Source organism: Myotis nattereri, assembly GCF_964212035.1.
Source record: "Myotis nattereri genome assembly, chromosome: 10".
NCBI classification, from domain to species: domain Eukaryota; kingdom Metazoa; phylum Chordata; class Mammalia; order Chiroptera; family Vespertilionidae; genus Myotis; species Myotis nattereri.
Window position 1 is genome coordinate 82,890,086 of NC_138085.1, and position 68,168 is coordinate 82,958,253.

Consider the following 68,168-nt stretch of genomic DNA (forward strand, 5'->3'; position numbering starts at 1 on the left):
AGCAGAGGGGACGGTGTGACTGCTCTCGCCCACGGAGCGCGGAGACACAGGAGACACGTCCGCGGGAGCAACCGGGGCCTGAGCTGCACGCACACGTCCAGGGGACGACGCAAACACCCGTGGCACACGGGCTCCCACAGCACGCGCCTGGGGCCGCAGCCAGGCCTGTCTCCGCTCAGGCCCCGCGGGCGGGTTAGGCCGATGCACCTCCCACGAGTAAGCGTCAGCCTCTGCCTTCCCAGGGGCGGGGAGCCCAAGTTCACCGCAACCCGTGACCCTTTAAAAGCACCAGCTTGCCCAGCCGGCCTGGCTCGGGGTGAGCATCGACCTAGGAACCAGGAGGTCACGGTTCCGACTCCGTCAGGGCACAGGCCCGGGTTGTGGGTTCCGTCCCCAGTGTGGGGCGTGCAGGAGGCAGCCGGTCCACGATTCCCTCTCATCACGGATGTTTCTCTCTCCCTCTCCCGTCCTCTCTGAAACAAATACAAATATATTTTAAAAAAATGAAAACCAATAATAAAAGCACATGTGGCTTTAAAAGCCAAGTGAACGTCAATGCTCCCCACTTTCCAACGTCCATCGATGGGGTGACGTGTCTGAGCGGTCGTGCTGCTGCCGTGGTGACAGTCACACACCCGCGAAGGACAGAGGGTGAGAGCCCCAAGCGCGGCGGCCGGGGAGGGGGGGGGTCTCAGGGCGCAGGGGCCGCGTCCGGGCCGGGAGCTTCGGGGGACCAGGGCGTCTGCAGGAAACCAGGTCCCCGAGAACCTGAAACGCGCCCCAGCCCCGGGACCGCCGTGGAGGACCAAGGCCCGGTCTCCCCCGACTGTCGGCCCGGAAGGCAGGGGACAGGCGAGTGGCCCGGCCGCGGGGACTTCCCGCCAAACCACGGAGAGGGAGAGCAAACGCGCCGTCGTTTCCGAAGACAAGACGTGCGAGGCCCGTGCTGCCTGGGGAGGGGGCTGGAGCGAACCGGCTCAGCAGAGAGGACAAGAGGCGCAGCTCCGGTCAGCTGCTCCGGGACACACCTGCCTTCTTTCCTTTCCTCCCGGGGACGCCTCTCCATGATTCGTAGAGCGAGGAGGGGGAGAGGCAGAGGGGGACGCCGACGTGAGAGACACATTGACCGGCTGCCTCCTGCACGGGATCCAGCCTGCAACCGAGGTACCTGCCCTCGACCGGAATCGAGCTGGGACCCTGCACTCCAAGGGCCGACACTCTATCCACTGAGCCACACCGGCCAGGGCCACATCTGTCCTTCCAGGAAATGCCACGGTGCAGGGACCGCATCCAGCGTCCGCCCCCCAGGGGTTTCAGGAAGGACACGGGGGTGGGGGCGAGGGAGGCTGTCCACGTCTCCTGGGAGGCGGCGGGCTGGACACGTCGCTTCGCAACAACTTCTGACAATGCACGAGTCCGAAAGGCGTCGGGAGTGGCACCTGGCCGACTGCTCACTGCTCCCAGGGAAGGAGGGGCCTCGCTAAACCCATCATGACCACAGCAGGACATCGCATTCGGTGTGAAGGGAGTCACAAGCCAGACCTGTCTCGGCCGCGTGGCGCCACCTTGAGGCCAAGGAGGAGGCATTTGCAAGAGAAGGTCTCCTAGGCAACCAGAGGGCCCGGGTCCCTCACCACCCGAGGAAGCTGGCCGAGCTTCCTGCAGCGCCTCCCCTGTGAAGTCAGAGTCTGCGTGGATGCGCCCCGCACCCCAGCCCTACCCCCCCCCCCCCCGCCAGGCCTCGGTGACTCCACTGGGGCCTCCGCAGACGCTCTGACATCAGCCCCCATCCCGGCACCCGCGGGACATTGAAGCTCAACGGGGCACATAAGGCAAGAAGGATGTTTAGTGAGAGGGGGAGGGGAGGGGGAGAGTCCGGCCTCTCGGAGGCAGGGGTCTCGCTCCCGCATCTGCCTTCCTCTAGGTGGGTAGCGGGTCGTCGTCGCCTTTGCTGCACTTGCACTTGCAGCAAAGTACAAAGGGGGTAGCCAGGAGCAGGAAGGGCGAGGCCACCAAGAGCAGGAGCCCAAATCCAGCAAAAATGCCCACGACCTGCAGGAAGGAGACACAGGAGCAGAGGGTCAGGTGGGTGGTCTGTAGGTGCCACACTGAAGTATAGACCCCACAGCCACCCCTCCAGCCAGCACCCACCACACCTCCTCCCCACCCGTCTCTCCAGCCATGCTTCCCTCCATCCACCCATCCAGCCATCACCCACCACACCTCACCCCCATCCATCCATTATCCATGCAACATCCATACCCCTGTCATCCATCCATATAGTCATCCATCCATTCTTCCACCCATTCGTCTATCTATCCATCATCCATTTATCCACCTATCCATCGTCCACCCATCCATTATCCATGCAACATCCACCCATTCATTCACTTTTATCTCCATCCACTCCTCTATCCTTCCACCCACCCATCATCCATCCATCCATCCACCCACCCATCATCCATCCATCCATCCACCCACCCATCATCCATCCATCCATCCACCCACCCATCATCCATCCATCCACCCATCATCCATCCATCCATCCACCCACCCATCATCCATCCATCCACCCACCCATCATCCATCCATCCACCCACCCATCATCCATCCATCCATCCACCCACCCATCATCCATCCATCCATCCACCCACCCATCATCCATCCATCCATCCACCCACCCATCATCCATCCATCCATCCACCCACCCATCATCCATCTATCCATCCACCCACCCATCATCCATCCATCCATCCACCCACCCATCATCCATCCATCCATCCACCCATCCATCATCCATCCACTCATCCATCCATATTCCCTTCCAAATTTCTTCCCCTCACTCTCCCTCCCATTTCTCTTTTCCTTTTTTTTCTTTTTACTTCTCTTCCCCCCTCTTTCCATCTAAGCACCCAAACATCCATCCACTGATGCAGCCAGTTGACTCACAAGCTTGCCCCAAGCGAGACACTGTACTAGGTGTTGCCAAGACGGAGGCTCTTAAGATGTTGGCCCTCAAGAAGCAGCCAGGTGTCTGGTGGGAGGAGCCCACAATTCAATCAACGGCAACAATGCAATTAACAAAGCTGCCGCCAGGCTCGGTGTGAAGGGAGCCGGGGAGAAGGAGCGTTTCCCAGGGAGATGCCTGCGACTACAGAGAGGAGGTGGGAGGGAACCGAGGGCAGCTGGGATAAGGCGTTCCAGATGGGAGAGCGGGAAGGCAGAGCGTGGTGCATGGGCGTGGCCAGCCCTGCGTTATTCCTGGCACTGGAAACCCGGTACCGGTGAATGCTGACTGTCCAGCCGCCCATGTGGCCATCAGGCGGTGAGGCTGGTGGGCGGAGCAGGAATCTGCTCTTCCATCGTCCCCTCCCCCGGCCGCCTCCCTCCCAGGCAGCAGAGAGGCCAGGATAGAGACCTGAAGACAGGGCGACAGCCCCCCCTCGTGGTCCGAGGGATAATTACACAAATGCACAGCACATGGGTCTAATTCTGACTGTTGGCTTCTCTCTGGGCCTGAGCTTTCTCAAGGATAAAATACACACGTGAGGTAAGAGACCTCTGAGGACCAGGAGAAGCTCTGGAATACTGCAGTGTGTCAAGCACCCCAGGTTGTGCAAGAAAGTGCACCTCAGATTCCTGCCCGGCACCACCACACAGGCACACGCATCACGGGCATCTGTACGCTCGATGCTGGGCGAATGCTGCGAATCGGTGTTTTCTGCCCACCGGTCCGAATGCCACCGGGGAACGTGCTCTGTGAATTCCGAGTCCGGTTTGTCGCAATCGCGCGCACACGGATGGTCCAGAAAACGTGAAAACACGCGGGACGCTGTTCTGTCACCAGAGGGCGCTCTGAGCAACCTCAACTGAGAACGCAGGGTTAGTCCTGACGGGGCCAGGGGCTCACACACGTTCCGAAATCAGGACCGACTGTCACGCGCTCGGCCAGCTCACCGCCATCTCAGGCTACCCTGTCCGCTCTGGGCAGGCCGCCGACAGCTGGGTGCCCACTCCCGTGCCACGTGTGACAAGAGGAGGCAGCCAACAGAAGAGAGCGAGACGGGAAGCAGACGTCCCCAAACAGAGGTAACCGGGTAGTGAGCACTATAAACGTGTCAGACACGGACAACACGCTGGGGAGACAGACGGGAACACGGCCCGGGCTCCCGAGGGACCCCAGCCCAACAGCATCCTTCCCACGGCAAACCCCGACTTAAAGGGACCGTGAGCCACTCATTCCGCATTTCTCGCGGGGGTTGGGGGCACCCCTGAGGAGCAGGCCTTGCGTGTGGCCATCGGGGGCCCCTGTGAGCCAGGCGCCCCTCCCACAGGAAGTGCCCGCTTAGGGGGTGACCCGGGTGGGGTGCAATGGGGACCCTCTCAACCCTCTGCCCCAAGATCTCCAATAAAACACGTTCCAGAACGCGGGAACCACGCCAAAGCTGAAGGCCTGGTGAGGTGACACTGGGCATTCACGGAAACGGGGCATCGGAACGCAGCGTTGATACTGGCCGAGCACCGACGGGGGAGGGACCCAGGGCTGCGTGGGGTGTGCTGGGCCGGCTCGCAAGTCCTTCCCGATTTCCCGCTCAGTGACATCACGGTAGCCTCTTGAAATAGCCGTCTCGGGAGTATCCGCACCCCAGGAAGCACCAACGCGGATGGGGCCCTGTCCTCGTCCCCCAACCCCCTGCGCGGCAGCTGCTGCCAGATGTGACCGCCTGGCGGCTCCGGGTGCCGAGGCAGGGGCTGGCCTGAGCGGCAGTGCCCGCAGTGGCCTGGTCCACTCCGACGGCGATGGCGCACCCCCTCCTGCTCACCCTGCCACCTGCCTCCCGTGCCTGCTGTTCTGAACCGCACAGGACGGACGGGAGAGCGGCGGGGTCTGTCCCCCAGGACGGGGTCCTGTTGGGAGGGGGTCCTGGGCACACACGTAATTACAAACCTCGGGGCACTGCCCGGCCCCCAGCGCAGCCTCGGGCAGCGGCGGGCACACCCCCGGGGGAACACGGAGCGACCAGCGTTGGGCTTCCAGCGAGCCTCCCCCCCTGCGAGCTGGGCCGCAGGTTCCAGGCGCCTGTCCCCGCTCAGAGGAGCAGGGAGACCAGTGGGCACGACGGGCCCTGGTCCGGGCTGCGTCCTGAGGAAGCAGATGAGCGCGTGTGCAAAGGAGGCGCGCCGCGTAGCTCGGACGTGACGGCGGGTTCCCGGGACCATCATGGTTGAAGGGACGAAGCCGAGGGCAGAGGACAGGGCCCAGCTCCTCGCACCCGGGGCACGTCCAGGTGCCAGCCCCGCCTGGCCCGCTCCTGGCTGCTTCCTGCAGCCCCGGGTCAGCACGGATGCCGCTGAGGGAAGTCACGTGGCCCAGGGCACGGGAGTGTGCAAAACCTGTCCGTGAGCCAGGACCCACACGGACAGCCAGTGTTTCCATAGGGCAGGCCTCCAACCAATGGGCAGGTGTGCTGGAAACCACACACACACATGTGTGTACATACACACACTCGTGCACACACATGCATGCACACACTTTAGCACACATGCACACACCACGTGCACACACTAGGCACATGAACACACTTGTGCACACACGCGCACACCCACACATGCACACACCACACACATGCGCACACTCGCGTTCGCACACATGCACACACCACGTGCACACACTAGGCACATGAACACACTTGTGCACACACGCGCACACCCACACATGCACACACCACACACATGCGCACACTCGCGTTCGCACACATGCACACACATACACATACACACACACACGCATACCCCCGGGCTGGAAGCCCAGGTGCTGCCCTCACCTGTGTCCGATGCCAGATCACGGAGGCCCTGGAGTGGCCCAGCTTGTTCCTGCAGGGCCCCTTGTCGTAGTGGATGAGGAGGAAGTCGTCCTGGGGGAGAGCGGGGTCAGGGGTCAGTGCCCGTCCCGGCTGCTCCCTCCTTTACGGCCCCGGCCAGCGGGACCTGCAGGGGGACCGCCCGCCCGCGCACCGCCCACCCCGGGACGCCCGCTGAGCGGCTCGGACTGTGGAGGACAGCAGCTCGATGCTGGGTGCTGACCCGGCCGACCCGAGACCTCGCCCCCCACGGCTGTGCCGGCCCCGCTGAGCTTCGTCCCCGGGGCCCCCACCTCTGCGTCCGCCTCTGTCCCAGGCAGGGGCTCCTGGCCGCGAGGCTTCCCTTCCCGCTGGCCACCCCCCTGCACCCTGCAGACCTCTTCCCGGGAAATGCTGCTCTCAGCTCAGCCCATCCAAGGCCTCACCACGGGCACCAGCCGCTGCCATGTCCCCAGCTTTCCAGGAGGGGGCAACAGCGCCCTCCGGCTCTCAGGGCTCAGGCTGCCCCTGCCTCCCTCCTGCTGCTCTCACGCCCACCAGGACCTCACATCACCTTCCCTTGACCTTGACCTCCGCCGGATGGTCAGATTCCCCTTCCTGACGCCAGGCTGTTCAACCAGGCTCAGGACCCCGTGATTGGCCCCTGAACCTCCATAAACACCCCCTGAGCGGGAGGCGCCCTCCCCGCTTAGCCCTGAAGGGAACCAGCTCCCTAAGGGCGCAAAGGAGGGGCGGGGGCTGCTTCTCGCTGCGAGGAGGGGCGGCCGGACAGCCCTTCTGAGGCCGGAGTGACAGCACCGGCCGGCCGGCGTGTGGGCGGGCGGGCAGCCGGTACTCACGTCCAGGGACTCCAGGCAGTACCAGCAGAAGGCGTGCTTGCAGTTCTTGCACATCATCTGGGCGCAGCCTTCGTCCCGCTCGATGTAGACCTTGCACTTGGGGCAGCGTTTGATGGGCGCGTCGTCCTCCTCCAGCCTGAACCCCGAACTGTGGGGAGAAGTGGGGTCAGGGGCCCGGGGGTCAGTCGGTCGGCTGAGCTGGGGGCAGGGGCTTCCCCGGAGGGACTGAGGTCGCTTGTCAGTAAACGAGGTAAAACTCCACGGAAGAAACAAAAACTCTGGGAAACGACCACCAGGAAAGTGTGGCTCCCAGTTCAGTGGGGGGGGGGGGAGCAGGAGCAGCACACACCCCACCTCTGACACAGGCACAGCCGAGCCCAGAGGACGGGGAGGCTCAGGAAGGGGGGTCTGAGGCTCGGGGCTGTGCTGTGGTCACGTGTTCCGCCCTGATGCCAGCAGAGCGGGCGCACTTCCCAAAGGGCTGGTCACGTCTACGCGTTTTACCGCTTTCAGAAGAAGCCGACAGCCCCACGCCCGCGCGGCCTGCTCAGCTAGGTCCCGGGTCTGCCTCCACAGGCCGTCCTCGGGGAGCCGGGCGAGGCCGGCAGGGCCGGCAGGAGGGCGCTGAGCCGGGGCCAGTGCGGCTCCTCTACAGACTCGCACCCTGCGGACGCTGCGCTCCGAGCCCGAGGGCCTGAGGCGCCCGAGTGACCAGCTCGGCCGCAGCGGCAGGCGGGCGCAAGGGGCCGGGTCAGTGGCAGCCACGTCTCCGCTGCTGATAAGGAGGTAACACAGATCCCGGCCGGCGTGGCTCAGGGGTTGAGCACCGACTATGAACCAGGAGGTCACGGTTCGATCCCCGGTCAGGGCACAGGCCCGGGTGGCCAGCTCGATCCCCAGTGTGGGTGTGCAGGAGGCAGCCGGTCCATGATGTTTGTCTCTCATCAATGTTTCTCTCTCTCTATCGCTCTCCCTTCCTCTTTCTCTAGAAATCAATAAAAACATATTTAATAAAAAAGTAACGCAGATGTTCAGGGGTGAGGACGGAACGCCGTCCATCGTCCGCTCTTGTGTCAGAGGCGGCTGCAGGGCACGTGGGAGCCGGTGGACCTGGGCCGGGCCAGCTCTGCACACGCTGGCGGGGGCCGTCCCGTGAAGCCGGTGGCTGCAGACACGGTCCCCGGGCGCCAAGCCAGCGAGTGAGGCGACTCCCTGGTCCGGTCACGTGGCTGCTCGCAGGAGCCACCTTGGGGCAGGGGACCAATTTTCTCGTGGGACTCGAAGCCGTTCTGAAGGAAATGCCCCGACCAGGGCCCGCACCCCGGAGAGCATACCCCAGAGACGTTTTCCAACAGAAACGGTTAAAATAGGGGAGTCCCGGAGCACAGGGCCTGCACCGGAGTCTACCTGCTGCAGCGGCTCCCGGCCTCTCCGGCCCCTGAACCACAGGTGACACTGTCCCCTCTGCACAGTCCTGCTAGGGCGCTAGCCAGAGCCTGACAGCCTCCCCACGGCCACACGTCCTCACGCCTCTAAGGCTCAGGTGCCAGGTACGTGAGCAGCGCTGACCCTGACCGACGCTGCTTGGGGACAGGGTGGCGGGGAGATCTCGCTTTGAAAACAGCCGAGTGGACGCTGAATCACAAAAGACACCTGACCGTCAGCGTCAGGGCCAGGGAGGCAAGAGGGCGTGGCGGGGACTGTGGCAAACGAGGGTGGTGCCTCCCTAGAAAGGGGTGCCCGCTGTAGGCCAGGATCTGGGGGGAGAGTCCAACCGAGGCAGCAAGAGGAACCAGCCATGTAGGAGTTACCAGCCACACAGCAGACGAAATAACACGACACGGCAATGCCGTAATCAGCCGGGCCATCTCCCAGCCGGCACGGGGGCTGGGTCACCGGCCCCACCCTGGTTGCTGGGAAGCTGAACAAAGGCGGGCGTGAGCCAGGCTTGGGGAGTGATAAGGAGTCGCAGGAACAGAGGGGCAGGGGACAGAGACCTGTGCTCCCGAGCATCTTCTGGGAGGAAGCCCTCCTCACCCCCCGCAGCCCTGCCTCCCGGCGGGAGCCTACCTGGTGTCCCCGGGAAGGAAGGTGATGGGCATGGTCTCCGGGCAGCCCTGGCCGGGGTGCCAGCTGGCCTTGCAGGCGGAGCAGAATTCCGTGGCGCAGGCCTTGCACTGCACCGGCTGGGACGTCTGCAGCCCCATCTCCGGGAGCTGGCACACGGCCTGGCAGGTGGACACCGGGCACCAGGTCCGACAGGGGTCCAGCAGCACCTCTGGCACAGGGACACGAGGGACGGGTCAGGCGCTGCGGACGGGGCCTCGGGCCCAGACCCAGGCCTCACGCACGTTCTTATTTTATTTATAAGTATATTCTATTGACTCCAGAGAGGAAGGGAGCGGGAGAGAGAAACACCAATGATGAGAGAGAACCATGGATCGGCTGCCTCCTACACGCCCCCCACTGGGGATCGAGCTGGCAACCGGGCCTGTGGCCTGACCGGGTATCGAACCTGGACCTCCTGGTTCACAGGTCGGCGCTCAGCCCCTGAGCCACGCCGGGCGGGCCAGGCAGGCCTCACATTTTCACGACGTGGAGAATGGGCTGTAGTCCTGCAGGTTTTCACTACGACACATTTCAAAGAAACAACCAGTCCCGTGTTTTCAGGTCGTATCTCCAAACCTGCCCCTTGGCGGCCACGGTTGCCGCTCGTCTGACCATGGACACCATGACGTGTGAGCGGCACCAGCAGGCGCGCTGTCACCAGGACGTCCGAGTGCAGCTGTTTTGGCTTTGACGTCACATGAGCAAAAGGCTCTACACCAGGGGTCCTCAAACTCTTTAAACAGGGGGCCAGTTCACTGTCCCTCAGACCGTTGGAGGGCCGGACTATAGTTTTAAAAAAAAACTATGAACAAATTCCTATGCACACGGCACATATCTTATTTTGAAGTAAAAAAACAAAACGGGAACAAATACAGTATTTGTATTTGCATGTGGCCTGCGGGCCGTAGTTTGAGGACCCCTGGTCTACAGTAACAGGTTCCACAGGCGTGTATGTGTCTTTAACCCCAAACTGGCCTATTTTTAGGCAAAAGAAACAGAAAACCCCTCTGACTGAGCCCACGCTCTGGAGCCTAACGGTTCGCGTGGCCAGCGGGACGCGGACCCGGCCGCCTTGTTCAACTCGCCGGATGCCACGGGGCGTCCACCTCCTCAGAGCCCAGGCGACCGCCCGCGGCCCAGGTTCTCTCCGGGAAACGTTTTCCGAGGGGCCTGCGGGTCTCAGAAACCGGAGCCACCCCCTTCGGAGCTCCCCCGCCGACCTGCAGCCAGACGGCCTTCGACGGACGCTATCCACCGCCAAATCCCAACGCCAGGCGCCACGACACACACAGTCCTCCCGGCCGCCTGGCTCAGGGCTGAGCATCGACCGAGGAACCAGGAGGCCACGGTTCGTTCTATTCCCGGTCAGGGCACAGGCCCGGGTTGTGGGCTCGATCCCCAGTGGGGGGCGTGCAGGAGGCAGCCGATCAGTGATTCTCTCTCATCATTGGTGTTTCTTTCTCCCTTCCTCTCTGAAATCAACAGAAATATATTAAAGAAACACAGAAGCGAGGCCAAGGGGCCTCCACGGGCCCTGCAGACACAGTGGCAAGTGCACGTCCGATAACGATAAAGTGGTGACACTTGCGATGTCGTCTCAAACACGCACATTCCACACCGCTCCATGCCGTGCCCCGGAGACCCCGGGGTCAGGGCCGGCCGGGAACCAGCCGCGAGGGCGGGCGGGGCACTGGGGAAGGGATTGGGCCCCCCACCCACTAGGGATGGAACTCGGGGTGAGCCTCAGCCTCCTCGGGGTCAGTGCAATGGGTTAGACGACCTTGCTGGGCTGCGGCCGCTCACAGAGATAAGGCCCAGACCCGGCCGTCCAGCCGGGCGCCGGACGGAGAGCAGGGAGAGGTCAGGCCTGGGGGGAAGGTGGCCGCACCCTCTCGCCGCCTTCCCGCCGCCTGCGTCTCCCGCATCCCGTGCAGGTCCCAGAGCTCAGCCCTCAGCGGCCGGGCCTTCGCCTGGCTGAGGAGCCACGCCCCGGGGTCCAGCCTCGCTGAGCCGCCCCCGTAGCCCACGTCTCTATAAACGACTGTGGTTCGTGAACCCCTCCTGCTCCCACCCCGCTCCCCGAGGCCCTCCAGCTCGGGTCCCTCCTGTCGTAGCGAATGAGGCGCCATCCCCTTCTCCGAACACACGCCCCAGGTCCGCCCGGGGGAGGCAGAGGCCCCGGAACTGGCTCGTCCGCCCGCACCTACCTCTTTCAAACTGTAGCTTTTTGTATCTTTGCATGATTTCAGCCGCAACCATGCACTCGATCTGAGGGAGGAGAAACACATGGGCCGGGGTGTGACGAGCTGAGGGCTGGGCCCAGGCCGGCTCAGCCGCACCAGCACCTGCGCCAACCGCCCCCCCCCCCCCCCCCGGGCTGTCCGGGCACCTGCCTCGTGCTCCTGCAGGCGGCCCTGCTTCGGGCAGGTGGCGTCCGGGCAGCTGATAGCGGTTTCGAATCCCTCTTTGATCAGGAGCTCCACGTACTGCTTCAGGCACTGAGAGAGACACACGCCTCTGTGAGACGGGCACGTGGGACCACAGGGAGCGGGCGCCGCGCACACGGTCCAGGCAGGTGGGTGCTGCCACTGGGGGCCCGCAGCTGCCAGAGGCGGTGTTCCCTCACCAAGTACTGACGGGGTGCCCGGGGGCCGGGCTGCGTGCGGTGCAGGGTCTCAGGCCGCAGGCGGACCCAGACCACATGAGGCCAGTACGTCTACCAGCAAGGGGACAGGCGGGAGGGGGGGACAGGCGGGCGGGGGTGGGGGACAGGCGGGCGGGGGGACAGGCGGGCGGGGGGACAGACGGGCGGGGGGACAGGCGGGCGGGGAGGGATAGGCGGGCGGGGGGACAGGCGGGTGGGGGGGGACAGGCGGGCAGGGGGACAGGCGGGCAGGGGGACAGGCGGGCGGGGGGGACAGGCGGGCGGGGGGACAGGCGGGGGGGACAGGCGGGCGGGGGGGACAGGCGGGCGGGGGGACAGGCGGGGGGGACAGGCGGGCGGGGGGACAGGCGGGCGGGGGGGGGACAGGCGGGCGGGGGGACAGACGGGCGGGGGGACAGGCGGGCAGGGAGGGATAGGCGGGCGGGGGGACAGGCGGGTGGGGGGGGACAGGCGGGCGGGGGGGGCGGGTGGGGGGGGACAGGCGGGCAGGGGGACAGGCGGGCGGGGGGGACAGGCGGGCGGGGGGACAGGCGGGGGGGACAGGCGGGCGGGGGGGACAGGCGGGCGGGGGGGACAGGCGGGCGGGGGGACAGGCGGGCAGGGAGGGCCGGGTCGCTCTGCTAAAGGGCAGTGCGGTATTGCCCACTGCTTCCTGACTGCCTCTCGGTACTCTCACGGGACCGATGACCCTCCCCTCTGTCCGACGTGAAAGCCCAGTCACCAGAGAAGGTGCTGGCGGCTCCCCAGAGGGCAAGGCCGAGCCCTGAGGCAGAAAGGACTCTGGGTGGCGGGTGATTACCCACAGGTCAGTGCCCGAGCCGGCCACCCACAGGCCCCGGGAACAGCTACATTCAGACTTTTGCTGTTGTCTTTAAAGTTGAAAGAAAACGGTTCTTTCTTTTTTGGAGTCTGAATGGGAAGAAACACCAAGGGATTAAATGAGAGGAATTGGAAATGAGCCCTTTTCCCGATTCTCCCCTCCCGATGGCACAGGGCTGGTCTGAGTGCGGGCGACGGCACGGAGGCCCTGCGATCCTTACGAGCACGTCCCCCGGCCCCACAAGGCCCCGTCCGACCGAGATCTACATGGGATTCAACCCGTGCCCGTTCTGGTTTAAACCAGCGGGAGCCGCAGGCGGCTCGGGGTTCCAGCTGAGCCCCCCACCAGCATGGACCTGCACGTGGACAGTGAGGTGGGGCCCAGCCAGCGTGGCTCAGTGGCTGAGCGTCAACCTATGAACTAGGCGGTCACGGAGTTCATGGCTCGATTCCCGTCAGGGCACAGGCCCGGGGTGCGGGCTCGATCCCCAGTGGGGGGCGTGCAGTAGGCAGCCGGTCCATGATTCTCCCTCATCACTGATGTTTCCATCTCTCTCTCCCTCTCCCTTCCTCTCTGACATCAATACAAACACACACACACTAGCAGCCCTGCGCACGAATCTGTGTGCGAGTAGCTCGCTGCTGCATGTAGCTCGCTGCCCCGCCCTCCTGCCGGTGGCCATCATGCGTCACGGTGGAGTGACCATTTGCATATTGCCTCTTTATTATGTAGGATATTACCAAAAAAGGGTGTGGCCTGCAGACACAGAAGCAAACCCTGACGCCCCCCGCGGAAGGGCCGGCACCCACCAGCGTGCAAAAGACGCAGCGGCACTGGGCCAGGGTGGTCATCTGCTCCACCGGGTACTCGCCGAGGCACAGCTTGCACGACACCAGCGGGTCCAGGGCCAGGTCCCACGTGGGCCGGTACCACGCCGTGGTCATGGCCGAGCAGTCTGCGGGAGAGAAGGCGCCGTCAGAACCCACCCCCTCCCCCTGCACTGGGGCAGGCAGGGGTCGCCTTTCCTGGCTGCAGCCTGGACGGGGGGTCCGGGCGGTGGCCAAGGGACTGCTGCTGACCCTGGGGTTTCGGGGACCCACTGGGGTCCTCTGAGAGGTTCCCCAGAGGCCCCTGACTTGGGTCCGTGGGTGGTTCCTTCCCTGTATGGATGGTGACGGTCAAGGTTAAATGGTGAGAGATCTACCTGCCCCCCACTTTCCTCCATCCCTCTGAGGGCCACTGAGGAAGCACCCAGGCCAGGAGGGCAAAGCCTCAGCAGCCGGTGCTGCTGCTGTGAGAGCCATCGATGGGGGTGGTGACCTCAGGAGGGGCTGCGGCTTGCACTCTGGCTCCGTCCACATCCCAGGGGCCCCCGAACCTCAGAAACGGCCCAGGCTCCACGGCCTCCAGACGCCCTGGCGGGTCCTCCAAACTGGCTTCAGGAGGCAAGGCCTCTGCAGGTCTGCTCGCCCTGGGACCTGCTGCGTCACACTCAGCACATGGGGAGGTGAGGTCCACCCCCCCCTGCCCCCGTCCTCGCGACACACTCTGGTCACTCCCCACCCAGAGGTCACGGTTCGATTCCAGGTCAGGGCACATGCCCGGGTTGTAGACTCGATCCCCAGTGAGGAACGTGCAGAAGGCAGCCGATGCATCAATGATCCTCTCTCATCATTGGTGTTTCTCTCTCCCTCTCCCTTCCTCCCTGAAATCAGTAATAAATTTTTTTTAAAGAATTCTGGAAGTGTCCTCCAGGGGGCAGTGGCCGCTCACTGCGTCCACTGGGGGGAGGGGGAGGTGGACTGTGCTGAAAGGCCTGAGGTCAGAGTCTCCAGGCTGGGGCAGCGTCTCAGGGTAAACAGATCGCGCTCTGGAATCAAGGGACATGAGACCAAGCTGTCGGGCCCTCGGTGAGCGATGCTGGAGAAATGACGTGACTTCTAGGAGCTTCCATCTCCTCCCTCCTGCGTTTCCAAACCTGAGTCACCTCCACGTACACCTGCTGTGCGAGTGGGCGCTTCCTTGCAATTCCCGGGCCGTCACCTGCTTGGGCAGCGCCGCTCAGACGTGGGGCTCAGGACCGGGCGCTAAGGGGCCGGGCTGAAGGGAGGGAGGCTGTGAGGCACTCAGCCCCAAGGTTGTTCAGGTGAAGGTCGGAGGAAGCAGAGTCTCCGGCCTCATCCCTGTCGTGCGTGGGTCCCGGGCCGGACGTGGCCCAAGGGCGGGAACCGAGGGGTCCCCCCTTCCACCTGGGGTCCCCGAAGCGCAGCTCTCCTCCCGCCCTAACCGCCGCCTGTCACCCCAGACCAGGTCCCACCGGCTGTCCTTCCCGACAACCTCGCCACCAGCCCCGGCGAAGGCCCCTTTCCTGTTTACATCCTCTGCACAGACGTGACCCTGAGCTCACACTGCAGGCTCGAACTCCTGCTTCCTTTCTCCCTGGACGGCCCTTTCCACTTGACCTTGAGCGGGCATGGCTCCCCACCGCCCTGGGCCGCCCCCCAGGCCCTGACCATCTCAGGTCAGATCCCAGCTGCCCAGCACCGGGCAGCGCCCCCTCGAGGGCAGACACCCTCTGCCCTGCGTTCAACATCCCCACAGACGCTGACGACAATGGGACATATTTTACCCCCAAAACGTGCCTGCTGTCCGAGCCCACCTGCCCGCTCAGAGGATGGGCCTGTGCCCGCGCCCACCCGCCCGCTCAGAGGATGGGCCTGTGTCCGAGCCCACCCGCCCGCTCACAGGATGGGCCTGTGTCCGAGCCCACCCGCCCGCTCAGAGGATGGGCCTGTGTCTGAGCCCACCCGCCCGCTCACAGGATGGGCCTGTGTCCGAGCCCACCCGCCCGCTCAGAGGATGGGCCTGTGTCCGCGCCCACCCGCCCGCTCACAGGATGGGCCTGTGTCCGAGCCCACCCGCCCGCTCAGGGGATGGGCCTGTGTCCGCGCCCACCCGCCCGCTCAGGGGATGGGCCTGTGTCCGCGCCCACCCGCCCTGCTCAGGGGATGGGCCTGTGTCTGAGCCCACCCGCCCGCTCAGGGGATGGGCCTGTGTCCGCGCCCACCCGCCCGCTCAGGGGATGGGCCTGTGTCCGCGCCCACCCGCCCGCTCAGGGGATGGGCCTGTGTCCGCGCCCACCCGCCCGCTCAGGGGATGGGCCTGTGTCCGCGCCCACCCGCCCGCTCAGGGGATGGGCCTGTGTCTGAGCCCACCCGCCCGCTCAGGGGATGGGCCTGTGTCCGCGCCCACCCGCCCGCTCACAGGATGGGCCTGTGTCCGCGCCCACCCGCCCGCTCAGGGGATGGGCCTGTGTCTGAGCCCACCCGCCCGCTCAGGGGATGGGCCTGTGTCCGCGCCCACCCGCCCGCTCAGGGGATGGGCCTGTGTCTGAGCCCACCCGCCTGCTCACAGGATGGGCCTGTGTCTGAGCCCACCCGCCCGCTCACAGGATGGGCCTGTGTCCGAGCCCACCCGCCCGCTCAGGGGATGGGCCTGTGTCCGCGCCCACCCGCCCGCTCAGGGGATGGGCCTGTGTCCGCGCCCACCCGCCCGCTCAGGGGATGGGCCTGTGTCTGAGCCCACCCGCCCGCTCAGGGGATGGGCCTGTGTCCGCGCCCACCCGCCCGCTCACAGGATGGGCCTGTGTCCGCGCCCACCCGCCCGCTCAGGGGATGGGCCTGTGTCTGAGCCCACCCGCCCGCTCAGGGGATGGGCCTGTGTCCGCGCCCACCCGCCCGCTCAGGGGATGGGCCTGTGTCTGAGCCCACCCGCCTGCTCACAGGATGGGCCTGTGTCTGAGCCCACCCGCCCGCTCACAGGATGGGCCTGTGTCCGAGCCCACCCGCCCCGCTCACAGGATCGGCCTGCTGTCCGAGCCCACCCGCCCCGCTCACAGGATCGGCCTGCTGTCCGAGCCCACCCGCCCCGCTCACAGGATCGGCCTGCTGTCCGAGCCCACCCGCCCGCTCAGGGGATGGGCCTGTGTCCGCGCCCACCCGCCCGCTCAGGGGATGGGCCTGTGTCCGCGCCCACCCGCCCGCTCAGGGGATGGGCCTGTGTCCGCGCCCACCCGCCCGCTCAGGGGATGGGCCTGTGTCCGAGCCCACCCGCCCGCTCACAGGATGGGCCTGTGTCCGAGCCCACCCGCCCGCTCAGGGGATGGGCCTGTGTCTGAGCCCACCCGCCCGCTCACAGGATGGGCCCGCTCAGGGGATGGCGGAGCAGGACTCTGCAAACAGCCAACAGCTGCGAAGCTGAAACAGGAATTTGCCAGGAGAGTCACAATGCACAAGCGAAGGAAAACAGAGTCTTTGTTTCCCTCGGGGAGTGTCGGGTCTTACAAACAACAAACTATTTTAAGAACATCTGGCCGATTCTATTATTCCATCCAAGCAACTCCGAGGGGTCAGGAGGCGAGCTGCCTGTTCGGCGAGGGCCGGGCCGTGCACAGAGCGGGGCGGGAGGCGTGCGGACGAGGAGGAGGTGCTGGAGCGCGCTCAGCCTGGAGGGAGGAGGGAGGAGGTCCACAGACGACAGGGCCACGGGGCCAGGACTGGGGGCGCTGTGGGTCCCGCTCCGCCGCCTGCACCCCTTCCGAGAGCAAAGGGCAGGAGAGCAGCTGCCGGCCAGTCCCGGGACCGCCTCCCACGGCCCCTGCTCTCCTGTCGGGCCTGGACGGAAGGAACACCTGACTATTTCCAGTCACTGCTCCCCAGTATCGACCCCAAAAATGTGAAAACGCACATCCACGCAAACCCGCAGCAGAGGCCACAGCCACTGCAGTCCCATCGCCGCCCGAGCGGGGAGCAGCCACGGCGCCCCCCGAAGGGGAGGGACAGGCAGCCTGCGGGCCTTCCAGACCTGGAGACCTGGGCTGAGGAGACACGCTCCCACGGCCGGCAGGACACGGAGCTCCACGGAGACAAGCCGGTCGTGGAGGCGACGCGGACACCGTCATGTGCCGCCGTGTCATGGACATTCGTCACCATCCACGGAACACGGAACGCCAAGCGTGAGCCCTAATGTACGTGCGGGGACCGGACGGCGCCCCCAGCCGGCACGCGCGGCAGCCCCCCGCCTCCATGTCTTCAGAGGTGACTAGGCTCAGGCGAGGTCACCGGCGGCGCCGAATCTAACAGCACCCGGGTGCTCCAGGGGGCGGTGGCTCAACTAGACCTTCAGGCACTCTCTCCCGCACACCACACCCCTGGGGGCCTGGAAGCAAGGGAGGGAGGGAGGGAGGGAGGACTCACTAAAGCAGCGGTTCTCAACCTGTGGGTCGCGACCCCTTTGGCGGTCGAACGACCCTTTCACAGGGGTCGCCTAAGACCATCGGAAAACACATAGATAATTACATATTGTTTTTGTGATTAATCACTATGCTTGAATTATGTTCAATTTGTCACAATGAAAATCCATCCTGCATATCAGATATTTACATGACGATTCGTAACAGTAGCAACATGACAGTGATGAAGTAGCCACGAAAATAATGTTATGGTTGGGGGTCACCCCAACATGAGGAGCTGTATCAAAGGTTCGCGGCATTAGGAAGGTTGGGAACCGCTGGGCTAAAGGAAGGAGAGAGGGAGGGAGGGCGCTGCTCTCATCCTCCCACAGAAACAGGCCACACTCAGGGCTCCCGGGGGCGGAAGGACAGACACAATGGACAGAGAGGACCCGGCTGGCTGAGCTGCCCGCCCCCCCAGAACCCGCCTGAACGGACCCATTGAAGACACAGCCCCGGACGCTCAGGGGGCTCCGTCCGCTTTGTCACTTCGTCGCCTGCCCGTGGCGGGGAGGGGGGGAGCAGCCTGTCACTTTGGGCCTGGGACCCACAGTGGAATGCGGCCTCGGCAAGGACACAGGAAATGCCTGGTGGGCAGGGGAGGCAGGGGGAGCTGCTGACAGGGAAGCCCCCCCGATCCCAGCTGCAGGCGGCGCCCCTGGCAGACAGCAGGCCGGCTGCACAGACAGGGCCCTCAGCAAGCCCAGCGCCGGCTGCTGCTGGGGGGCTGGGCAGGGCGCTCCATGAGGACACCACCCAGGGCTCCCGGGGGGGGGGGTGGTCTCGGGGGCTCGATGCACACTGTGCTTTCACCTGATGAGACCTGTGCCTCAGCCCCACGCGGGGCCTCACTCCCGCCCGTGACCAGCCGGCTGCTGCCCACACAGGGGCTGTTCCGCTGGTCCCCTCGGGGCACAGAAGGGCCCTTCTCAGAAAAAAACGCCCCGGCTGTTCCTAACCAAAGAACAAACACTAGAGGCGAGAAATGACCCCCTAATCTCTTTAGTCCCACGGAGCCCCCGACTACGGAGAAGGGCGTGACCTGGTGGCGGCAATGACAGGCCCCTCAGGGGCCAGGAGGCCACCCCACCCCGTGCCCTTGGTCCCGGCGGGAGGACAGGTCAGCCACACAGACAGCCCCGCCCCCCGTGTCCCCACGGCCAGTGCCGGAGGCAGCTCCGTAACCCGGGAACCTGCCCTGTTCCGGGTCCCCCTCACCCCCTCCAGGACAAAGGCCAGGGCCTCAGGGGGTCCTGGGACTGGACGGCAAGACCGCTGGTCCGGGCGCGGCCGCAGTCAGGGGTCAGGAAGGGCCCACGGCTTCTGTCCCGGCGCCTGAGCCACGTGTCCACGCCCGCACCCACCATGGGAGACCTAGGCCCCCACCCCGGTCTCTCCTGACCCCGCCGGGGAGACCCAAGTCAGCGGGAGGGCCGTGACCGCGGAGCTGCCGCCAACGCTGGGGACGTCCCCCTCGGACCAGGCCCTCGCCCGTCCGCCACCCCCAGCTGACCCCACGGGGAGCCCAGGAGACAGAAAGCCAAGCACAGAACTTACTCAGAACCAGCTCCGACATGGCGGCAGGACCCACAGGTGCCGGCAGGAGCCTCAACTACGGGGGATTCACCAGGCCCGGCCGGGTGGCTCAGGGGTGAGCGTCGCCCTGTGAACCAGGAGGTCAGGGTGCGATTCCCGGTCGGGGCACAGGCCCGGTTGTGGGCTCGGTCCCCAGTGGGGGGCGTGCAGGCGGCGGCCGATCAATAATTCTCTCTCATCATTGGTGTTTCTATATGTCTCTCTCCCTTCCTCTCTGAAATCAATAAAAATGTATTTAAAAAATAATAAATAAAAAAACTATTCACGAAGACGGAAGGAGCGCCCAGACAGGACAGACGGCGGGGCTCGTCGCAGCCCCAGCGCCTTTGTCTCCCGAGCTCACAGCTCTGCCCCAGCCCCCCCCCCGCCGCGGGATCGCGTCCTGAACCCACTGACGCAACCTTCCTCCCGGGAAAACAGGGGCGACCTCCCACCATCCTGAGGAAACACCCCCAACCTGGGAGCAGGTGTTCCGGCCGGAAGCTTCCCTCGGGGAACACCCCCCCCCCCAGGGCCCGGGGACACGTTAATTTCCCACCAGGGCCACCGCCGGGCTCGCTCAGGGCCTCTGTGGGGAGTCCCTCTGTGGGGGTCCCTCTCTGTGGGGGTCCCTCTCTGTGGGAGTCCCTCTGTGGGGGTCCCTCTGTCGGAGTCCCTCTCTGTGGGGGTCCCTCTCTGTGGGGAGTCCCTCTGTGGGGGTCCCTCTGTCGGGGTCCCTCTCTGTGGGGGTCCCTCTCTGTGGGGGTCCCTCTCTGTGGGGGTCCCTCTGTCGGGGTCCCTCTCTGTGGGGGTCCCTCTCTGTGGGGAGTCCCTCTGTGGGGGTCCCTCTGTCGGCGTCCCTCTCTGTGGGGGTCCCTCTCTGTGGGGAGTCCCTCTGTGGGGAGTCCCTCTCTGTGGGGGTCCCTCTCTGTGGGGAGTCCCTCTCTGTGGGGGTCCCTCTCTGTGGGGGTCCCTCTCTGTGGGGGTCCTTATCTGTGGGGATCCTTCTCTGTGGGGATCCCTCTCTGTGGGGAGACCCTGTGCGGGGAGCCTGGGCCGCGGGGCACGGACGGGAGCGCCCGGAAGTCCGTCTCGGGGCAGGACGGAGCCGCGGCCCAATCACGGGTCCCCTGGGAGACGTCCTCTTAACGAGGCAAAACCTGAGGCCGCCTGAGAGCCGCTAGCATAGAACGGCGGCACCAAAAGCACGGAACCCGCTCGGTCCGACCCGCGTCCTCCCCGCGCACAGGGGAGCCGGCTCCGACCCACACGGGGGCTCAGGGGCGTCCTGCCGCCCAGGCCGGGGAGACCCAGCCCCTGGTCGCTGGGCCCCGGGCCCGCTCCTCTCCTGTCCGCCCGCCACGGGGCAAAGCGGGTCCGGAGGGGGGCTGTGCCTCGGCTCCCCCGACGCCGGCGAGCGGCCACGACAGGTTACACACGTCCCCCAGCTCCGGGCCCGTGACTCCGGGACGCACGTTACAGGCAGACGCCCCACCTGCTCCCGCCAGCACCTCGCCCTCCGCTCTTTCCCGCAGGCTCAGCCCTGGTCCCGCCCTGTCACTCCCCCTGGCCTGGATCGATCCCGCCTGGAGCCTTGGCTCCTCCGCAGCCAGGACCCCGGGCTGCTCGCCTCGCACACAGCGCGCAGAAGGCAACGGCGGATCGTTCGTCTAGCGCAGTGGTTCTCAACCTGGGCTGCACGTTAGAATCCCCTGGGAATCTTTTTAAAACCCTGATTTCTGGGCCCCATCCTCCGGAAATGCTGTTTTTTTGTTACTCATGTTGTGGCCCCACCCCATCACAAAGAAACAGCATTTCTGGAGGGTGAGGCCCAGAAATCAGGATTTTAAAAAGATTCCCAGGTGCTTCTAATGGGCAGCCCAGGTGGAGAACCACGGGTCTTCTAGAACAAGGATGTCAAACACGCGGCCCGCGGGCTTCGAGCAGCCCACAACGAGTACGGCTGCGGCCCAGCCAACGTAACGTCTGTAAGAAACGTTTTAGTAAAATTGTGTAACGTAATGTTTACAATGTCCCGTTATACATCACTACTAATAACCAACTACAGCGTTCGATAATGACGGATGCCTATCGTCGTGCTGCATTCATTTCCCTACACGCCTCACGCGCAGGCGCACCATCTCCCCACTGACACCAGCAGCGAGTATTTTAGCGGCCGACGGCCACGGCATTAGTCTCGGACCGACTTGATGGGTGTGCGCAACAGGAGATATTTCGCTTTCGGAGAACAAGAAAAGTAGGTTTATCTGCGTGACGCTTATTAATTTGTACAGTTATACAGTGCCTGGTAAGTTAATGTTTAGGAGAAAGTATTAATTGTTATTAAAATATTCTATTATTCTGTGTTAACAATGACTCATCTATTTCAGCCCTTTGCATTCAGCACGTCTCTATCAGAATAAACCCACATTTCTATGGAAATGGAAGCTATTGTTTTCTTGCGGCCACATCCACGTAAACCTTGTTTATTTGGCCCGTGTCAGCCTTTGAGTTTGACCTGCTTGTCTAGAACAAATATCAGAGCCTGCTCCGCCCAAGCCGTGGGCCCGGCACGGAGAACACGCACCACGGACGTGGTCGGCACAATTCATTCGCCGCCCCGCACTCCGCGCCCCGCACCCCGCACCCCACACCCCGCGCCCTGCTCCCCGTGCCCCGCACTCCGCACCCCGCACTCAGCGCCCCGCTCCCCGCGCCCCTCACCCCGCACTCCGCGCCCCGCACTCCACACAGGCAAACGCGAGGTGATCCTGCTCGAGGGGTCACCCTCGGCCTCACAGAGCTTCCTGGCGGCAGGGAGTTCATGCCCATGGTGCCCGTCACGTCGGCTGCCTGGGACGAGACAGGCGCTGGGCGTGGAGCCTCCCTGAGCGGCGGGCTCATCACGACACACCCCGCGTGACTTCTCTGCGTCGGAATAAAAATGCTCGTCGGCCCAACACCTGGAGGAGAGAAGTGCCCAGAGACTCGCGACAGGCCCCGTGCTCAGGCCCCTCCTCCGGGGACCAGGGCGCAGGGGACGGCCCGAGCCAGACCCGCCCTCGCCTCCCGGCCCCTGTCCCGGTCGGTCCCTCGCATGGGGAGTGGCAGGGCTCTCTTTCCGCCTGTCAGACCCAGGGGCGTGTTCTGGCGACAGCCGTGGAGACGGCGTGGCCACGCACTAAGGGTTTTAGCCCCGACTAAAACGCACGGCCATGGCGTCCCTGAGCCTCAGCCGGCGTCCGACCCACAGGAACCCGCCCACCTCACACGCTCGCTGCAGGGGGACGGGGCGGATTCAGACGGCGCCACGGAGGGCAGAGGTCACCCGCCCGGGGCCTGAGGATGTCACCCGGCCCTGGCGATGAACCTGCTGTGGACAAAGCCTCTCCTCTGTCCTGAAGGCCAGTCCCCCTCTCCCGCCCCCTGTCCACGCGGGTCTGTAAACACCACAGGCAGGTGATGGCTTTCCGGGTGAGACGGACAAAATGACTGTTTGTCAGCTGTGTGTTCCCGGCGTGAGAGCTGGCCGGCGGGGAGGGGAGGGGAGGGGAGGGGAGGGGAGGGCAGGCGCGTCCCCACCACCAGGCCTCCTGCGAGTCGGCACGGAGCCCTCACTAGGGCCGTGGCCGCAGGACACGCTTCAATTACGGGAGCAGCTCTCTGCACCCAGAATAAACGCGGAAGAGCTGGGTTTGCGGGCGAGGAGGCGGGCAGCCATGGCTCAGCGGGCAGTGCCAGGCGGGCCTGTCCTGGCGAGAATCCGACCTGGCTCGCTCCCGTGTCCCGAGTGCGCCTGGGCTCCTGCTCCCACGCCCTCCTCTCCCCACACATTCAACTGTGAGTCGCACTGGAGACCGTTCCATTCAGTCCTTTTAAAAATATGTTCTTACTGATCGCAGAGAGGAAGGGGGCGGGAGGGAGGGAAACATCCGTGATGAGAGAGGCCTTGGCTCGCCTGCCTCCTGCACGCCCCCACTGGGGATGGAGCCCACAACCCGGGCCTGTGCCCCGACCGGGAATCGAACCCTGACCTCCTGGTTCACAGGTCGACGCTCACCACTGAGCCAGGCCGGCCAGGCTGCGTATTTTCGCTTTGACATCCAAGTACCACTGTGGGCAAGAAACGCTGTCGGAACCGAAACCGAACTCCCGGGAAGCGACCGGCCTCTCCGAGAGGCAGGGACAGGCCGTGAGAATCCCCGGCTGGCGTCACTTCAGACCTAAGAAAAGGGGGGAGTGTCTGTTACTCCCTCCGGCGGCAAACGGGTCCCGTGACGTGCGAAGGGAAAGTACAAGAAAAGGCACAAAGAAAACAAACGCTACATCCAAACAGCCGGGCGCACATCCAGGGGGCAGCTTTGTTCCAAACACAGGAGCAGGGTTTTTCAAAGCATTTTTTCAATGTCGCACACACACACGCACACACGCGCACGCACGCACACACACACACACCCCTTGCTGGCATCACACCGACCCATGCGCTCACCATCCCTTCAGTGCCAAGGCCACGGAGAAGGCAGCCCACCCGCCCTCTCCAGGGCCTTCGGCTCAGGAAGTAGACAGACCACGGGGGGCCTGGGGAGCCGCCGACACCCTGCAGTCGGGTGTGGGAGCAGGAGGCGCCCAGCCACGCCGCCCACTCGTGTGCAGACACCACCCCAACGCCCCTCCTCTCGCAGGTGAGGAAGCCGGGGGCCAGGGAGCAGGTGGGCAGGCGGGAGCGGCCGCAGCCTGTGACCCCCGTCGGCACCCCCTCCCGCGTGGGGACTGCTCCCCACTCGCTCGGGTCATACTGAGCTGCCTCCCCAGGTGTCTGCCCGTCACCACCCGTACTGCCCTGGCCGCTCTCGCCACCTCGACGAACAGCGTTTGGAACCCGGGAACTGGCTCGGACTCCACTTCCCCAGCAGAACCGGAGCCGAGCCCCCCCTGACGGCCAAGCCACGGAGGCGGGAACACACGGCCCGTCTCTCTCCACGGCCCGTCTCTCAGGCCCGTGCGGCCAAACGCGGGTGCGTGGCATCTGCCTCAGAGGTCAGGCCCCCTCCCTGCCCCCCCGCACCCTCCTGCCCAGACTCACAGACACAGGGCCCAACTGGATGGAGCGACGGCCCAGGACCCTGCGGGAAGTCAGTGACAGGCACGTGGGCTCTCCCCAAACCGGGCCACCGAGGCTGTGGCTTGGCGCAAAGAGGCCACATCCACGTCCCGGGAGCTCACCACCACGACTCCGAGAGGCAGCCACGTGACGCCCGGCCCCAGCCGCTGCCCGGCTTGGGAGCTGCCCCGAGGGATACCCTGGCTTCTCGAGGTTCCCGCTGAGACGCCCATGGGGTGGGGGTGGGGGGTGGTTCTCTTTACTAGGCTGCTCTACCCAAAACACAACTCTTTTTCCTCCTAAATTGGGTGACTGCTCAGGGTGGGAGGACGGACGGAGAGCTGCCCTCTCTGTCTATCTGTCTGTCCGTGCGTCGCTGTCACAGCCGTCAGCTGGGTTTGTCTGTGAGTCACTCCTTCCCCAGCCGTCCCACAGGCGCAGCGGGAAGCCCTCACATGTGCTCAGGGCCATTCTGGAACCCCCACCAGCTCAGGGGGTGCTGGGGGGCCGCCTCCTGTCTGTCCCCGAGCGCCTCGCCATGTGGTGTTTCTCTGGGAGCAAGGGCTGCGCGCTGGGGCTCTGGCACACAGGCTGGGTCTGGCTGGCATTTAGGGGAGCCGGTTATCACCGCCAGCACTTCCCACGCCCGTGTGGTCGGAGCGCTGGACGGTGGGCGGGGAGGAGCGTGGAGACACACAGCCCAGAAACAGCGTCCGTCTGTCCGCCAGAGAGAGCCGATCCCAGAGGGGCCCAGGGCCAGGACACCAGTGACGCGCCCGAAGCCAACAAGACAGACCGAAACGGGGCCTGGCGTCTCCGTGTCCCTGGGACCGACACGCAGGGCCTTCCACCGACGGGCCAGCCACCGGCGCCAGCAGCAGACCCAGGGCCCGGCCCCAGGAGGACGCTCCCGTCGGCCACCCCCCACCCCGTGCAACCTCCGGGACGCTCTGGACTAAGGGAGTTGTGGGGGGGAGTGAGCGCACCCCTTCCCAGCTGGGCCTCCTCCTGACGGGAGAGAGAGAGGGTTTGGCAGCCGGAGGGCCTGGTCCGACCCCCAAGTGCGAGTGCGGAACCCTGGTCCGGCCCGCCGGCCTGAACGGCCTTGGGCTTCACGTTGGTCCACGCGCCCCGGGAGGTCCAGGCCGGCCATGTCTCTGTTCGCCGCGCTGGGCTTTATGCTTTAATCCCCGAGGCGAGCTGGGTTTACCGAGGGCGGCTCTTCGCCCCTGGGGCGGTCACACGGCCTCTCCTTCCTGCCCCACGCCCCGGGGACCCCTCCGCGGGAGCCGCTTGTGTGCACCCCCAGGACGATCGAGCTTGTCCGACTGTGGGTGTTGTTTTTCTTCCAAACACACATCTGATGAACAGCATCTGGGTTCTATTTGCTCTTATTTTGATTTAAATTTTTGTTGCTTTACTCATGAGTGAGGATAGCCTGTATTTTCCTTTAACTGCTTTTGTCTGACTTTGAGGGAGTCCCCCCCGTTTTTATGTTTTTCCTGTTCCTTGCAGGGCTCCGTGTCTGCGTGGACTCACCGGCCCTGGAACGTGGTGGCGCTCTGACGACAGCAGACACACGCACGCTTTCCTGGGAGGTTTCTCTTTATCCCTTTTCTCAAGGCTCGTAAAGTGATCTGAACTCCTCTTCTCTGTGAGTCTGTTTTCTTACGTCACCGTTTTCCTAGGCATCGACTCGTGGGTTCCTGTGTCACCGGTAACATCAGCATAAACGGCTCCTGTAGGTGTGAGTCTCCGAGGCCCCGATGTCTAACCACCGTTGCACGGGGGGGGGGGGGGGGCGGGGGACCCCAGGCGCCTGCCCCTCCCGGGTGACTCCCCTCCCAGAGGCAGGGGCGTGGCGGGCTTTCCCGTTCATTCACGTGAGGAACCCACGGCTGGCAGTTCCTGCGTGCGCGAGCTCTCGGGGCAGGAAGTGGCAAAGCTGGGTCCTCCCTGCCCCCCGAGAGTCCGTGCTGGTCTGGCTCCGCTGCCCCCAGCGCCTCTCACTGGCGTCATGTGGCCAAACGGAGAAATGGGCAAAGGGCTGGATCGGACTCTTTTCCAAAGACGACAGACCGATGGCCAGCAGGTGTGTGACGAGGCTCAACGTCCGTCAGGCACCATCAGGAGACGCACAACGAAGCCACAGCCAGAACCCCTCACCCCGTCAGAGCGGCCTCATCACACACGGAACTGGCAGTGCTGACGACGCTGGAGCAGGGCCCCGCCCGCGTCTGTGGGATGGAAACCGGGCCAGCCTGGAGTTCCCTCAACACATTAAACGTGGCCCCCACTCCGAGCCCGCGGCCCCCCCTCCGGCCCCGCGACCCCCTTCTGAGCCCACGCGCCCCCTCCGAGCCCGCGGCCCCCCCTCCGGCCCCGCGACCCCCTTCTGAGCCCACGCGCCCCCTCCGAGCCCGCGGCCCCCTCCGGGTGTTGGTGTAAAGGAAGAGAACCCGCTGACGGGAATGTGGGTCTGCGCCGTGTCCATCGCAGCCTCTGTCACGGTGGCCGAGACGTGGACAGGCCCGGCGCTGGTGGGCAGACGGACGAGTAGAGAAGATGTGCGTTTAGTGAAGGGACTGCTACTCGGCCTCGAAGGAGCAAGGAGCGGGAACGCTGCACCTGCCCCACAGCGACACCCGAGGGTCTGGGCGGGGCGGGAAGGTTGGACTCCTCTCAGGGCCTCTGGGCGTCGGCTCAGATGGGCTCCAAACACAGCGTCTGTGTCTGTGTGCCGCTAACCCCGACCCTGCCCTCACGGGTGTCATGGCTGTCGCTCCAGACCCTGAGGGTCCACAGTGGGAGTCGTGGGGTGATGCAGGCGCCAGTCTCCGTGATGAGGGGGCGCTCACACCCAGCCCCCCATCGCCTCGGCTCGGCTGTGTCCTGGGCCCACTTCCTCCGCGGTTCACATCAGTCAGAGAAAAGCATCGAAGCAGAGACCGCCCCGGCTTCCTCGTTCCTCCCTCACGGCCGAGCACACAGCCTTGCATAGCAGGTGACCTTGCAGATGACTGACAGGTGACCTTGCAGATGACAGGTGACCTTGCTGATAACAGGTGTGCAGTGAATGCCCAGTCTGTGAGGACATCACCCCCTCCCAGGCGGGTCCTCTCCTGCCTCCTGCCTGCGGCCTCCCTGCCGCTCCCAGCGGGCGTGGGAATTCCGAGAAGGCTCCCGGGACGAGAGGGCGGCGCCTACCCCAGCACTCACATGAGGAGGAGCCAGGCGCTCAAACCGAACAAAAAAGGAACAAGAAATAAAAAGTGAAAAAACAGAAACTACAGCTGAGACACACGTGCAAATGCGGTTTCCACGTGCAAACGCGGTTTCCATGTGCAAATGCGGTTTCCACGTGCAAATGCGGTTTCCACGTGCAAACGCGGTTTCCACGTGCAAACGCGGTTTCCACGTGCAAACGCGGTTTCCACGTGCAAATGCGGTTTCCACGTGCAAATGCGGTTTCCATGTGCAAATGTGGTTTCCATGTGCAAATGCGGTTTCCAGGATTTACTTCACAGGCCCTGCGGCCACGGCGCCTCCGAACAGCAGCTGGAGGTCTGAAAACATCGCCGGTCGACCCCTCGGCCACTGGAGGCGGGGAACGGAGCGGCTGCTGACCGTTTCCCTGCGGCCGGAGCCGCAGCCGGAGCTTCAGGGCAGGGGCTGAGTCAGGCCCAGGCCCCACGTTCACCGAAATGGCTTTTTGCTGTTTTTACTCCTCACCTTCTCCACTCGAGGAAAACAAAACAAAACCACCTTCCAGATGTCGCTCCTGGGACCACAGGAATGAGGTGCCGCGTCTGTGTGAGCCCTCAGCGTGGAAAACGCGCTGCTCCCGCCGCCGTGTCCCCCCCGGAGTGTCGGCCCCCAGGACGCTCTGTAGCTAGGGAGCCGGCTGCTGCAGGCGCCGGAATGTGCTGGAGACCGGCTGGGGGGGGGGGGGGGCGCGAGGGGCAGATGAGGCAGGAGGCGCCCCGATGTGCCCGCAGCTCCCGGTGCCGGCGGGGGCTCTGCCTGGAGCTGCAGTGACCTCCTTACACCCCAGGAGACGGAAACGTCTCTCCTCCTCCCCGCCCCCCACCCCTCATCAGTGAACACCCTGAGCTGCAAGGCCCTTGGACCAGCCTCTCACGGGGTCCCCTCTGCTTGGCCACGGGGTTCAGCAGCCCCGACCTCCTGAGCCAGAGAAACACACATGCATCGCGGGCCTTCCAGCCACGCCTCCCGCCTCTAGGGGCTGCGCGCCCTCTTTCTGGAGGATTTCCCACGCCTCCCCTCGTCCCCCCCAAACCGTCAGCCGCTCCTCTGCCCTGACTGTGTTTCCATTTCACAGAGGACAGAAGCCACTAGAAGACCGCCCAGCCTCCTGCTCTGAGCGCCCCGGCCAGCACCCACATGTCTGTCACACCCATCCCCCCAGGAACTGTCTGCGTCCCCCCAGCATCCACAACGCTCCCCCCGCGCCCCCCCCATGCCAGACGCACCTCTCTCTCCACTAAAGAACCTCTCTCCGCAATGCTCAGCCCCCAGCATGTCATTCCCACCAGCGTGTACATCTACTGTCCAGCCCAGCCGCGGGCTCAGGGGGTGAGTGTCGACCCAGGAACCAGGAGGCTGGGGTTCAATTCCCGGTGGGGGCACATGCCTGGTTTCGGGCCTGATCCCCAGTGGGGGGCGTGCAGGAGGCAGCCGATCCATGATTCTTTCTCATCGCTGATGTTCCCATCTCTCTCTCCCTCTCCCTGACTCTCTGAAATCAATAAAAATATATTTAAAAATAAAAATAAATAAACGGCTCATGCTCCCAAAGAAACACAGTCCTGTGGCCTCATTTAGCCCCTGGCCGCTCCCCTCTCGGAAGCCGTGGCAGCAGTCCGTGTCCCCGATTCCCCCCTCCACCCTCCCCTCCAAACCCACACCAGCTGGGCGTGTTGCCGCAGCTGCCAGGCCCACATGGCATTTTCCTGTGTTTGCCAAAGCCACCACCGACCTGCAGGCGCGGAGCCAGCGCCCAGCGCCAGGCCCTCGCTCGCCGGCCCATTGGGACACGGCTCCTCACCCCGCCCTCCGGGGCCATTTCCTGGGCTCCCGACAGCCACACTCCGTCCTGCCTCTCGGTCCGTCCCCTCTGGGTCCCCTTTGCTGGCTTTGCCTCTGGACCTCAGGAAGCGGGAAGGTCCCGGGGCCTGGACCTCCCACCCTTTCCTTGCGCTGGGATTTCAGCTCAGCTCACCCCTTTCAATGTCACCCCGGGACTCACGCTGCATTTCCAGCCCAGACCACTGCCCCCCAGCCCCCTCCCCGCTGCCCGGCCCTGCCTTCTCCTCCCCGCCACACTCCTGTCCCGACACTGAACAGCGACTCCCAGCTTCCCACGCTCCTTCAATCCACGCTCAACGGCGCCTTCCCAGCGAGACCTCGCGGGCCATCCACTGAGCACGACGCCTGCCCAGCCCTCCACACGCGGCCCCTTTCTCTTCTCCACAAGGCCTGCGGGCACAGCGTGCCACCTGCTGCTTCTCGCTGCCATGGCATCGGCCTGTCCCCCCCCCTCCCCTCCCGCCCGAGAGCAGGGCCCGTTCTGTGTCCCCGGGTCCCGGGTTCCGAGTCAGAAGAGCGCCGGCCACAGCCAGGAGCCCGCCCGCACGTTCTCCGTGAGCGAGTGAGCCAGGCAGGCCGAGGCGCACCCTCTGCTCCCGACCTGCTCCCTGGGCGACAGCACGCAGCACGGAGCTCACGGGCTGTGACGGGCCCGCCGAGGCCACGTGTGGGGGCCTTTCTGAGACGTCACAGCTGACACCCGGACCGGACGCGGCTGGGCCCCGGCGTCGATGGTGCGGGAACGCACCCAGGCAGGCCTGCGTCTTCCCCGGCCACGGGCTGCGATGCCACTAAGACGACGGCAGTGCAGGTGTGCCAGCTCCACCCTCCCGGGCGCAGTTACCTCTGAGGAGCCCGGGGAGGAGCAGACGGACTGTCTTCTGGCCAAATCCTGGCGTCCAGGTGTGCCGGGTCCAGGTGTGATGGGTCCAGGTGTGCCGGGTCCAGGTGTGCCGGGTCCAGGTGTGCTGGGTCCAGGTGTGTTCGGTCCAGGTGCTCTGGCATCCAGGTGTGTGGGGTCCAGGTGTGTGGGGTCCAGGTGTGCCGGGTCCAGGTGTGTGGGGTCCAGGTGTGTGGGGTCCAGGTGTGTGGGGTCCAGGTGTGTGGGGTCCAGGTGTGCTGGGTCCAGGTGTGCCGGGTCCAGGTGTGCCGGGTCCAGGTGTGTGGGGTCCAGGTGTGTGGGGTCCAGGTGTGTGGGTTCAGGTGTGTTGGGTCCAGGTGTGCCGGGTCCAGGTGTGCCGGGTCCAGGTGTGCCGGGTCCAGGTGTGTTGGGTCCAGGTGTGCCGGGTCCAGGTGTGATGGGTCCAGGTGTGCTGGGTCCAGGTGTGCCGGGTCCAGGTGTGTGGGGTCCAGGTGTGTGGGGTCCAGGTGTGCTGGGTCCAGGTGTACCCGCGTACAGCGGTGCCTCAGCTGGCTCCTCCCCTCATGCCCACCCCCCGTGTGGAGAAGTGGGACAAGGGCTCTGGGGGCCGCTGCGTGTCACAGCCAGCAGGCCACTGAGCACCTGGGGAACAGGAGGGGCACGGAGCTCAGAGAGCAGATGCAGGGGGGAGGGAGGCCTCACGCTGCTGCATCCAAGTCTGAGCCAATCACCCTGCAGAGCCAGCCTGGTGCAGACACGCACTGAACACCCTTCCGGCCGCTTCTGTTCCGTCAGTTGTCTGTCCATCAACACAGACATGTGGCCAGACGCCGGGCCTCACGGTTAAGGAAATGGACTGAAGGTGCCGCAGTTCACCCACCTGGTCAGCAACGACTGAAGAGTCTCCACGGCCGAATGAAAATCCGATACTGCTGACCGTGGTCAAGGACGACTTCCGCTCACTTTTTAGGAGTAAAACAACGGTGCCGTTTGGAAGACTGCTTGGAAGCAGGTAAAACATAAACTACACATGCCTGGGACCCACATGGCCGCCCGAGCATTCACCCTACGCTGGACGGCACCGGTGTGTCCTGTGCCGTTCACAGCCCGTTCTCGGCAGCACACGGTGCGGCACCAACGCCGGGGAGCCACTAAGAGCCCTGAGGGGGGCACGTGGAGTAAGGAACAGTGTCCCCCCATGAGGGGCAGTGAGCCCGACCTCCAGGGGTCGGCATGAGCTGGTGTTGAACATACAACAGCAAAAAGGAAACAGCGTCGTAGACAACAGTTTCCGCAAATCCAGCTTGTGAGCACACATCGGCGGAACGCTTACGCCCCTCATCGTCCTAGAACGTAAAAAGGAGGAAACCGGCAGCAGCCCCTCCCGCTCCCTTTGCTCCTCTCTGGCCCCGATTTCTTCGTGCTGCGCAGGAACCACACCGTCTCAGCTGGAGGTTCTGGCGTGGCACCTGCCCCCGAGATCACACACCGAGAGCCGGGAACTGCCTTCCGTGGGCCTCGCCGAAGATCGCGGACGTGCGTGTCGCCGCCTCCGCGTGAGAGCCGCTAGCGGCCCCAGCTCGGCACCCCGGGCTCCGGGAGCCCGTCCCCAGCGCGGGGCCCGCCGGGCGTCCACCAGTGAGCCGGGAGCTCCTCCTCCTCCTCGCCCCCTCCCTCTCCTTCCACCATCGGGAGGCAGAGTCCCGGCTCCAATGCTGACCCGGGGGACACAGGGAGCCCGTGGCCCTCCCTCCGTCTCCCCCTCGCCAGGCGGAGGCTGTCCTGTGGCCGCCGCTGCATCCCAAGCCCGATTCACACCCCCAGGGCTCCCCGCGAGCCTCCGCGGGGGTTTTCGCACGCGGGACCCGTGTGGCGTGCGATGAATGGAGGTCTTGTCCGGCCCCCATAGAGCCGCCTCTGTCTGCGGGCCGCACACAACGGCTCGCACGCGGGGACAGAGGCCCTCAGTCTCGCCTTCCCGCTGCCGGGCGGCCAGCGGCTCCCGCCTGCCTCCCCCGGGGGCGGGGATCACACGGGCTCCTCGCTGCTCCTCGGACGGAGCTGTTGTCAGAGACAGCAGGGAGCACGTCCGCCAGCTCCCCGCTGTCAATCACCGACATGAGCTGTTCCTCATTCTCTCGCGGTGATAAGGGCGTTTGGTCATGATTCTACCATCACCCGGAGCCACAGAAATGGCTCATGACAGTGAGTCCGATGGGAGGCGTCGGCCAGCTCACAAAGAGCCTGCCGGCCGCCCAGCCGATCGATCCCGAACGGGCACAAACTACGGCTTCTTCCCATAGAGACGTGTCCCCCACCAGAAAGCAGTCTCTTCAGGATGGGGAGACAGCCACCTCCCTCCCCTGCTCGGACGCGGAAGAGCTCAGAGAACATTTCCTTTGAGGATGTGGTCTCGAAAGGGAATAAGATCTGTATGTGGTGACAGGAAAAATCTTCAAGTGAAACAGGAAAAAAAGCAACATGTAGGAGTTTCACCCTGAAAACCTAGCTCCTACGACCAAACACCTCAGGCTCAGCTATCAACAGCAGCAAAAACCCACACTGCACGCCAAGAGGCAAGAGAAACCACAGCCTGCAGAGGCAGAGCAAAGACCGGACGGAGGTGTTGCACCGACGCTGGGATGATCAGACAAAGAAGTTCAGTGACTGCGATTAACCCATGAAGGGCTCTCGTGGAAAAGGCAGACAAAATGCAACCGCCAATGAGTTACAGAAGCAGAAAGAGGGAATTCAAAATAACGGCCACAGGAAATGCTAGAATAAAAACATGGTCAAGAATGAAGAAAGCCTGCATGAGGCTCACCAACAGACTGAACGCAACCAAGAAGAAAGTCAGCGAGGCTGACGTGAGGGCGACAGGAAATCCCCGAATTATAAACAACAAACCAGAGAATTAAAATATATATATATATATAAAATCCCCAAGGTAATTTCAAAATTTGCGAGATATGCGTGATTGAAACTCAGAAGGAGGAGAGAGAGAGAACAGAGCAGGAAAATATTTGAAGCAAGAATGGCCAAGCGTTTTCCCAAAATCAGTGACAGACACCGAACCACAGCTTCAGGGCGCTCACAGAATATCCAGCAGGATAAACACCAAAGGCGTCCATCTAGGCCGATCGTATTCAACCGCAAAAACCAAAGACACGGGACTCCTAGAGGAGCAAGAAAAGGAATCAGAGCTGATTTCTCTTCCGACACCACACACGCAAACACACCAAAGGTAATAACACAGGGAGCCTCGGCGAGCGTGGTCGAGAGGAACCAACTCTAGCAATAATCACTTCAAATGCGAATAAGCTAAATACGCCAGTTAAATGTAGAGATTTTCAGAACGGAAAAAAAAAAAAGCAAGACTTAACGATATGTTGTCTGAAGAAACATACTTCAAATAGGAAGACTGGTTATCAGTAAAAATAACCATGTGAGCCCTGACTGGTGTGGCTCAGTGGATAGAGCGTCGGCCTGCGGACTGAAAGGTCCCGGGTTCGATTCCAGTCAAGGGCATGTACCTTGGTTGCGGGCACATCCCCAGTAGGGAGTGTGCAGGAGGCAGCTGATCGATGTTTCTCTCTCATCGATGTTTCTAACTCTCCATCCCTCTCTCTTCCTCTCTGTAAAAAAATCAATAAAATATATTTTAAAAAAATAACCATGTGTTAGGTGACTATAGCATGTGGATAAGGGAAATGATTGACAGCTTGAAGGGAAGGAGGCCGGCAAAACATGCTAATTCCAAGCAAAAAAGCAGCCGGAGTCATTACATTCGTTTCAGACGAAGCCGACTCCAGAGCAGGGACGTCCTCAGGACAAAGAGGGCGGCCGCCTGACGAAAGGGGTCGTTCCTCCAAGAAGACAAAACACCACGAAACACGCATGCACCTACCCACACGGCATCGAGACACACAGCACGACCGGCAGACCCGGCCGAGCAGCAGCCGATCGACTGCGATCCTTCGAGGCCCCACCACCCTGCTCAGCCCCCGACAGACCCAGGCGCACACAGTCAGCAAGAGCGCGTTGACCCGAGCAGCACGAGCGTCCGCTTGACTCATCGGACACACAGAGCATCTCCCCCAACCACAGCAGGAGACGCGTTCCCCGGGCCCACGCGGGACACTGCCGGCCGTGACACCACCCTGAACGGATGTCCAAACACCGAAGACCTCAGACAAAGTCAGCGTCCCCATCAACACGGGGCTCGCCCGGAATCACGCGCTGGAAGACGGCGGGGAAACCCCCAAACATCTGGGGGGTACACAGCACGTCTGTGAGGAACGCACGGGCCAAGGACCCCGTCTCAGGGGAGCCCCGGGACATCGTGAGCTCCGCGACCGACCAGGTGAGCAGGAGGCAGCGAGAGGCACGTGCTGGAGAAGAGAGATCAAAACCCAACACCCTGAGCTCCCCGTTCCGGAAACTGAGCGAGAGCGAGGTCAGCAGAAGGCAAGCGAGGAAAAGCCAGGTGCACGCGGGAGCAGGAATCAGCGGCGTCACCCGCAGGAGAGCGAGAGAGAACAGCAAAGCCCAGAGCTGGTTCAGAAAGGTCAGTGACACCGACAACCTGGGGCTGGGCGACAGGGCGAAGGTCAAGACGCCTAGAAGCCCCCAGGGCCTGCGCCTCCCAGGAAAGAAGGTCTGTAAGCTCAGCCCGCAGCCACGGGTCTGCCGGCCCCACCAGCAGAGCTCTCGCTGGAAACAGAGCGAAGCCACAGTCCAAGGAGAAGACTGCGGAGAGAAGGGCGAAGGCAGCGCTGCATGCGGGTCCCGTCCAGCGCTGGCTGACAGCCGCTGAGAGCACCCACGGGCTCGGTGGGGCTAGTCCTCCCCGTCCTTGCGGACTGAGGGCAGGATTTATCCGCCAGGAAATGGCTTCCAGATGGAATCTGAGCGCCAGGCAGCCTCTGTCCCAATTCCCAGAGCCTCCCCCACCCCCACCCCCACCCCTCACATCTCGCACCCGGCTGCCTCGCCCGCCCCCAACTCCAAGGACTATCTGTGCCTCTGCCCTCCGGACAGGCCTTCAACGTTGCTGTTTAAATTTTCTTCGGCCTTCACAGCTTTTTTAAAAACTTTTTACGTATCGACTCCTCAGAGGAGCCCCAAAGAAAGAAGTCTCCCTAGAACTGTTCCCACTTTCTACAGGAACAGGGACACGGCCAGAGGTCAAAGGTCTCGGATGGGACTTGAGGTCTGGGCGGGACTGTAGCCCCAGGTGCTCAGCCACCGGCCACGGGCTCAACACCCCGTGGGGACAGCGGCCACCGCCTGGACAGCCCGGCTCTCGGGGCGCACGCTCTGCCTGCCTGCCTGCCCTTGGCCGGCTCCCACTGTCCCCGAGGCCCTGCCCCCCAGATGCACAGGATCCTTCAGAGCGCAGCCCTCGCCGCCGGCCCGGCAGCCACGGCCAAGGCCCCGGGGAGCGGCAGAGCCGTCCTCTTGGACAAAGCCGGACCTGCTGCACGTGGCCAGGGACTGAGCGAAAACAAGGTCGCTGCCAAGGATCCAGGCTTCGGGCCAAGGGAGAAAGAACCCGGAGTGACCGCAGCACTCGGAGGAGGGATGCGCCCTCGGCCCCTCCCGGCGCGAAGGGCACGTTCCTTTAAGAACGCGGCGCGCCTGGCACGGCCCAGCACCCGCTCCGGGTGGGCCTGGGCAGTATTAGTGCGCATGGCAGATGCTGAGCTCGTCTGCAAACAGGAGGAACGGGCAATAAGCCACACGCGGGTCAAAGGGGCTCCTCTGCATCCCAGCGGGTGGCTCTGCTGAGAGAACCTGCCACTTCTATGATCCCCAAAGTTTGAGAGATGAACACCTGTCCTGCAGCTTGCAGACCCCCCCCCACCTCGTTCTCGCCAGCCCCCCCACTCGCCGCACCGTGTTCCTCCATCTGCCTTCGAACCCCAGCACAAGCCTCCTGCCACGCGAACGGACAAACGGACAAAAGGAAGAATGTGAACGGATGAGATCGTTTCTGGACTCGAATGTGTCTGAAGGGAAGACGGCTGATGGGTTCAACAAATATTCGAGCACCTCCTATGCGCCAGCACCGTGCCGGCTGCGAAGGGACACGCAGCTGAGCACAGGAGGACTGTGAGGTCCCGGCCCTCCCTGCACCCCAAGCTGCAGATGCTCACACCTAACGGCCGCGGGACGGGGGTCTGGACCCGCCTGCAAGGGCGAGGCGGACAGGTCATTAAGGCGCCGTCTGCCTCGCACACGCGGGCCGGTCCTGTCCAGGACGGTCCGGGCTCCCGCCGCCTCGCGGTCTCAGCTCCTCTCGCTCCCGGGAGTTGCCATGAAGCCCGGGCCAGGGAGACGGACAGAGGTCGCCTCGCGGCGCTTCCGGAAAGCTGGCTCCTGCCGATAACAGGGACAGAGGGGGCCGACCCACCCTCCCCGCCTCTCCTGCCCCCGTACACACGGACGGGGCCCGCAGCACCGGGAGCCATCGGGCCCCGGCTGCCCGCAGAGCGCAAAGGTAACAGCCCAGGCGGCGGAGCCACAAAGGGCACCCGGGTCCCAGTGACAGCGCTGAGCCGCGGACGGGCGCCAGCACCACGCCCTCAGCATCCCGTCGCCGAGGACACGGAACCCGTGCCGGGTCCTTGGTGGTGTTCTGTCCTGTCCGTCCGTGCGAACACGCACTCCTGAGCCTGCTAGGTGGGTGTTGGGGTGGAACTCCGAACCCCAGGGTCTGTGAATGGGACCTTGCTCAGGTCTTTGCAGATGAGCGAGTTACCGCACGATCCAGAGAGCGTGCCCCACTCCACGGGACTTGTGACCAGGAACTTCTGCCGGTCTTAGCCGATTCCGATGATCTTTTTAAAAAAATACATTTTACTGATTTCAGAGAGGAAGGGAGAGGGGGAGAGAGAGAAATATCAATGACGACAGCAAACCATGGATCGGCTGCCTCCTGCAGGCCCCACACTGGGGATCGAGCCCGCAACCCAGGCCTGTGCCCTGACCGTGACCTCCTGGTTCACAGGTCAACACTCATCACCGAGCCACACCGGTTTGACAATCTTGACAAACATCCCACAGGTGGGAGGCGGGCTTATAAGCAAGACTTTCATTCCTCCCAGTTTCGGAGGCCGGAGCCCGAGTCAAGGCGCCCCCGTCGGGGCTGGGGAGCGCTCTTCCCGGCTGACAGTCGGCACCTCTCCGTGTCCCCACGGAACGGAGGGTCTGGGTCCCTTTATAACGGCGCCCACTGCCTCCGGTCCCATCACACTGGGGATCAGGTGGAACCCGTGAAGTGGGGACATGTGTGCTCCTGCAGCCGGGCCTGCGCGAGGACGAGGGGAGGCGTGAGCTACCAGTGAGCACACCTAGCACCCCCACGCAGAGGCGGTTCGTGGGGTCCCCAAGCTGACGGAATAAAGACGCCCCTTCCTTCCTTCTCTGGCACATCCGGCCCTGCCCGCCCTCCCCGGCCGCCCGCCGCTGCCCGCTGGGCTCGGGGGCCGCTCGTGCTTCGTGGAGACAGCGCAGAAAGGGCTGCGGTCTCAGCAGAGCGCGCGGCTGCCTCCTTGCCGAGGCCGGACACACCCCGGGGTGGGCACCTCTTCCCGCAGCTCGTCTCCCTGCTGGACTCGAGCCCGGGAGGGCGAGGCCAAGGGCATCCGGCCCCATCGCCCCCTGCTCCCCGGGTGCCCCACACAACCTGCCACCTCCAGCCGGCCACGCAGGCCACTGTCCACAAGGCTGGAGTGGGTGCTGCCTGCTGTCCGCACGACCACAGGACCCAGGACGGTGGGGTTCTGCCGCCTCCTGGCCAGGGCTGTGCTCTCAACAGGTCTGCAGCCTCCGTCCGGAGCCGACACTCATCCCCACCGTGCAAGCTGGGGCCACGCAGGGAGGTGAAGACACACCACGGTCCCACGGCTGGGTCCTGAGTGGCACAGGCTCCGTCCTTCAGCCCCAGCAGGTGGGTGCGCAGTGGGCTTCCATGTAACTTCTTCCTCTAATTAGGAACAGGCATCCGGGTGTGAGCCATGCTGCCAGGAGGGAGGGTGGCATCCAGGTGTGAGCAATGCCTCCAGGAGGGAGGGTGGCCTCCAGGTGTGAGCAATGCCACCAGGAGGGAGGCTGGCATCCAGGTGTGAGCAATGCCACCAGGAGGGGAGGCTGGCATCCAGGTGTGAGCAATGCCACCAGGAGGGGAGGCTGGCATCCGGGTGTGAGCCATGCTCCAGGAGTGGAGGCTGGCATCCAGGTGTGAGCAATGCTCCAGGAGGGGAGGCTGGCATCCAGGTGTGAGCCATGCCACCAGGAGGGAGGCTGGCATCCAGGTGTGAGCAATGCCTCCAGGAGGGAGGGTGGCCTCCAGGTGTGAGCAATGCCATCAGGAGGGGAGGCTGGCATCCAGGTGTGAGCCATGCCGCCAGGAGGAGAGTCTGGCCTCCAGGTGTGAGCCATGCCGCCAGGAGTGGAGGCTGGCCTCCAGGTGTGAGCAATGCCACCAGGAGGGGAGGCTGGCATCCGGGTGTGAGCCATGCTCCAGGAGTGGAGGCTGGCATCCAGGTGTGAGCAATGCTCCAGGAGGGGAGGCTGGCATCCAGGTGTGAGCCATGCTCCAGGAGGGGAGGCTGGCATCCAGGTGTGAGCCATGCTCCAGGAGGGGAGGCTGGCATCCAGGTGTGAGCCATGCCGCCAGGAGGGGAGGCTGGCATCCAGGTGTGAGCCATGCCGCCAGGAGGGAGGCTGGCATCCAGGTGTGAGCCATGCCGCCAGGAGGAGAGTCTGGCCTCCAGGTGTGAGCCATGCTGCCAGGAGGGGAGGCTGGCCTCCAGGTGGGAGCAATGCCGCCAGGAGGGAGGCTGGCCTCCGGGTGTGAGCCATGCTGCCAGGAGGGGAGGCTGACCGAAACGATGCCCTCAGGTGGCTGCGAGGCTTTGAGAAGGCTCCTTCCACGTGGCTCTTGGGGGTCCAAGGCAGGAAGTTACCCTAGTGGCCGTGGAGAGGCTCGTCTGTCTTCCTTAGCAGCACCCCACTCTGTACTGGCCTCGGGGCTGCCCTGCTGTCCCGCACCCCAGGAATGCGGGGTCCCTGCCAGGCCAGGTGCCTGGGAAGCGTCTGCAGCTCAACAGCATCCTTAGTGGCCGGGACTCCGAGACCCGCGGACAGCTGGCCGCCCCGGCCCCTCTGTCCTGAGTGCCGAGGAGAGCGGAGGCCAGGCTGGACCCCCACAGGCCTCAGTGGCCGGGACCCCGAGACCAGCGGGAAGCTGTCCTGAGTGCCGAGGAGAGCGGAGGCCAGGCTGGGCCGGCACAGCCCTCTGTGACCAGGGTCCCTGGCCTCAGCTCTGAGCCTACCGGTCCTCCCGGTCACCAGGAGGGGCTGGGCAAGGAGCCCATCAACCACCTCGCTCTGGGATCCTGGCTGGGACAGGCCTCCTCCTGCCTCTCCCACAAAGGAAGGCTCCCAGCCTGGCCGCGTGGCTCAGTGGTTGAGCGTCGACCTATGAACCAGGAGGTCAGGGTTCGATTCCCAGTCAAGGGCACAGGCCTGGGTTATGGGCTCGATCCCCAGTGGGGGGCGTGCAGGAGGCAGCCAGTCCATGATTCCCTCTCATCACTGATGTTTCTCTCTCTCCCCCATCCCTTCCTCTCTGAAGTCCATAAAAACATATTTTTTTAAAAAGAAAGAAAGGCTTTCAGAGGAGGAGCCGGCAGCAGGGCCTCCTGGGAGCCACAGCGCCTGGCCCTGCCGAGCGGCACCCCCCCCCCGAAGAGGCGTCATCGGCTGCAGCTGAACCGTGTGGGTCTCAAACCGCGAGGGCAGCCGCACTCCAGGGCGCCTCGTGGGGCCACACGCTCTCGCTCTCGGAGCCCTGGCCCAGCACAGCCCCACAGCGTGGGAACCTGAACACGCTGCAGCTTCCTGTCCCAGCCCCGCCGCCTGGGTGCCCGCATCCGCACCCGCGCCCGCAGCTCTGCCCCGGCACTGAGGTCACCCCCTCACTTCCCCTTCCAAGGTTACTGACGTGAGATGAGGCCCCTGTAAACACATAAACTGCCACCCGGGCGGGGTGGCTCAGTGAGCGTCGACCTATGACCCAGGAGGTCACGGTTCGATTCCCGGTCAGAGCACAGGCCCGGGTTGTGCGTTCGATCGATCCCCAGTGGGGGGCGTGCAGCAGGCAGCCGGTCCATGATGCTCCCTCATCACTGATGCTTCTGTCTCTCTCCCTCTCCCTCCCTCGGTGAAATCAATAAAAAATTATTTTTTTAAATTGAGTTATAACCATATAAACTCCCAAATGCCAGTTGGGCTGAGGCTGGGCGTTTTCCATGCTGTCAGAATGCGGTCATTTGCAGCCCATTTTCCCAGGAGGACCTGGGCCCAGGCCGGACGGCGATAAGCAGTGCCCGTGGGGAGCGGGGTTCTGAGGCTCACACGCCGCACCCCCCTTCCCTCCACGTGGCCTCGGTCACCAGGGCCAGCTCGCCCACTCTCCTCCTCTACAACCCTCCATGGCTCCCACTGCCACAGGGTCACGACCAGCTCGCCAGGAAGTCCCTGATTTTGTGACCTCTTCCCATCTGACCTTTGCGGGCATGACCTCTTTGCACTCTTTAAAAAATAATGAAAGCAAGACTTAGAAAGGCGCTAGGAAGCTGCAAAAGACGGGGTGCCTCTTGCCAGGACTGGGGGAGGGAGTCACACACCACGGAGTGCCTGCCTGGCCCCAGGACCTGGGACAGGGCCCCCCCACACACACACCCCTTCGGGCCCCCTCCCCTCCTCCTCTGCCTGGGCAGCCCTCAGGCCAGGCCCTTCCTGCCATCCCATCGGGCCCACCTCCAAGTTTCCCCTCCCGCTCAGAGCGACCCGGCCCCCTCTGGCCGCCCCTCCAGCAGCAGGGGCGCCCACAGGCCTGGGCCCACCTCCCTCGGCCTTCACTCCCCAGCACCTCTGTGGGTGGGAGCTCTGCCCTGGGCCTGGCCTGCCTCACCTGGGCCTTCACTAACTCCGGGCCCCTCCCCCAGGAAAGTTTCCTCCTAGAACTGCAGGAGCAAGATTGGGGGTCACCTCTTAGTGCAGGTTCTACCCCTCCACCCCCCAGCGCTCACTCCCGCCCTCACCTGCCTCCCACCTGGGCAGGAACCAGGTTACACCGCTGCAGAATGGAATGCTTTTTTCTTTCTTTTTTTGTAATTTAGCGGGAGGGGGTGTGGGGGTGGGGGGAAGCACGCACACATTTGGGGCGACCCAATGAGCCTCCCCATGGGGAGCATTAGGGTACAAGAAGGAACCCCTCTCTCCCGAGCCTGGAGCGCCAGGTGCGCACAAGCCTCGCCGGCTGGGTGCCCCACGGGCGGGGCCGCCGCGCTCGGGGGGAGCTGGGGAGACCCGCAGGGGACGGCCCCAGCCCCAGCCCCCCGCCCCCCGCCCCTCGGAGGGCAGAGGCGTGGCGGCAGGCAGGTGGCCAGGGTCCGCAGGGCGCCAGGGGTGTGCGCAGCGGGTGCCCTCGGCGCCCCTTCCCAGACCTCGCCCTCCGCGGCCTGCGCGCCCCGCGGCACTCGCCGCCCCCCGAGCCGGGGCGCCAGGAACCCGCGCGCGGGGTGGAGGGGGGACCCGCGCTTCCCAAGTGGCCGCGGCGCCGAGGCCACCGCTGGGCAGGCCGGGCCAGCGTGGCGCCCTCGGCCCGGAGCCCACGGTCCCGCCCGCGCGCCCGGACCGCTCCGCGCGGCCGCATCCCGGGCCCCGGGCCCCTCCCCGCTCCCCCGATGCCCACACGACACAAAGGGGACGCGCGTCACGCACCGGGTCCCGCGCGCCGTGCTCCAGGGTCCCGGCTCCTGCTCGGCCGCCGTAGGCTCCGAACGCTCCGCCCGAGTCCGGCGTCGCGGGTGGGTGTGCGCGCGGGTCCGCCGCCTGCGCCCCGCCCGCGGCCCTTTATCCCGGCCCGGCCTCGGGGGCGCGCGGCCGGCGGGAGACGGGGCGGCGGCGCGAACGGCACAAAGACGGGGCGCGGAGCTCCGGCCCCCGCCCGCCGCGCAGCGCCCCCTGCCGCCCGCCCTGGGCACCGCACGGCCCGCGTCCACGGAGAGGAGGTGCCTGGCCCGCGGCGCCGGAGCCGCCCAGAGGCCGACATCTGCGGGTGGGACGTGAGCGGACACGCCGGCGGGAAGAGAGTGGGTGCCAAGCGCCGGCGGCCGGTCACCGCCCAACCACGTCCCCCAAGGCCTGGCGCACAGGGCGCGCGGCCGGCTTCCTGGAAGTCTGTCCCGGTGCCAACAGTCGCGGGAGGGGCATCTCCGCCAGCTGGAGAGAAGGGGGTGCCCGCCTGACCCGCGTGGCTCCCTGCTGAGCTGCGACCTAGGAGCCAGGAGGTCACGGTTCGGGTCCGGCCAGGGCACAGGCCGGGGTTACAGCCTGACCCCCAGGAGGGGGCGTGCAGGAGGCAGCCGATCAGTGACTCTCTCATCATTGTTGTTTCTGTCGCTCTCTCCTTCTCCCTTCCTCTCTGGAATCAAAAACAAAACAAACGCTATATTAAAAAATAAAAGGAAAAGAAACGGGCGCTGGATGAGAGGCCCGCCCTCTGCCAGGTCACATGAGCTTACCCCCCACCCCCCCACCCCAGCCCATCCCACCGCCCCACCCCAGCCCATCCCACCGCCTGGCTGCTCTGAGCATGGAGAGGAGGGCGCCCTGCAGGGTCCCTGCTTCTGACCACCTGAGGTCCCTGCTGCCCGAGGGAGGGTCTGGGAGAATTCCTACCAGATTAGCTTTGCCACTCCCCTCGGGGCTGGGAGCCCCACGGGGTAAAGTTACGTGTCCCCCCCTGCACACTGGACAACACGTGTGGGTCCTGTGACAGGCGGGCCCTTCATCGAGGGCCGGCGCTGAGTGCTCACCCGGCATCTACGGCTTCCGCACATTCCCAGCCGCTGCAGGTCCCTGATGGGTGTCCCTGCTGACACCCAAGGCCTCTGACCTGGTGCGGTCCCTGCCAACAGGAAGTGGGCGCCGAGAGCTCATTCCCAAGAGGCGTGGCCACCAGGGCCACTGCCCTAGAGGTTTAACGTGAGAAAAGGGGGTGAGGGCGCGGGCTTCCCCCACTGAGCAGGGCTGGGGGGGCCGGACAGGTGTGATGGTTGCCATGGCGCCTCATGCCCGCCCAGCTGTGTGACCAGAGCGTCGGGACCCTACTCCCACCCTCTGACCTTCAAGGAGGGGAGAGGGTGGCCTTGAATCAAGGCTAACGCTCTCATCACGCATGACTATGGCTGCTGCCTCCAGGGACACCCCGATGGGCTCAGAGAGCTTCCAGCCCGGGGCACCCCTGGCGATGTGGGGAGAGGCAGGTGCCTTCCCACACACCTTCCCTCTGCCCCCTCCCGTCTGGCCGCTCCTGAGCTGTGTCCTTTCCTAATAAGGAGATCATCCCGGGGGCAGCCGGTGTGTCTGTGGGGTCTGATGCTCTCTCCAGCCGGTGGTGTCGGCAGGCAAGGGACTGGTCGGCCCGGCGAATGGTGCGGCTGGTGTGGGGCGCGGCTGGTGTGGGGTGCGGCTGGTGCGGAGCGTGGCTGGTGTGGAGTGTGGCTGGTGTGGAGCGTGGCTGGTGTGGAGTGTGGCTGGTGTGGAGCGTGGCTGGTGTGGGGAGCGTGGCTGGTGTGGAGCGTGGCTGGTGTGGAGCATGGCTGGTGTGGGGAGCACGGCTGGTGCGAGGTGTGGCTGGTGTGGGGTGCGGCTGGTGTGGGGTGCAGCTGGTGCGGAGCGTGGCTGGTGTGGAGCGTGTCTGGTGTGGCTGGTGTGGAGCGTGGCTGGTATGGGGTGCGGCTGGTGTGGGGTGCAGCTGGTGTGGGGTGCGGCTGGTGCGGAGCGTGGCTGGTGCGGAGCGTGGCTGGCGTGGAGTGTGGCTGGCGCGGCTGGTGTGGAGCGTGGCTGGTGTGGAGTGTGGCTGGCGTGGAGTGTGGCTGGTGCGGAGCGTGGCTGGTGCGGAGCGTGGCTGGCGTGGAGTGTGGCTGGCGCGGCTGGTGTGGAGCGTGGCTGGTGCGGGGTGTGGCTGGTGTGGGGAGCGCGGCTGGTGCGGGGCGCGGCTGGTGCAGAACGTGGCTGGTGTGGGGTGCGGCTGGTGTGGAGCGTGGCTGGTGCGGAGCGTGGCTGGTGTGGCTGGTGTGAAGCGTGGCTGGTGTGGGGTGCGGCTGGTGGGGAGCGTGGCTGGTGCGGAGCGTGGCTGGTGCGGCTGGTGCGGAGCGTGGCTGGTGTGGGGTGCGGCTGGTGCGGGGTGCGGCTGGTGCGGAGCGTGGCTGGTGTGGGGTGCGGCTGGTGGGGAGCGTGGCTGGTGTGGAGCGTGGCTGGTGTGGAGCGTGGCTGGTGTGGGGTGCGGCTGGTGTGGAGCATGGCTGGTGTGGAGCGTGGCTGGTGTGGCTGGTGTGGAGCGTGGCTGGTGTGGAGCGTGGCTGGTGTGGGGTGCGGCTGGTGTGGAGCGTGGCTGGTGTGGAGCATGGCTGGTGTGGAGCGTGGCTGGTGTGGGGTGCGGCTGGTGTGGGATGCGGCTGGTGTGGAGCGCGGCTGGTGTGGAGCGTGGCTGGTGTGGAGCATGGCTGGTGCGGAGCGTGGCTGGCACTGGCTGGTGTGGGGCGCAGCTGGTGTGGGGCGCGGCTGGCACTGGCTGGTGTGGGGCGCGGCTGGTGTGGAGTGTGGCTGGTGTGGAGTGTGGCTGGTGTGGAGCGTGGCTGGTGTGGAGTGTGGCTGGTGTGGAGTGTGGCTGGTGTGGAGCGTGGCTGGTGCGGGAAAAACATAAGCACCCGCATGCGAACCGGGAGCAGGAACAGCGGGGATGGCCGAGATGCCCGGGCAATAAGACGGAGCCTTCGGGCAGTTTCCCAGATACCCCAGGAGCGGCTCGCTCCAGCCTTGTTTCTATGGTTGTGGTTGTGGTTGTTGTTAACATAAAGCAAATCGCCCTGGCCAGTTTGGCTCAGTGGATAGAGCGTCGGCCTGCGGACTGAAAGGTCCCGGGTTCAGTTTTGGTCAAGCGCATGTACTTTGGTTGCAGGCACATCCCCGGTGGGGGGTGTGCAGGAGGCAGCTGATTGGATGTTTCTCTCTCATGGATGTTTCTGACTCTCTATCTCTCTCCCTTCCTCTCTGTAAACAAATCAATAAAATATATATTTTTTTAAAAAGAGATAAAGCGAATCCCCAGGACCTGAGAGGCCTTCACGTCCACACGCAGGCCCGCAGGCCAGGGGGAGCCCAGCCAAGGCGTGTGTCACACTCCCTGTGGGGTTGTGAACGCACAGACCCTTCTCCCCTCCTAGCGGGACTCTGAGAGGCGGCTGCTCTCATTCACGCTGAGGACACCACTGGCTGTGCGACCCCCCAGAAGGGGTGCGGGCGGGAACAGGGAGCATGAACTGAACTCTGAACTCGCGCCTGCCCGGGAAGACGGGTGAATGCGCAGTCGCCTCTGGGGGCACCGTGGTGGGTGGTTTTCATTTCCTTCCTGTTGCTGGACTCTGCTTCTCAAACAGACCCCAGACGTGTGCTCTTCTCACTCACGGACACAACGCCAGACGCCCCGTGAGTGGCCTCTGAGCCGGACTCGCCCCGCAGTTCCTGTGTGAGGTCTGGTCACTTTCCCGGACTGGTGGAGGCACGCACCCGCGGGGCCTGGCACTGAGGTTAGCACCCCTCTGTGGCTGGGGGTGACCCGGCCACGATGGCGAGGGCTCCGGCTGTCCCTGGAGTCTCCTCCCTGGACCTGACCCCTGTCCTGGGGCCTGGAGCCGAGGCCGGCCCATCGGGATGGGAAGGGAGTGAGGCCATGGCCTTCAGGGAAGGTGAGTGCTTCTAACCGGGGCTCAGGCGCCCGGGTGTCCCAGGGAGACCGGTTCCAGCCGGAAGGCGTGAGGGGAACGCTGGGGCCAGGGAGCTGGGAGCAGGCGGGAGAGGGAGCAGGTGACAGAAACGCCAGCCTTTCCTGCCTGTGGGGCCGATGCAGGGCCAGCCCCAGGCATCTGCGGGGTCCAGACTGAACGGACACCGGGAACCAGGGTGCTGGGGGAGACCTTTCTCTCCTGGGCAGCTGACCAGGTCACACTCAGCAGGGCGGCCCTCTGACCTCTCAGCCCGGGGCTGCTGCCATGCTGGTCCCCCGCCTGCAGGAGCTCAGCCCTCTGACACCCACGCCCAGGGCTGCTGCCATGCTGGTCCCCCGTCTGCAGGAGCTCAGCCCTCCCATGGGATGAGTTTGGGACACTGTCCCCAGACGCTGGCTTCCACGTGGAAAACAAGACGAGTGTCCGCCATCTCGTCTCCACTCCCCTCGTTGCCGAGAGGCTAAAATGTGCTCATGAGCCTGCACAGCCTTGCTGATGTGTAATGTGTCCTTGCCTTTAGCGACGGCAGTTTGGAACGTGCACAACGGCCTTAAACACACTTCATCGCACTCACTGAGACAGGAGGCTTGTACAAAACACATTTTAATACATGACATCTTCCATCACAGCACCAGCCGCAAAGGACAATATATACATGGGTCTCCCCAGGCTCTCAGAGCGCGAGTCACACTCAGGGCGGGACGGTAAACCCTAGGGCGCGAGCTGCCTCTGTGACCACAGCGGCCTGAGCGTCTTCCGCGCGGGGTGGCCGCGCCGATCGTCCGATTGAGCCCCAGGTGACCTGTTCGCTCGCTTTAGTATCAGGTTCTCTCTCTCTCTCTCTCTCTCTCTCGACCCAACAGCTGGACCCCACACTCCCGCCCGACGCAGAGCAGGCGCCTGCGTTCCGGGTGGTTCCGCCAAATGGTCTCACTCCTCTTCACACGTGACAGCCAGGGCCCGTCCCCATCCCCTTCGGCTGAAGAACGCAGAGGAGGCGCAGGTAAGGCCGGGCGGGCGATGGCTCGTGGCAGCGAAGGTCTGGGCTCCTGAGGACGAAATCCCCGCCCCGTGCCCACAGCGGGGACGTCCGCGGGAAGGCAAGGCTCCACGGCACCTGCCCGTCACGCTCCCACGGAGCCGCCTCGGCCACCGCCCGGTGCTTCCCAGCAACCGGGGAGCACGTTTCATGAAATGGAGACTCACGTTTAAAACAGAGCGTCAAGCACCACGCTGTACAGTCCACCTCGGCAGCACCGCGCCCTGACCCCCGAGCTGCTCCGGCTGAGAGCGGGGCCATTCGCACGTTTTAAACACCCAGGCGTCGCCGTCCTGAGGGCGCGAGGAAGGCTGAGCTTTCCCGGCAGCGGGACTCGGAGCGGGAGCCGCGGCTTCTGACGGCAGCTTTCGCTTGGTTTCGCTCGATGTTTCCCTTCGGGCAGGAGAAGTCCCGGCCCCTTCAGCGGAGAAACAGTCCCTCCGGTCGGAGGACGTGACTCAGGCTGGCGTCCCGTTTCAGAGGCACCCAGGGCGGAGCGCCCGTCGCGCTCCCTCGCGTGGAATAACGCGACGACTGGCAGAGCACACGCACGCGAAGCGAAGAAAAACCCGAGTTCTGTTTACACTGGTTACACTGATTACAGGGACATCCTCACAGCCTCGATCCCGTCCACGGCCACGGGGGAGAACAGCTTGCTGATCCATCGTTTCCTCCTCTGCAGCCCAGGGAAAGCCGGGGGCTCGTTAGGGCCCCTGACGCAGTGGCTGCTCCGTCTGTGTGTGTGTGTGTGTGTGTGTCTCTGTGTGTGTCTGTGTGTGCGTCTGTGTGTGTGTCTCTGTGTGTGTGTGTCTGTGTGTGTCTGTGTGTGTGTCTGTGTGTGTGTCTGTGTGTGTGTCTGTGTGTGTCTCTGTGTGTGTGTGAGTGTGTGTGTGTGTGAGTGTGTGTGTGAGTGTGTGTGTGTGAGTGTGTGTGTGAGTGTGTGTGTGTGAGTGTGTGTGTGAGTGTGTGTGTGAGTGTGTGTGAGTGTGTGTGTGTCTGTGTGTGTGAGTGTGTGTGTGTGTGAGTGTGTGTGTGTGTGTGAGTGTGTGTGTGAGTGTGTGTGTGAGTGTGTGTGAGTGTGTGTGTGTGTGAGTGTGTGTGAGTGTGTGTGTGTGTGAGTGTGTGTGTGAGTGTGTGTGAGTGTGTGTGTGTGAGTGTGTGTGTGTGTCTCTGTGTGTGTGTGTGTCTGTGAGTGTGTGTGTGTGTCTGTGAGTGTGTGTGTGTGTGTGTGTTTTGTGGAAACCGAGGACAACACTATGGGACACACACACACTCCCGCTGAACAGCAGGGGCTGGAACCCGGAAGGAGGGATGTCTTTGCTGAGAGACAGACGCTCGAAGGACAAACCCTCCCGACGCCGCCGGCCTTGAGAGCTGACCAGCCCGTGGAGCCGCCCTGCAGCCGGGCACGCGCCACCCAGCGGCGGGCGGCGGAGTGGCAGCGGGATGGAAATAGCTCTTTCCTCTGCTCCTGCCAAAAATTTTCCATGATTTTGCTTTTTTGGAAACAATGACAGGAAGTTATCCTTTTCCAGGCCATAAACAAGGACTCGGTTACGTAAACAAGGGCTCTGGTCCTGACCCCTTTCGGGGACAGGTCCCTCCCGGCCTTGCGTGGTGCGAGGGAGAGACGTGGGGCCCTGTCCTCAGGCCCGGACGGCGCTTCGCTCCCAGTGGCCCCGAGGACTCGAGAAGCAGGACACGGGTCCTCGGCTCCGTCCACAGGGCACCCGGTTGGTGTGTGCCCCGCCTCACGCTCTCGCACACGCCCGAGCCGACGGCCATCTGCCCCATACACGCCCCAGTTTCTGCTTAACAGACTCGTGTGGCTTGAATAACAGGTCCACACAACAGCCCAAGGCCTGAGCCCTGGTCAACGTCATCGTGAACTGGGAAGTGTACCTGGGATTTGCTAGGAATCTTGGGGAGGAAGGAGAGAGAGAGAGAGAGCCCTCGTGTACGGAGCAGTCAGCCTGGGCCCTGGGCTGGGCCCGGCATCATCGGGGGACGCGGCTACCTCCCCGGGCCGGCACTGGAGCCTGATGAGGTGGCCGTTCCTGAGCCGGACACACCTGTGCCACGTTCTGCACACCGGGGGAGGGAGTCCAGGGCATCCATGGTGTGAGGGCAGGAAGGGAGACGGCGTTGCCACAAGCAGCCGTGGCCGCAGGGAGGTGTTCCAATTCTTTCCAGATGTGAACACTGGCCTCTGGGATTTAGCAGAAAAGACGTGACCATCAAATGAACAAACCAGGAAAAATGACTTGGAGATGGAAACGCAGGGATCACAGGAAACGGTGCTCAAAACACCCCAACCAAACCAAACAAGCGAAGTGGCCGCAGCGAATGGTCCGCATCCATGGAGCTCAGTTACCGTGGTAACGCGCGCCGGGACCACATGTCAGCCACCGTGGGCAGCGGGCAGTCCGCGGGCCGCCCAGGTGCGGCGGGGGCCCCGCGACGCGGCCAGGCGTCCGGCAGCCCTACCAGTCCAGCTTCAGGTCGGCCTTGCTCCAGACGTACTTGCCTCCGCGCTTGCGGAACGTCTCCTCGTCGAAGCCGCTGAACTTGATGGCCTCCTCCACGCCCACGTCCAGGATGGACCGGGACGGGTCCTTGCGGCCCTCTCTGCAGTTCAGGAAGCGCATCTGGAAGGCAGGGCAGACATGGGGGTTTCCGCGTCATGTGCCCGTAAAACTCACCGCTGGACTCCAACCCGGCTTGTTGGCATCCAACCATTTCAGTCTGTGTCAGCCACGAGCCGCGAGCCACGGGCCGTGGGCCGGATGCTACGCTCGGCCTGCCGGCCCGGGCACCGCCTTCGCGCTCTCACCTGACCCCGCACGCCCCACAAGGAAAACATGGAAGAAGTCGCTATGAACTACCGTTGATGAACTTGAAAACGATAAAAAGCTAAAAAGTCACAATAAGCGTTTCTCCAAAGACCAAATCCAACTTAAAAATTGCCGCCACAGTTCTCATTAGACTCATTTTTCAAAAACAGGTCTTTGGACTCAGGGCTCGGTCCCCAGTGTGGGGCGAGCAGGAGGCAGCCGATCCATGGTTCTCTCTCATCATGGATGCTTCTGTCTCTCTCTCCTCCTCCCTTCCTCTCTGAAATCAATAAAAATATTTTTTAAATAAATAAATACAGGTCTTTGAATGGAATTATTTGTTCTGGTCTAAAAATATGGGCAAAATCTTATGAATCCAGACCCCTCCCTCCATCACCAAAAAAAGAGCCACACAAAACAGGACAGGAAGTGGGGGAGCATTTTGAGGAGGGGGCGCTCCCTTCTCCCTGGGAGGGCAGTGGGGGGAGCGGTCATGGCGGCTCTAGAGAGGCACTGTCACCTCCTCCCAGCAAAGCCAAGGTCATCCAAGGTCAGGGGTTGTGGGCAGCCCCCGAGGCCTCGAAGGCCCTAAACCCTGTGGGGTGGCTTATGCCGGGGAACCCCAAACCCCTGGCCCCCAGGGGCACAGCAGAGGACACTCGGTCATGCCAGCTTCCGTGGGACGTCCATGGACCCACAGCCACGGGGAACCCATCCCTGAGGCTCAGAGCAAATACAGGGGCGGGTTCCCACTGAGCCTGCCCACGGGCGTGACCCAGAACCTGGCACAGGGACCGGGCTCGGGAACCATGGAAACGTGCAATGCTGCCCTGGCCGGTGTGGCTCCGTGGATGGAGCGTAGGCCTGAGGACCAAAGGGTCCTGGGTTCACGTCTGCTCAAGCTCAGTTGCAGGCTCCTCCCTGGCCCAGGCCCTGCTCGGGGCTCGTGCAGGAGGCAACCCATCGATGTGTCCCTCTCACATCGATGTTTCTCTCTGCCACTCTCCCTAAAATCAATGGGAAATATCCGAGGGTGAGGATTAACAAAAAAAAGAAAGAAAGATGAAACGCTGGCCAAGGACCACCGGGGGCCCAGCACGATGCTCCGACTCGGCCCTCGTGGCCACCTCACCACCTGCCGTGACCGCGCGTGGCCGTGGGGGGCACTCACATACTCATCCAGAATCAGGTAGGAGTCCTTCATCTGCAAAGGGAGAGGGACAGGCTCAGCCTCACGTTCGGCCTCACACTCGGGGTCCGTCCGGCGGGTCTGTGTGTCTGTGGTCATTACCCCTGGCTCCGCGCTTCCCACCTCGCCCCAGTGGCTCTGGGCATGTGGCCCCAGGTGAGCCTCCTCCCCCTCCCACCTCCTCCCCCACTCCTCCCCCCAACCCTTCATGGCAGCTGGTGTTCCGACCCACCAGTCTCGAAGCCCGGGTTCCCTGCCCTGTGCCGAAGGGTCCCGTGTTGCTTGGAAAAATGTCTCCCGTCTCCTCTCGCAGTGGGAGATCCTGCTCCTCGTTACCCAGTATTCCCAGGGGCCGATTCCCCCGGCACCCCACTTCCCCCTTTTCAACATCTACATTCCAGGAGGACAGACCAGTGCTCATCTCTCACACCGGCCCTGCACAGCGGCACCATGCCCACTGGAGGAGGTGGCACCGTGGGCTCACGCAAAGGCCGCAGGGCTGTCCGAGCCAGTGTGGCTCAGTGGATAGAGCGTCGGCCTGCGGACTGAAGGGTCCCGGGCTCGATGCTGGTCACGGGCACATGCCCCGTTGTGGGCCGACCCCCAGGAGGGGGCGTGCAGAAAGCCACCGATCAATGATTCTCACCATGGATGTTTCTATCTCTCCCTCCCTCTCTCTAAAATCAGTAAACTTTTTTTTTTTTAAAAAAAACAAAGGGCCCAGGGCTGGAGGGTGCAGGACAGATGGCGGCCTCAGCCCTGGACTCTGCCCTAGTCCGCCCGTCTTTACATGACACCGTGGAGCTGGGGAGAGGGCCCCTCGGAATGGATCTGAGCGTGCGGTGGCCAGGCCGGCGCGGGCCACCCACCTTGTCGTTGCACTCGGGCACCAGGCAGGGCACCCCGCGGTGCCGGTCCAGGAAGCTCTGGAACTCCTCCTTGCTGATGACGAAGCGCTCGGCCTCCCGCAGGGCGCCATCCCCTGCATTCTCCCCGTCGATGAGCAGGCACTGGAACACCTGGAACACGCGTGTGCTTGGCGAGAGCGTCCCGTCGGGGGCCACCCACACCTGGGCCCCGCCCCCAGCTTCCTCCCTCCCGAGCCGAGGTGACGCCTCACTCTGAGGAACGTTCTAGAAAGACATTGCTCGGGGGGCACTGGAGCTGGCCCTGGGGTTTAGGGAGCACAGATATTCTTAAAAGGAAGAACGGGTCCAGGTGATGCTCTATCTGGGTTCAGCACCTCAGTGTCTGGACCGCAGACTAGCAAATGCTCCTGGACGGACACGTGGGCCGTGCGGACACATGGAGCCCGGCCGGCGCGGCTCCGAGTTCTCCCGCCAAAGCCTGGGTCCAGGGCTCGATCCCCCGTGTGGGGCCTGCAGGAGGCCGCCGATCGATGGTTCACTCTCATCATGGACGTTTCTCTCTCTCTCCCTCTCCCTTCCTCTCTGAGATCAATTAAAAAGAATATTTTTTAAAAAGCCAATTGTTTGTAATCCCCAAATCAAGATACAAGCATTTTCAAAGTGCTGTCCTTCCCACTGGGTGTAATCATATGCCCTGCGGAAGGCCCCTGGGGTGTATTGGTTTCTCAGTTAATGCGTAAGGACAGTTCCAAAGCCATGAATGGTCTTTTCCAACATTCTTTTCAGTAAATAAATAGGGGTGTGTGTGTGGTGTTAGTCCACGGTAAGGACTGCATCATCGGGAAAGGAAAAGCTCCGTCCCAGGGAACTGTCAGGTGACCACAGGCGGCAGCCGACCAACACAGGGGTGTCTTTGAACTTGAGACGCTTCAGGAGCTGACGGGGGGTCAGACTGGAGGCACAAACCTCGGTGAATGAACGTTGCTGCAGCTTGGGCAGGGCCTTGCCCTGGCCACCTCCTGAGAACCAATGAAAAGCCGTGTGCTCAGGACAGATGCGGAACGGCGTCCGCAGGACATGCAGCCTGGCTCTGCTGCCTCGAGAGTGCAGGCGAGGCTTTCGGAGGCTTCAGAACGTCTCCCAGCACCTAGCATACCCCGGCCTCCAACCTCCCCATGTTCCAGAAGGGATCAGCCCTGCATGTACGGGAGGGGAAACTGAGGCAGAGAGAATGTACGTAGCTTCTACTTTAAGGAATAAAAGAAGGACCTAGGGCCTGGCTGGTGTGGCTCAGTGGTTGGACGTTGACCTATGAACCAGGAGATCACGTTCGATTCCTGATCAGGGCACAGGCCCAGGTTGTGGGCTCCATCCCCTGTAGGGGGCGTGCAGGAGGCAGCCGATCCATGATTCTCTCTCATCATTGATGTTTCTATCTCTCTCCCTCCTTTCCTCTCTGAAATCAATCCTATATAATAAAAGCCTAATATGCAAATTGACCGAACAGCGGAGTGACCGGTGGAGTGACCGGTTGCCACGTCGTGCACTGACCACCAGGGGCAGATGCTCAATGCAGGAGCTGCCCCCAGCCTGCAGGCCCCAGGCCAGCCAAGGCAGGTGCCAGCGGGGGCCCCCGATCGCCTGCCGGTTGGTCCAGAGATCGGCCCTGATCGCTGGCCAGGCCTCCGGACCCCACCCGTGCATGAATTTCGTGTGCCGGACCGCTAGTAAAAATATATTTTTTAAAAAAGCAGGACCCTGGTCCCGGCTGGTGCTGCGGCTCAGAGCTGCACGCTCACCATCTCCACTTCCCCGAAGCTGTTCCCGCCCACACGGTGCGGCGGGACCGGGCGAGCCCCCGGCGCTCACCTTCCAGCGCACCGGGTTCAGCTCCTGGATGTGCGCGCGCATGTCCTCGTCCACGTTGAAGCGGTTGATGACGGAGTTGATCTTGAAGGCCACGCGGTACTCCCGGCACCAGCGCCGCAGCTTCCGGAGGTTCTCCACGTGGTTGAGCCGCCCCTGGCCGCGGCCGATGAGGACGTTCACGTCTTCGTTGAAGCTGTCGCAGGAGATGGCGAGGATGTCCAGGTACTGGCCTGCGGGAAAGGGCGGCGGTCAGCTCTCCGCCGAGGACCCCACCCTGTCGGCGGCTCCCACCTCCTCGGGATGGAACAGACCTGCGTTACCCACTCACGTTCATTGTTTAAACACCGTGTGCCCCCCCCCCAACACACACACACACACGAAAACATGCGCTACACACGGTAAAACAGTCTTAGGAAAGAAGGCACCTCACAGGACGCCAGCGATGTTCACACTCGAGAGAAACTCTCCACCGTGTGTGAGTGTGTGTGTGAGTGTGTGTGAGTGTGTGTGTGTGCGTGTGTGTCAGTGTGTGTGTGTGTGCGTGCGCGCGTGTGTGTGTGCATGTGCATGTGTGTGAGTGTGTGTGTGTGTGCGTGTGTGTCTGTGTGTGAGTGAGTGTGTGTGAGAGTGTGTGTGTGCATGCGTGTGTGCGTGTGCGCACGTGTGTGTGAGTGTGCGTGTGTGTGTGTGCGTGTGTGTGAGTGTGTGAGTGTGCATGTGTGTGCGTGTGCGTGTGTGTGCGCGTGCGTGTGTGTGAGTATGTGTGTGTGTGAGTGAGTGTGTGTGAGTGTGTGTGCATGCGTGTGTGCGTGCGTGTGAGTGTGCGTGTGAGTGTGCGTGTGCGTGTGCGTGCGTGTGTGTGAGTGTGTGTGAGTGTGTGTGTGAGTGTGTGTGTGTGTGAGTGTGTGTGTGTGAGTGTGTGAGTGTGTGAGTGAGTGTGTGTGTGTGTGTGTGTGTGTGCGCACGCTCCTGCCAGCACGCCCTCCCAGTCTCACTCACTTCCCAGGGAGGTCAGTTTGTTGGATCTACGGGCTTGGCAGACCTACATCTTTTCATATATATATATATATATACACACACACACACTAGGGGCCCGGTGCATGACATTTGTGCAAGGAGCTCAGTCCCCGCAGACCCAGCTTTGTCTGGAAGGTCGTCCGGAAGGACATCTGGTCTCATTAGCATACTACACTTTTATTATTTTACTAGAGGCCCGATGCACAAAATTCGTACAAGAGTAGGCCTTCCTTCCCCTGGCTGCTGGCTTCCCTCTGGCACCCAGGACCCGGGCTTCCCTCACAGCCCGGCTTTGTCTGAAGGTCATCCGGAAGGACATCTGGTCTAATTAGCATATTACACACACACACACACACACACACATATATAATCGATTTCAGAGAGGAAGGAGGGGGAGAAAGAGAGAAACATCCATGATGAGAGCGAATCACTGACAGGCCGCCTCCTGCACGCCCCACACTGGGGATGGAGCCCACAACCCGGGCCTGTGCCCTGACAGGAATCGAACCGGGACCTGGTTCACAGGCTGATGCTCAGCCGCTGAGCCGCGCCTCCGGGCCAGTCTCTTACTTCCTAGGAGACTTAAGGGTGATGGCAAACAAGCAAAAAGGTGGGGAAGCTGGAGCCCAGCCCCCTGCTCGCCACCCTGGCCGGCCCCGAGGAGCTGAGCTCACGAGTGCTGTTGTCTGCCCGCAGATAACTGTTATAAACACGTTATAAACACGCCTTCACACAATGCGCCTTTTCTCCACACATGTTCACGGGAGCCCTGCAGAACTCACTGCCGTTAACTCCACACGCGGCTCGCGAAGAGATCAGAACAGGCTGTTTGGTCCCGGTCCCGGCCCAGGGAGGGAGGACATGCAGCCGTGCGGGGACGGGCCTCGGGCGGGGGGCGCTCACCGTACTTCACGAACCAGCGCTCGCGGATGAGGCTGCCGTTGCTGACGATGCTCACGCTGGGCAGGCGCAGCTCCTGCTTGCAGAACCTCACCAGGCGGCCCAGGTACTCCCCGCGGTCCTGCAGGAACGGCTCCCCGCCCGAGAAGTTCACCTTCTCCATGCCTGCGGAGACGGACACCCCACGGTGAGCGAGAAGCAGGGACCGGCTGCCTCCTGCACGCCCCCTACTGGGGACTGAGCCGCGACCCAGGCCTGGGCCCTGACCGGGATCGAACCCGGGACCCTTCAGTCCACAGGCCGGTGCTCTTTCCACTGGGCCACACCAGCCAGGGCCAAGACACAGTTTTCTCCCATTTCTCCCGGCCACAGGCACCCATCATTACCTCAATGGCCAAAGTCTTGTTTTCTCAGCGTCACAGAAACGCCATGAGATTCCCTTTACCTTCCCCTCCCCGAGGCCCAGGCCCGTCAGCCCCGCTCTATGGACATGGCCGTGTGGGAAAGCCAGGGTTTCACCAGGAAAAGGAAAGTCACTGGTTGGTTTTCTTGTCTTCCTTCTATTGAATAACTGCTCGGTAATGCGGGGACCGGGTCACACACGGAGGGACTTGCCTAAGAGGCCCGGGTGCCATGAGGCAACCCAGACGTGCACGGCAGACACCCTCCCCAGGTAGAACCATCGGATGCTCCTCAGCAGCCCCTCCGTTCTGGGACCTCCTTCCCCTCCCCTCCCATCCCCTCCCCTCCCCTCCGTGGACCAGTGCCTCTTGCCCCAAATCCTTGCCCTGCTCTGGGTTGATTGACTCCCTTATTTTGGAAGAATGTTTTAGGAGTTTCCTGGGGGAAATAACAAAATAGTAAAGTCAGAACGACAGCGAGGACTCGTGGGTGTTAAACTAGCGCCGCGGTCAGCAGTGTGGGTGGAACCCTCTGCACGCGGAGCTGGAAGGCCTTGCTTACTGCCCTCTAGGTGTCCACAGCCTTGCCCGTGCCTGAGAAACTGTTATAAACACGTTATAAACACGTTATAAACGCGCCTTCACACGGATGCGCCTTTTCTCTTCCAGAGGCTTTCTTTCCAATGTCCTGCCGTGTCCACCATGCGCCTCTGGGGACAGGGCTCGCCGCCACACAGTCCGTTCCCTGAGCACCTTCTCCCCCCAGCTCCCCAGCAGACGCCGGGGCGACGGAATCCGTGCAGCGGCAGCAGCTTTTCAGGACGCACCTTGCCCGTCCCAGGCCCTGGCCACAGGCTCCAGCCCGGTCCTGGGGCAGCGTCAGTGGGCACCCGCGCCTGCTGCCTGGGGCTCACACCCCGGGAGCTGTCGCTGCCCCTGCACCGGGGCCAGAAGGCCGGTGCCCCCCCCTGTGCGCTTCCTCCCCCGAAACCACAGCGACGGCTCCTCCGGGGTCCCTTCCTGAAGGCGACCGGCCCCAGGACGCCCCCTGGGCCTGGGCAAGTCCTGTGCTCCCCGAGGAGCTTTAGAAAGAGGGTCCCCCACTTGCCCAGAACAGTCCGGGGGGCCACCCGAATCACAGCTGTGGTCCCTTCCGGGGGCTCCTCCGCTCTCAGCGGGGCTGTGAGGGGCCACGGTGCCTGCTCTCGCAGCCCCGGGGACCAGCTCACAGGCTGGGGGGCTCCGGTGCCACACGCAGCGTCACCCAGGTGCACCCCTCCCCTGGGAGTCGGGCTGAATGGGGGGTGGGGGGTAACTAGGAAAGGGAGACGGCTGTCACAGAGGCTCTCGCTGAGGCTGAGGAGCAGGGATGGAGGGTACGAAAGGGCCAGAAGCTGCCAGGCGGGCGCGGCTCAGGGGCTGAGCGTCAACCTAGGAACCAGTAGGTCACGGTTCGATTCCCAGTCAGGGCACAGGCCCGGGTTGCGGGCTCCATCCCCAGTGGGAGGCGTGCAGGAGGCAGCCAATCAATGACTCTCTCTCATCATGGGTGTTTCTCTCTCTCCCTCTCCTTTCCTCTCTGAAATCAATGAAAACATAATTAAAAAATTGATGAGCAGCTGAAGGAGAGTAGGGATGGGGGGAAGGTCTCAGACAGGTCAGCCCGCCCCCAGGGGCGCCACGTGAAGGGTGGCACACGAGTGCACGGGTCCTCAGCGGCTCCTGCGGGGGAAGAGCCGGAGAGGTGACTAATCGGAGGTCTCTTCAGCCCGCGTGCTTTCACGTTAAATACAGGGCGCGTGTAAACGAAAAGGCACTCAGGTTACAGTGTGAATTCACATGGTCCGTCGTCACCGACGTCGACGCCCCTCTCTGAGCCAGAAACCTGCTCCCGGGCGCACCGCCCGGCCCGCACCCAGCCCTCCCCGTTCCGTGGCTGTCACCGGCTTAACCCTGAGAGGCCCCCGCGTGGACGTGTGACTGCGGCGCGCGATAGGCTGTCGCCTGCAAACAGTCATCAGCTCCACGGGCCGTGTCATGTACAGCTGCCTGAGGGGGTGCAGTTACCTTTTCATCTGCGTTTTAAGGCTTGTTCGTCCAGAGGAGCTCGATGTCGGAGAAGCCGTGTAACCGAGGAACTCAAGGCCAGGCCCGTGTCACTCAAGAGCCGAAGACCCGCCCACAGGACAAGCCCGCCCCCCACGCAGGCTCGGAGCATCGCTAACTCCGCACCCCAAAGCGTGTCAGGGCCCTGCTCCATTCCAGCTCCTTGGCGAGGCGACACCCACAACTGCTGGGCCTCAACCCTGGAGCTCAAACTCTCCGGGGCCTCGGATATTAAGACAAAACAACCACTCGGGACAGCCGCTCGACCTAGAAAGTTCTATAACTCGCACCCGTGCCAGGGGCCGGGGGTCCCAGAGGAAGGGCAGGGCCTTCGTCTGCCGAAGAGGAGCAGGAACGTTCCCCCAGAGATTGGGGTGCCCGGCATTCCAGGAAGAGGGGCCAGTGTGACCACAGGCTTGGGGGTGCGGATGCTGGGGTTCAGGGGTGTGGCGTGGGGTGGGGGTGCTGGTGGCAACAGGGAGCTGGCCGCGGGCCTCGAGGGCTGTGCTGACGCGGGGCGGGGGCGGGGGCGTGGTGCGGTGCAAGAGGGCTAAGAGGGCGAGTTAGAGCATCAGGAATATGTTCGCGAGAGAGTGGGCTTTCCCGTGGGCCGCAGAGACAGTGAGATGAAACGGGGAGCCCTCAGCCGGACCCCACGGGACCCAGCGGCCCTGGACCACCGAGCAACAGGATGGGGAGCAAGACAGTCAGGCCCAGGGAGGTGCAAGCGCGGGTTTGATCGCACACAGTGCACATCAGGCAGAGCTCCTGGCGCGCGGAGGGGCGTGGCGGCTGCCCCGGGAGGAGGTGGGTGTGGGGGGAAGCGGGCCTTCGGGGCCGTGGCCTCTCCACCCAGGAGGGGGGGGCTGCTTTCCCGCGGGGGCACGGGGTGCCCTCTGGGTGGGGGCCACGGCGTGGATGCCGGTTAAGCCTCCATGAGAAAGTGAGAGCAGGGGAGGAATGTGCGTGCTGCGGGACAGACAGGACGGGAGGGAAGGAGGGCGGACTTGGGGTGAAGGAGGGCGCCCCCCTGGGCTGACCGCGGAGCCTGCCTGCCAGCCGTTACCCAGCTCAAGCTCGCCAGGGGGCTCGAGAGCCACGTCTGCCCAGTTCCAGAGGGAGACATGAAAGATGCCACCACTGCCACTCCCGGGCCAAGCCTGTGTTTGGGCACAGATTTGCATATATAAACATGCATATCATTGACTTCAGCGAGGAAGGGCGAGGGAGAGAGAGAAACATCAGTGATGAGAGAGAACGATGGACCGGCTGCCTCCTGCACGCCCCACCCTGGGGATGGAGCCCGCAACCTGGGCATGAGCCCCGACTGAGAATCGAACCCGGACCTCCTGGCTCCTAGGTTGATGCTCAGCCACTGAGCCACGCCGGCCGAGCTGGACTTGCTTCTTTAACTCTTTCTGGAAAACCCGACCCATCGGTGCTTTGGACAAAGCCGGACAGCACCACAGCCTTCCCACCGGCCTCTTCCCAGACGCTGGGCGGACGGCCCCAGCTGGCCCCGTGGTTTTAAAACACCGGGCGCCCCTCCCCGGAGTCAGCCGGCATTGCCTCCAGGGACCATGCGGTGTCCTCGCCCTGCGATGGGAAACCGCAGGCCCCCACCCGGTGTGTGTCCCCAGCCCCTCCACCCAGCCCAGCGCCCGTGGCCGAGCCCCGGTGCCAGGGGGCGGGACGGACGGGACTCACCAGCCTCCTTGAGCAGCCGCAGCCCCCGCTGGGCCTCCTCCAGAGGCAGCACGAAGGAGGTCTTGGCCGTGTGGAAGCAGAAGCCGCACTTGTAGTTACACTGGCGGGTGAAGTGGTAGTTGACGCTGGTGGGCGTGAGGGGCCCGTCGGGGCCGCCGCCTCCCTCCTCTTCCTCCCCCGCCCCCTCGGGCTCTGGCCCGTCCCGCCGCCCCTGGCCCCTGTGGGTCCAGCCCAGCCCCAGCCGGAGCGCCGCCCGGAGCCAGAGGAGCAGGGGTGCCAGGCTGCCCCACAGGGAGCCCAGTGGCCCCCACAGGGCGCCCAGCAGCTTCCAGGGGAATGCCAGCGGAGCCGGTGCCCACATGGTCCTGGACCGTGGCTGGGCGCCCGCGCCGCCCGCTTATATGTGTGCAAACACGCTGTCACCGGAGGCAGCGGACACGCCCCTTGGGCTGCCGCTCAGCTGAGTCTGAGTTTCGGTTTTTTCTTCCTGAAAATGAAAGCTGGCGCGGGGCCAGGCCAGGCTGCGGCGTCGGCACGAGCGCCCTGGCTACTGCCTCCCCGGGGAGGGGGCACGGGGGGGACGCAGGTGCGGTTTCGCCGATAAGCAGAGGCCACCTCTGTCCTGGGAGCGTTACTCACGCCTGACATCACATCTAGCAGCTTCTGCCTGTCAACCTTCACCTGGTGGCCAAGGCGAAAGTCGGCTGTGAGAGGAGTGACCGCCCCTCGCTGCCGGGTGGCCGCGACCCCACTCGCCCTGCGACCCTCCCACTCGCCCTGCGACCCTCCCAGACCACAGCCATAGGGACCGCGCACCCCACCAGCCCGTGGAGGTTCCCTTCACCCCCGCGTTTGCAGTGCTGGCTCTTGGCGCAGGGAGGACAGTGCCCTGCAGCGCGGCCCCTTCTGGCGTCTGTAACAGACGTCGGACAAGCAGGCACTTCGCTTTCTAACATGTTTGTGTTGATCACAGAGAGGAAGGGAGAGGGGGAGAGAGAGAAACATCAGTGATGAGAGAGGATCATGGACCGGCTGCCACCTGCACGCCCCACACTGGGGATCAAGCCCACAACCTGGGCAGGTGCCCTGGACTAGGAATCGAACCCGGGACCCTTCCGTCCACAGGCTGATGCTCTGTCCACTGAGCCACACTGGCCAGGACCACCAGGCGCCTGCCTTCTCAGATGCTTCTCACAAGAAGGGTTCGCTGTTGATGTTTACGGTTTTTTTAGAAAGCGCTGCGGGAGGTTGTGCCAGCTCTCTCTCTCCGCGCCTCTGCCATGAGCTCTGTGGGGGCCTGGCTGCCGGCGTGAGATTGCGAGTGGGGTGTGTGCTCGCCTGCCTGCCTGCCAGCATGAGATTAGGGGCCTTGAACAGTCCCAGGGCTTGGGCTGTGGGAGCTGCCAACATGAGCTCCTCACCGAGCAGCCCCGTGGCTCTGGGTCCGCATTTATCTCCCTGGATCTCCGTTTCTGTGGCTGCAAACACCTGAGCTGTCGCACCCTCCAGACCGGAGGGCTCTGCATGTGCACAAACCGCCTGCACGGCTGGGGGGGGGGGGGGTCCTGTGACAGCCGAGCTCTGTCTGGAAGGAAACGGAGACCGCGTTTCCCAGGAACCGAAACCCCGCGGGGAGACACGAGGGGTGCGTTGCCGAGTGCCTGTTATGCAACCTCTGACGTGAGTGCTGGCCCCGCCCACAGCGTGTAATCCCCACCTGGTCTGGCTCAAAGGAAAAGTAGTTTTTGTTTTGTTTTGGGTTTTTTTTTTTGCTAGATCACGTGAGTATAAGGAAACGAAAACAAATCTGTTTACTTTTCCCACCGTGTGCTGGAGGGCACACAGGGTGACCTCACATGCGCTCGGAGCTGCAGGTTTGAGGTGTGGCTCCCATCGCAGCCTCAGCTGTTTAACCTGCGATATGTTTCCCCACCTGCCTGCTCTTGGGAACCTACTTGGGATGACAGGTCGTAATGCTTATCTTTTTAAAAAATATGTTTGTATTGATTTCAGGGAGGAAGGGAGAGGAGAGAGAAACACCAATGACGAGAGAATCATGGACCGGCTGCCTCCTGCACGCCCCCCACTGGGGATGGAGCTGCAACCCGGACCTGTGCCCTGATGGGGAATCGAACCGCGACCTCCTGGTTCATAGGTTACCCTCACCCACGGAGCCACGCCCACCTGGCTGGCGTATTAAGCACCCGCACCTGGCGGGCACAATGAGAAACCTCGCACACCCGGGGGGCGCTGTGTGCCAGGCGCGGCGGCACCCCCTTCGCCCTAACGCATTTCACACCTGGAGGAGCTTATGCCACACGGGGCAGAGGGATGGAACTCGGATTTAAACACTCGCCACGCTGCTCACTCACTGATCGTTATTATCGCATCATCCTATTATCACTTCTTCGGGCTGCTGGACCCGGGCCCCTGTCCTGTGTTCACTCATTTGTTCATTCACTCACTCCTCACTCACCCATCCATTCAGGCAGCCTTCGCTTCCTTTCTTCTTTCCTTCAGCAGTGCTCACTGGCAGCCTCCTATGTATCAGAGAAAAGTTAACATACGGCCCCGCTGGCGTGGCTCAGCGGGTGAGCGCCGACCTAGGAGCCAGGGGGTCACGGTTCGATCCCCGGTCAGGGCACAGGCCCGGGTCGTGGGCTCGATCCCCAGTGTGGGGCGTGCAGGAGGCAGCGGATCAGTGATTCTCTCTCATCATTGATGTTTCTCTCCCTCTCCCTTCCTCTCTGAAATCAATAAAAATATATTTTAACAATATTTACATGTGAAACATACATAAAGTCAGTAAGTCAGAATCCCTCCTGGCAAGGGGCTCCCAGCAGCTGACAGTCACTGCAGCGTCCTTGAACAGGCGCTTCTTTCTCCCCGATGGCCTTTCTCCAACCCCCCACCCCCCCGCCCCGCCCCCGGAGTGAGGCTCGGGAGTGGGCACCCTTCTTCCTCCAGGTCGTGGCTTTGAAAGGCCAGGGAGGGGGGTGGAGGCAGCCCCCTCCTCTCTCCGCTCCTGGGGGGTCGGCTGTCTCTATGGCATCCACGCAGCTGGGTAATAGCCAGACGTCACCATCCTGCTTCTGAGCCTCTCAGCACGTCAACATTCCCAACATTCCCAACATTCCCAACATTCCAGGCTCTGACACAGGCAGCCCCCGTGGCGCCATCAGCAGGGCTGTGACGCATGGGTGCACGGTGGGATGGGTGTCCTTGCTCACAACCATCTCACTTGTCCTTTGGTTCATCACGGAGCCCCCGATGCACCAGGAAGAGCGCGGCAGCTCACAGGTGCACATGGAGGCACAGGGGCGCAGCCGGCGCCTTCCCGACAGGGGACGCTTCTAGGCAGCCGCCATCTTCTTAAAAACACACACAGCAAACACTTCCCCCAGACCGTGACCTCTACACGACCTTCTCCCAGCCCCGAGGGCCTCCCTCTGCCGCCAAGACGACCCTGTCCTGTTTCTCCAACCGCACTGGAGGTTTGCCTGCTCTCACCCGTTTATTTATTATTATTATGAATTATTATTCAGTCCTCACCTGAGGGTCTTTCCTCCATTGATTTTTTAGAAAGAGTGATGGAGAGGGGGAGATGGAGAGGGGGCGGGAGAGAAACATCGATGTGAGAGAGTCACATTGACTGGTTGCCTCCCCCCCTCCTGCCCCCCCCCCCCCCACCGGGCCTGGGGATCAAACCTGCAACCCGAGACCCGAGGTCATTCCGAGCGTGGTCGGCGCTCTAACCGCTGAGCGGCCAGCCAGGGCCGTGTGCCTGCCTTTAACTCCTACCGACCACACAGCGGCTCCCAGGGCTGTGCAGCCCGTTCCGTCGGCACCCACAGACGCACCCCTTACACGGAGCGGAGCTCAGACGCAGCCCGTCCGTCTCAGCTGCCCCGCATCCGCCTGTGAGCCGCCGCCGTTTATCTACCGTGTGATGGAGGTGAGCGCCGAGGCTGAGAAACTCATGCCTTTTGGTCAACATCCGTGTACATCTGTGTACATCCGTGTACATCCGTGTACGTGCAGGAACCAGGCGTGGGGCCCGGCTCACAGGGAGACGAATGCTCCCCTCGGCACACGGGGCTCTCTCCTGGAGCAGCGGGGGCCGTGCCCGCGCCCCCTTCCCCCGTGCTGTCCCCGAGTGCTCTGCTCTGCCACGTCAGCCTGGCCACCCCGTGGGCGCTGCGGTCTCTCCTCCCCGTCCCAGTTCAGTCTCCGAGGACGGAGGACGGAGGAGGGGAAGCACCGCCTGCTGTGTTCACAGTCGGGGGTTCTCCTTCGAGAGGCGCCTGCTCAAGCCTCTCGCCCGTTTCTGTTGGGTTTTCCGCCTTGTGATGGTGGATTAGTAGGAACGGACCGTGCACCTCCTTGGGTTATGGCTGCAAGCACCGTTTTAACTCTTCGGCCTGTTCCCTCCCTGCTGGTTGTAACTCGTGTAATGAGTGTCACTTTACAGGCCTCATGTAAGTGTGTGTGTATGTGTGTGCGTGCGTGTGTGTGTGCGTGTGTGCGTGCGTGCGTGTGTGCGTGCGTGTGTGTGCGTGTAACGAAATGAACAGTAACAGTACCGTTCCTGGGCATTTGTGTTTCCTTTCTGGGCGTGAGGTGGTGTGAGTTGCCAGGTGGCCCTCCTGCTTGCTGATCGGCTGCGAGAGCTCACGTGACGTGAAGCCGGTGGCACCACAGGTGGGGCCCCTCAGGGGAGGGAAGCCGGCAAGAGCAGCCTGACCGGGTCCGCATCACAGCCAGCGAGGCCGCACCGGCTTCCGAGCCTTCACCACCTGGGGTCGCACAGGCCCGGCTTCCCCCCTGGCAGGGAGCTGCAGGGACACGTGTGAGAGATGTGGGCAGGGACGCCACGGGCGCCTCCTCTCAGGACCCCCGCTGTGCACGAGCCGCCCGCCCCCTGTCTGGCTGTCTGCACCGCAATCAGGTGCCGTGTGCTCCAGGTGCACACAGGGCTCAGCAAGGGTCAGCATCTGAACCTTCCCAGGGCCCTGGCTGGTGTGGCTCAGGGGATGGGGTGTCGGACCTGGGACGGAGGGTCCTGGGCTGGAGAGATCGCTCTCCCTCATGAGGGAGGCTGTGGTGTCTTCAGTGTCCCACACCCAGGTGACCTTGACCGAACCCAGATACGGCCATGTCGTGGCCTTCACGTCTCCTGTAGAGAGGAGGTGGGTGAAATGCAGAGGAAAGCTTGAATTGAGAACAGGTGTGGGGGGGGGGGGCGGCGTGGAAGAGTCCGGAAAGGCCCCGGGGAGGACGCAGGACACAGGCGCCGGGCCGGCGAGGCTCAGTGGTTGAGCGTCCACCTGTGAGCCAGGAGGTCACCACTCACTCCAGGGCAGGGCCTGCCTGGGGCTGCGGGGTTGCAGGCTGGATCCCCAGTGCAGGGCGAGCAGGAGGCAGCCAACCAGTGACTCTCTCTCATCCTTGATATTCTACCTCTCCTCCCTTCCTCTCTGAAATCAATAAAAATATTTGTTAAAAGCACACAGAGGAGTTGGCTCCCTTCTTATGTTCATCTGCGCTCCGCACGGGCAAGGAGCTCGCACCCACCACCCTGCCTCCCTCGCAGAGGACACGCTGCGGGCTCTCAAGGCCCCGCCCCCGGCCCCGGCCACTCCTGTCTGCTCTCCCCACTCCCACGCATCCCCAGGCCAGCGGTGCCAGGAGGCCTCCCTCCACAGTAAACGTACCTCCGGTCTTGCACCTCCATCTCAGTTCTAAACGGCCCAGGTTCCTCCCCGGGGAGTTTTTTTTTTCTCAGCTGGATCCTTTGTGAAGACCAGCGAATAGCACACAGGAAGGGAAATACCCAAATCATTGCGTGAATGGGGCCCCTTCCCGCCCGTAAAGCTCTGTGGGTCCCTGTGGCAGGGCCCTGGGACAGCGTGGTTCATGCCGGGCTATTTACTTATTTTTAACCTTTATTGTTGAAAGTGTGACATAGGTCTCCACTCCCCACTGACCTCGTCCATCCAGCCTGCTCCTGCCCCCCCCAAGCCCTCCCCACTGTCTGTGTCCAGGGGGCTGCACGTATGCACAGCCCATGGATTTCCCTTCCCTCTGAGGTTCCGACAGGCCCTCCGAGGCGCACAGCAGGTGTCCCAGCCCCAGGGTCAGCAGCCGGAGGGAAACCCTAAGGGAAGCGCAAAGGCCTCGCTCAGGCGCTGGCAGCCCAGGGTCGGGGGTGGGGGACTGGGTCCGAGCCAGGGCGCATGGTGGTCGCAGCAGGGAGTCCAGGTCCGGAAAAGGCTGCAGGCCCCGCAGACCCCTGGGGTGAGGCGTCTGCAGGGCGAGTGAGGACGGACGGACGGATGGACCCACGGACTCACCCCGGGACAGCGGCCCCCCCCCCCCCGCCCTTCCGCGCGCTCGGAGCTCCGCGCAGGCGCAGTCCCGCCCAGCGCCGCCTGCACAGCTCGCGGGGAGGGCGGCTCCAGGGGTGGCGCGGGGCGGGGGGAGGACCAGGGGACCCTGGGGACCCGCGGCCACGCACCCGCGGCCTTTCCCCCACCGGCCAGCTGGCACGGACTTCGCCCGCCCGCACCCCGCCCCCCGCTTCCGCGGCCGCTTCGGTTTCGTTTCCTGGCGGCGCCCCGACCGCGCCCCGTTTCCTAGAGCCCGGACTTGGGACGGGGAGCCGCCCATGGCCCCGGCCGGCCGCCTGCTCGCGCTCCTGGCCCGGCCGCAGAGCGCGTCCCGCGCGGGGGCCATGGCGCAGCCCAGCTGCTTCGCGCTCGAGCTCCCGGGCGGCGGCCTCGCGCACTTCGCCGTGGGCCCCGCGGGCCCCGAGGGCCCCGCCGCGCCCCCCGACCCGCGCGCCGCCGCGCTCCTGGGCCCCCCGGGCCGCAGCTACGCGCTGTGCGTGCCGGGGGCGCCGGGCCGGGACTGCGCCGCCCGGGTGCGCGCCGCGCGGCTGCTCCAGCGCCTCCTCCTGCAGCTGCGCCGCGGGCCCCTCGGGCGCTGCCAGCTGCGCCGGCTGCTGCGCTACAGCCCGGGCGGCGGGGCGGGCGGCCTGCAGCGGGGGGTGCTGCTCCGGGACCCCGACGACAGCCCCGACACGCGGCGCGCGCTGCTGGCGCTGCTGGACTCGTGCCTGGAGGCCCCGCGCCCGAGCCTGGGCGAGTTCGTGGGCGACGAGAGCCACCAGCTGTGGCTGCGCCCGTGGGAGCTGCGAGGCGGCCGCGAGTGGCGGCAGGTGGACCCCGAGCGCGTCGTGCCCGCCCCGGAGCCCGCGCTGCACCCCGTGGTGCCCGACCTGCCCAGCTCCGGGGTCTTCCCGCACCGGGAGGCCGCGCGCGCCGTGTTGGAAGCGGTAAGTGGCCGCCCCTTCCCCGCCCGCGGGATGGAGCCCGGGTCTGAGAAGCGGGCAGGGGGTGGGGCGGGGCTGCCTGGCAAGGCCCCTCTGGCCGGGTCCTTGGTTCATGGAGGCGGCCTGCCCGCCCAGCTCTGTCCAGACCCCGTGGCCCTTTGGAGATCCCAGCCGCCAGGACCGCCCGCCCGGATGTGGGACACCTGGCCCCTGGCGCAGAGCTGGGCACAGAACAGGACAGGAGCCGGGGGGCATGGAGATGACGTCAGCTCAGGGTCTCACCCTCCCCAGGTGGGGGTGCAGAAAGGCAGGCCTCTGGGGGTGTAAGTAGCTGGGACTGAAACAGGCCGCTTGCTTGGGCCACTGAGCGGCCGGCTCCCCTCTCCATCGCTCCTGGTGATGAAGGGAGCACCGGGCACATCAGGGGCCCAGGAGCCGGGGTTCTTGGGGCCCAGCCTAGCCAGGGCCTGGGGTCCAGGGGCCCCCGGGAGGCCACACTGTGGGCCTGGATTCATTCTACAAGCTTATGGGGTCGCCCTGGGGACGGCCATTCACTTGCAGGTGGGCAGCTTGGGCTGAAACCTGGCATTGAGGGCCTGTGTCACTTTCACTTTCTTTTTAAATTTTTTAATTTTTTTTTTATTATTGATCTCAGAGAGAAAGGGAGAGGGAGAAAGAGGGAAACATCAATGATGGGAGAGAATCACGGATCGGCTGCCTCCTGCACACCCCACACTGGGGATCGAGCCCCCAGCCCGGGCCTGTGCCCTGACCGGGAATCGAACCCTGACCTCCTGGTTCCTGGGT

At 63.8% G+C, this 68,168-nt stretch overlaps 3 protein-coding genes across 6 annotated transcripts in view; 1 reads left to right on the forward strand and 2 right to left on the reverse strand.

The window, feature by feature from the left end:
* Positions 1 to 1,823: 1,823 nt before the first annotated feature.
* Positions 1,824 to 42,255, reverse strand: RNF144A (ring finger protein 144A). 4 transcript variants are annotated; one of them, XM_081100498.1, is made up of 9 exons: positions 42,028 to 42,076; positions 13,673 to 14,394; positions 13,104 to 13,249; positions 11,203 to 11,307; positions 11,017 to 11,077; positions 8,771 to 8,978; positions 6,701 to 6,848; positions 5,826 to 5,915; positions 1,824 to 2,052 (listed from the first exon to the last, which is right to left on the reverse strand). In XM_081100498.1, exons 3-9 carry the CDS (start codon positions 13,236 to 13,238, stop codon positions 1,921 to 1,923), a joined length of 879 nt encoding a protein of 292 aa, XP_080956624.1. In that variant the 5' UTR covers positions 13,239 to 13,249; positions 13,673 to 14,394; positions 42,028 to 42,076; the 3' UTR covers positions 1,824 to 1,920. The 4 variants fall into 4 exon arrangements, with proteins under 4 accessions (XP_080956624.1, XP_080956623.1, XP_080956625.1 ...); XM_081100497.1 differs by lacking the exon at positions 13,673 to 14,394 and having other exon boundaries at positions 42,028 to 42,254; XM_081100499.1 differs by lacking the exons at positions 13,104 to 13,249; positions 13,673 to 14,394 and having other exon boundaries at positions 1,825 to 2,052; positions 42,028 to 42,255.
* A 6,384-nt stretch (positions 42,256 to 48,639) lies between these two features.
* Positions 48,640 to 60,393, reverse strand: RSAD2 (radical S-adenosyl methionine domain containing 2). Its single transcript, XM_081100715.1, has 6 exons — positions 60,029 to 60,393; positions 55,818 to 55,979; positions 53,898 to 54,127; positions 52,029 to 52,178; positions 51,142 to 51,174; positions 48,640 to 49,784 (listed from the first exon to the last, which is right to left on the reverse strand). The coding sequence occupies exons 1-6, from the start codon at positions 60,387 to 60,389 to the stop codon at positions 49,620 to 49,622; spliced, it is 1,101 nt and encodes a 366-aa protein (XP_080956841.1). The 5' UTR covers positions 60,390 to 60,393; the 3' UTR covers positions 48,640 to 49,619.
* Positions 60,394 to 66,695: 6,302 nt separating this feature from the next.
* The window catches only part of CMPK2 (cytidine/uridine monophosphate kinase 2), a gene marked incomplete at its 5' end in the record, with an annotated part of 7,358 nt that continues 5,885 nt past the window's right edge, over positions 66,696 to 68,168 (forward strand). The window contains one exon of the mRNA XM_081100513.1: positions 66,696 to 67,364. Within this exon, the coding sequence (XP_080956639.1) occupies positions 66,696 to 67,364 (669 nt within the window). The remainder of the gene's footprint in view (positions 67,365 to 68,168) is intronic.

Excerpts from the sequence above, each read along its gene's own strand:
- RNF144A (XM_081100497.1), bottom strand. The coding sequence starts at position 13,238 with ATGACCACGGCGTGGTACCGGCCCACGTGGGACCTGGCCCTGGACCCG. Across the intron at positions 11,308-13,103 it reads GCTGCGTCTTTTGCACGCTG|TGCCTGAAGCAGTACGTGGA; the intron begins GTGGGTGCCGGC and ends TGTCTCTCTCAG. Across the intron at positions 8,979-11,016 it reads AAAGCTACAGTTTGAAAGAG|AGGTGCTGCTGGACCCCTGT; the intron begins GTAGGTGCGGGC and ends TCCCTGTGCCAG.
- RSAD2 (XM_081100715.1), bottom strand. The coding sequence starts at position 60,389 with ATGTGGGCACCGGCTCCGCTGGCATTCCCCTGGAAGCTGCTGGGCGCC. Across the intron at positions 55,980-60,028 it reads GCGGCTGCTCAAGGAGGCTG|GCATGGAGAAGGTGAACTTC; the intron begins GTGAGTCCCGTC and ends CCGTCTCCGCAG. Across the intron at positions 51,175-52,028 it reads TGCCCGAGTGCAACGACAAG|ATGAAGGACTCCTACCTGAT; the intron begins GTGGGTGGCCCG and ends CTCCCTTTGCAG.